This window comes from Plodia interpunctella, chromosome 12 (genome assembly GCF_027563975.2).
Source record: "Plodia interpunctella isolate USDA-ARS_2022_Savannah chromosome 12, ilPloInte3.2, whole genome shotgun sequence".
Classification (NCBI taxonomy): domain Eukaryota; kingdom Metazoa; phylum Arthropoda; class Insecta; order Lepidoptera; family Pyralidae; genus Plodia; species Plodia interpunctella.
The window spans coordinates 2,453,687-2,505,702 of NC_071305.1; the positions used below are offsets into that span (position 1 = coordinate 2,453,687).

The 52,016-nt window shown below is 33.3% G+C and overlaps 1 protein-coding gene across 1 annotated transcript; it reads left to right on the top strand.

Annotated features, from left to right (window-relative positions):
• Positions 1 to 22,475: 22,475 nt before the first annotated feature.
• Positions 22,476 to 45,093, top strand: LOC128674384 (connectin-like). The gene is made up of 3 exons (XM_053752882.2): positions 22,476 to 22,597; positions 39,530 to 40,604; positions 43,322 to 45,093. Exons 2-3 carry the CDS (start codon positions 39,551 to 39,553, stop codon positions 43,792 to 43,794), a joined length of 1,527 nt encoding a protein of 508 aa, XP_053608857.1. The 5' UTR covers positions 22,476 to 22,597; positions 39,530 to 39,550; the 3' UTR covers positions 43,795 to 45,093.
• Positions 45,094 to 52,016: the final 6,923 nt, after the last annotated feature.

Consider the following 52,016-nt stretch of genomic DNA (forward strand, 5'->3'; position numbering starts at 1 on the left):
TTCAAAGCAGTTTTATTCCCTTGTTCTAAGTTTTTCTTCGACGTGTCAATCAAAAATTTTGACGAATTTTTAATGTTCGAATTTTCAGTTGGTGATAAAATGAAGTTTAATGTCACTGTTGTTTTTTGTTTTTAATTTCGGGGTACGTATTTTATAAAGAAATGAGTAGGTAGCCAGCTACTAAAAAATACTGCCTGTGAAAATGAGGCAAAAAATAGTGCCCCCTTCATACACCATTTATTTCAATATTAAGTTTCTTCATAACATAAAAAACTTCGAAGACGGAGTTAGGTTGCAGGTGGCATTTAAGTACCTACCTATAGGATTTTGTTTTCCTTGATGTTTTGACATAATTTTTTTATAAAGTAGATTTTTAAATAAATTCAGGTGCTGTGTGACGCAGGGGGAGGGGGTGGCCCCTCATCCTCATACTCACATAGATTTCTGATGTATCTAAATGAAAAAATATTAAGTACATTAGAACGGGATAAAAAATATACTATATTAGGGATGGACAAGTTGGGAAAAATATCGATATATATCAAATCGATATTTTCGTACGTATCGATAAATATCGATATTTTGATATACCGTTATTATCGAAACTGGATTAGATAAATATATCGATTTTGATACGGATTTGATATCTGAACATAAATATCGAAAATCGATGTATCGCTGTAAAAAATATAGTAGATTTATATCGATATTTTTCTAAAAAACTATCGATATAATATAAATATTGATATATCGATTTTGTTTGCCCATCCCTATCCTATATAAACAGCACTATAACAACCAGCCGTCTTGGTGGTTTACTTTTCACAAATTTTATCTCTTTCGCACAGTGATTCAATTTCACACAAGAGTACCAACGAATTAAAAATGTCCCCTCAAATGAGACACATCAATCACTTATCAATAAAGGCGACTATTTTTATCTTAAGATTACAGCGTGTCTCGGGAGGCGACGAGGGGACTATCTTTCACCGCCTTTCTGTGTGACACACTTGGAAAAATTGGGGTATACGAAGACTTATTGATAGCAAAAAGTGACAATGATTTTTAATTTTTAAGATTCTTTTTCTGGAACTGTTACTGGTTTGTATTACTGTGGGGAAACTATGTGGATGTATCTTATGTATGAATAGTTTCATCTCTAGTGTAAATTGGAAGCGTCAAGGGAAGGGATTGGATTCTTCATATAGATAGTTGATAATAATAGAAACCAATAAGCGCGTTTTTTATTAGCTAAACGCGACTTTCGAGTTTCACATCTAATGATTCTGTCTGCCTCGTAAGGAATAAAGACGGGATATGTGTATCTATTTATTTTTGATTACCGAGTAAAACATAATAAATTATCCATCTAAACCATGTGCGTGTGATCTGAGGACCACTTACTGAAATTCTATGACAATATGCTTGGGATTTAGTGAACATACTAAAAGAATTGTGATATTCGGAATTAGATTTTGTGAAAGCCATATAAGCAAGTTATGATATTTTAAGAAGCCCTCAGTCCTTAAAGTGTGGTCTGAGGAGGGCCTGCCTGTATCACGAAAACCTTCATCAGGAATCATACTATTGACGACCTCGGTGACGCAGTGGTAAAGTGCTTGCCTCTGGACCGTGAGGTCCTGGGGATCGATCCCAGTCGGGTCATGATGGAAAATGAACTTTTTATAATTGGCCCGGGTCTTGGATGTTTATCTATATATGTATTTGTTATAAAATATAGTACCGTTGAGTTAGTATCCCATAACACAAGTCCAGAATTTACTTAGGGGCTAACTCAATCTGTGTGATTTGTCCTAATTTATTTACACTATCTATTGGTGAAATGAAAATCTGTGCAATAGTTTTGAGTTTATCGCAGCAGAAGACTTTGTTTTTTAATATGCCAAGATACTTCTTAGCTTGGACTCGTAGAGAAGAGTCAACTCTTCTTGACAAAGAACGAATTACAATGGAGCTTATTATATGATCACAGTAGAATAATTTACTAGAAACCGGAGATAAAATATGCGATCTGTACAATATGGAGTGGGAATTAATCTGTCTATACAACAAAGGTTACGTGTAAACACGGTACTTATTATTGAGCAGGCGGCGCTGTCGACGGCGCGTGAAATTATGCCAACGCGCCATTGTATTGCAACCCTGGTGTCTGTCCTACAACGCACAGGCGGTAGCGGAGAAACTTGAACACCGAGTTCCGAAATGCCAGTAGTTTGTAGCTTGTGGAAATAACTATTTCATATAAAAATTAATAATAATAAATAAATAATAAATATATTAGGACAAACCACACAGATTGAGCTAGCCCCAAGGTAAGTTCGAGACTTGTGTTATGGGATACTAACTCAACGATACTATATTTTATAACAGATACATATATAGATAAACATCCAAGACCCGGGCCAATCAGAAAAAGATCGTTTTCCATTATGACCCGACCGGGGATCGAACCCGGGACCTCTCGGTTCAATGGCAAGAACTTTACCACTGCGCCACCGAGGTCGTCATTGACGTGAAAAAGTGCCTGTGAAGGTCTAATTTCTGAAAAAATTATTTGAATTTGAATTTACTAATATTATAAATAAAAATATATATATTAGGACAAATCATACAGATTGAGCTAGCCCCAAAGTAAGTAGGAGACTTGTGTTATGGGATACTAACTCGACGATACTATATTTTATAACAAATACATATATAGATAAACATCTAAGACCCGGGCCAATCAGAAAAAGATCATTTTCCATCATGATCCGACCGGGGAATATATAAATATATGTTTGTTACTCTTATGCGCAAAATCTACTGGACAGATTGTTATGAAATTTGGTACACGGGTAGAATATAACCTGGAGTCACACAAAGGGTACCTTTTATCTCGAAATTCCCACGGGAGCGAAGCCCCGGGGCGAAGCTAGTATTTAATATTGTGGCGCCAACTACATAGAGAGCATGGACTGACAGATAAATATCAACATTATATCAACATTTTAGATAGCAATTTGAGAAATGAAAGTAAACATTGCTGCTTTTCCCTGGTAGAAAAGTAAAATTATTACATAGAATTTTTACACAATCTGCACAATATCTTTATTCTGACTTTTAAACTTTCGCGTTGCATAATTATATACTAAGGAACAATTATTAAACGTCTGGGAAATAAAAAGGTATGTGCGCGTTTAATACCTGTTCTTTAGTATAATAATCTTTATTCATCTTTATCCTATATCTTTTCACTTGAACCAAATCCCTCCTATTACTGTGTCTATGGGGACTTCACTCAAAGTACGGTGTTTAGTCGGGATATGACTGTTTAAGGCAAGTATTTTAATTCGGAATTTTGTCACTGTCCAGAAAATTGGGACGTTGAAAATAATGACTAACATTTGTAAACAATTTTGTTTGTAAATGTATGAAATTAATTGATTTTAATAAAAAAAATTGTAAATGTTAAATGTAATTTATCATTTCAACAGCCATTTTAGTGTCCTTTCTGCTGGAACACCTGGCCTTTCTTATAGAAGGTTAAATCGTAATGTATTATGTGAAAATAATTTCTCATAATAAGATAAAATACAGTGTGCAAAATTTTATACATCTATTGGATAGGTTGCAATGAAATTTACAAGACATTGTTTGAGATACGGCGAAGCAAAGTAATGAATCCATCCACTATTTTCCCGTGACCCTACTAGTTTCCCGTGACTAACACAGGACCGCAGGACGTCGATATCGAGTTTGTTTCTACGACTACTTACCGCCATCTAGTAGGCAGGTAGTCGCATACACACTAGTGAACTAAACTCCACCAGTGTCCAGGTTTCCTCACGATGTTTTCCTTCACCGGAAGCAAGCGGTGGAGTCAGGTTATTATACAAACTCATATGACACGCAGTAGGATACGGACCTGAGACCTTTCGATCCACAGGCGGGCGTCTTAACTATTACACCACTACCGCTTCCAACAAAAATGGATGAAACATGGATATGACAAAGCAGAGTGGTATACGCGAAAAGAGCCCTATTCTCAGCAAAAGGCAGAAAAAGACTAATGATCGAAATAAAAACTAAATAAAAACAAATTAACAAAATGGATCAGTTAATAGCTTTATTGCTACAAATCAACTTGGGGCAAAAATAAATTTTTGTATGTATATTTGTAACGCGAAAACTTTCGAACCGCGTTGGTCTTATTTTGATGAAATTTAAATGGTATGTAGGTAGGATCTGTCAAAGGATTTTTTAAGTTCGTGGGGCAAAATCTTTTAAGTCATATTTGAAATAATCACATATAAACTATTCACATATAAACGATTTTGTAATTTTGTAAAAACTCATCAAAATTTATTGTGTTCGCGAGGTCTAAGTTCGCGGCGAACAACTAGTAAGAAATTGTTCATATTGTACCAATAAACCACCAGGAATTAATATTTTAAAGCCCCTTCACATCGTAATACTTTAACATGAACTTGCTTTGATGAATTAATAAAATTACAAGGTTTCCATTTCAGTAGCATCAATATATTCACCCCTTTATACAGTATGTTTCTAAACCTAATATTAAAGTAATAAAACATTATATTAAACACTACAATCTCGTCACCAAGAGACAAATTCAATTAAGATTTAATTCAAAAACGTCTTTGGTAATTATGCACCCTAAAATCAAACATTTTGTAAAAACAAACACCCTTTATACACTAGGGTGAATGTAAAGGGACCTACCCCAGGCAGTGGGCAATCAATGGCAAAATTAAACAACTGCCTCCCATCTTTACGTGAACATGTAAATACTAGACGCGACTAAAATGACCCCTAGTGTAGCTACTACTGATAGAATTGACTGCAATAAGTTATAGTTACTGCTGATAGTGGTGATAGTTCTGATAGTAGCTATGATTGAAGTAGAGTATTTTGACTAATATTTTTATAGCTATAAATTCTACGGCGTGAGGTACCGCAGAATAGATAATTAATATAATCCTTCCATATCCTATGGAAGTCGTATAAGGTGATTAAGGGAGATAGAGCTGACATCAAACGGTTGACTGCAAAATCAAAGCCGAAACAAACAAATAAAAACAAAAACAGTTTTACGTCTATATTATAACCATGTTATTCACAAAAAAAATAAAGCATTATACTGCTTAAGTATGTTTTGTCTCGTCTTATCAATGTCAAATTTTGTCAAAACATACTTTAGCTTAAAATCTTTTTTATGAATGAATATATGTTGAGGAGTTTAGAGATAAAATATAGCCTATAGTAATAATGTACCCATCCAAAGTTGAAATAATTTTTGAAATCGGTTCGATAGTTTCAGATATTACCCGCCTCAAACATACAAACGCACAAATGCTTACCTCTTTATAATAATAATATATACTAGTATGTCGTGGATTGCTTTACCGTGATTTCTTGAAAAAGTGATTTCTTCAACCGTCCAATGGTCTAAGAATTAGGGATGTCGACGACCGTGCGAAGTGAAGTGGAGACAAAAAAGAAGGTACTAAAAAGGACCCTAGGCTCCGACGCTCAATGGCTGAATACGCTGAGTTGAAAGAGAGAGAGAAAATAATGTGAATTCTAGTACCTACATTCTTGTAGGTTTTTTGTACATTACATCTATTCACTAATATCGAACGATCCTAATAGTATGTTTGTTTGTCAATAACCCTCCACCGCTGAGTGGAATCTGATGTAATTTTATACACGTGAGTTTAACCTGGATCGTCGATATTTACTTTGTATTTTGTTCTGATATTCCCTCAGCAATGAAGCCATGGGGTTTATTAAATTGTTTTATGTCGCTTGTGATGTATTCGCGTCTTTTCTATAAAGAAAATATACCTATATTTTTTTATTCAAAAATATTTTTATTTTTTGCAAAACAAGTAGAACAAACAATCCCGTTATATTTATCTGAGCGTCTTTCTGATTTCTTTTTCAGCCAAGCTTTTTAGGCCAGGTTCCATTTTCTTAAGTTTTTCTCCTTCATTATTTTATATAGTTATGCCATCGACACGCGTAATAATATCATCTTTGACGAAAACAAGTAAACAATTGACATCATCTATTAAACGAACTATTTTATAAAAAATTAAATTACGTTGACCATATCAAACAATTATCATTCCAAAACTGTATTCCTGAGATATCGTGTTTTCATTAAAAAAAAACTTTTAAGTCAAATATTTTTGTTCCAAATTGCATAAAGTTATGACTGATCTAGTTCAAATTCAAATTCAAATTCAAAATTCTTTATTCAATTTAGGATGATATACATCACTTATTGACGTCAAAAATTACTTAAACTAAGTCTACTGCCGGCTTCCAAAGCGCAGGTGAAGAAGAAGCGGCGCAACAAACTTCACCGCAGCCTTTTCTCCAAGGACGTCAATTAACAAATATAGGTCTTAAACATATATTAAAAATTAGGAGGACAAATTTACATCATTATTAAAAATGTCAAAATTTGGATGAATAAATAAAATAAAAGTTGAATTTCCAATAAAATTATTGAAAATTGTCACACAAAAAATATATATATTTATAAAATAAAAAGCTAAATGTACAACACGTACGTAATAATATCATAAACCAATTACATATGTTATGAGGATACTGCACCATGCTTGGGCCAAACATTATTGTCGTTCACATGATCGTCAGACTTGTAATATGCCTTTTTACAAAGTACTTCTTTTATATAATTTCTATTTTTTTTTGTTTCTAGTGTTTAAATAATATAATCCTATCCTACTGATATTGAAGTTATTAAATGCGAAGGTTTGTGAGGATATTTGTTTGTCACTCTTGTACGGAAAATATCGAAGACCGACTGTTATAAAATTTGGTATACGGGCAGGAATATAACCTTGAATCCCACAGGAGCGAAGCCCCGGGGCTCAGCTATATTTTTGTACAAACTAAAATTTATGTCATATCTAGAGCTAAAATATCTATGTGCAATGTCCACCCTTTGTTTACGTAGCATGAAAGTGCGCACTGAGTGATCGGCTTATTTTGGCGTAGATAACGCGCAGCACAAAGAAGACGTGTCTATATGTATTATGTCTATGTCCTGTGAACGGCGTGAATAGCTTCCAACAAAGCATTATGTCACTTTGACAAGGAAAAAGGAAAACTTAGGCTAGAGAAGACTAGATTAAGGCATAAAAGTACAAGTATGTAGATTTTACATCTACTTGAGGTGATGTGTGGAGGAAACAATTATATATTAGGAAATAGAAATATGTGAGTACTCCGGTCAAATGTGAGTTGGATTCGCGCATCAGTTTTTTGTTCCCCAAAATTGTCGTATTTCTTAATAATATTCTTTTTAATATTCTTGTATGTTGTATGAAATATATACGACTTATTAATAATAATAATTTACATTCTTTAATTAGACTTGGAATATCGTTTGTTTTGTCTCTCTTTCTCTACAGTATTTGTAATTGAAACAACGAGAGAAAACAAATAGACAACCAGGGATGGCGTTGGGCTCCGACGCTCAACGGCTGAGGAAGAAACCGGAAACACGCTCGGAAGAGAGAGAGAGAAAGAGAGAGATAAGTTTCGATTCTCTTGTGAAATCGGAAAATACGTCATATTATGGTCTTTTGATCACGTGGACTTAGGTTTTTTTAGCTGTAAGAACAGATCAACAGTATTGATCTGTGTATTTTGCAAAATATATACGTCTGTATTTTTGGTCTGTTGCATGCGTGAGTGACTTACATAAAGAGCAAGCGCGAACATTTAGCGTGCATTACAGGGCCATAACTCACCACAATTTACCGACTAGATGCGTGAAGTGATAGATGGCTATATACGCCTGTAATGTTTTTAATTCCGCCCCCTCTATAGCCGCTGAACAAACAATCCTTTATTTATTTATCCTTACTTACATCCTTACATATTATAGAACGATCTCCTATGCCGCGTCTGTCTGTCTGATCGGGTATTCATGTAAAATACCTACCTGTTCGTAATTTTCAACTATGTCTATAAAAATATTAAGTAGGTATAAAATAAATAAATAAATATATACTAGGACAAATCACACAAATTGAGCTAGCCCCAAAGTAAGTTCGAGACTTGTGTTATGGGATACTAACTCAACGATATTATATTTTATATAATATAATACATATATAGATAAACATCCAAGACCCGGGCCAATCAGAAAAAGATCATTTTCCATCATGACTCGACCGGGGATCGAACCCGAGACCTCTCGGTTTAGTGGCAAGAATCTTATCACTGCGCCACCGAGGTCGAGGTATGTAAGTAAGTCACTAAAATCATTGGTACTAATACTTAATACCAAGAAATACTAAACTTTTAATGGTATGTTGTATAATAATAATGGAGTGTACCAAACCGCAGTATCTTCGCGAGACTTAGTTCATCCTAAGTTATTGTTGTTACAAGTTTGACCACGAAAACTATGAACATAGAAATAACCTCCAAAATTTCACGTACGAACAAAGATATTTTAAGCGTGTTATTAGATCTTAAACAGAGTTGAGCAGGACCTCAGAATGTATGCCATTAGAAAGCAAGATGGGTCGACGACATAAGAAAGGTTGAGGGTGGAAATTGGTTTCGTAATGTACAATACCGAGAGCAGCCTATTCCCAGCAGTGGGAAAGAGTAGGCTGTCAAAGATGATGATAGTTATACGCGTGAATGCTAGAATTCATTCAAGTATTTCCAAAACATCCGTTTGGAACCACTGGAAGCATCGTTGCCATTCGGAAATCCTACCTCATATTCTCTCATTCATCTGAGCGTTTTCCTAGTTTCTTCCTTTGATATGAAGCGCTGGAGTCCAGGGACCGCCTTCTTATTTATTAGTACCCTAATTGTTGAATAGACCATTCACACGCATATCATACATGAAAACATTAAGCCAGCACTCTAGAAGTCCTGGTTAAGGTACTGGTTTGCTTCATTCCGAACTTTGTCTCCAGCCTACTCAGGCCTATCTAACTGAGCAGAAAATAAATATTTTCCAGTTCTTCACAAAAATTTCCCTATTCCGATTTCCGATTCAATATTCCGATTTCGCTCGTAGTCCGAGTTTACGCGTCGCCCGGCTCAACTACGTTAGTTTCCTTTGAGAATTCGGTTTACGAGTACATCGTAAACTCGAACAAATTCACCGTGGAACTAGAAAATATCCAATATGATAGCTTCTTTTGTCTGTATGTGCATTGAGACAGTTACTTTGTGCTCTTTTCAGCGCTGTGTATGTTAATATCGGTAATTCGAACTTCTGACAATACTGTTATCTACTGTTTTGTCTCGTCTACTTTGTAATAACATGTTTGTGGCCAGCCTTTGTGAGTTTGAATTTGGAATTTTACTTCATTACCTTTTGTGAACAGAACATAGACAAAAGTTGTTTATTATTTATTTTGAAATTGGTATGATCCTGTGGACATTAAATGTCCACAAGATCAAACCAATTCTTTATTATACTTGTAATATTAATTACGAGTTACTTTGTTTTCTTATCCACAATGATATAAATTTTATATTACAAGTATAATGAAGTTAATATTTTCATTGTGTAATTTTTTACAAATTGTCTATTTAAAAAAACAATTTAATTAACTGTTAATTCCTATAATAATTCGGCCATTATTTTTTATTTCTCTATAATCTTTAAAGTTTTCTTGCATCAATTATATAATAGTTTTTGTTGTCTCGCTCTACTTTTCCTTTTTTTTGTCTGAATTGTCTGTGCTTTTTTCATTGTTATTTATATCCGTGGCGCCACCAACACGGTAACGGCTGGAAATCAGTGCTGGGCACTTTTGCTTAGCGCAACACAAACCTACCTAAGTTTTTCTTTATGTGTACGTTCGTGTGCATGTGTTTCACAATAAAGACTATTCTAATAATATTTAGATTTTATACCGAAATTATACATTTCGATCAAATTGTTTTCGAATTTCGATGATTCGCACAGTCGTAGAGCTCCTACGTGCGTTGTTAATTATGAATTCCAAAATCAACAGAGCATTCTGTACATTTTACAGTGAAAGGGTCAGGATCAATCCACTACAAATTGCTGAAGTAAGCGAAATAATTTGGATTCCAGTCGTTTCAGCAATATTTAGTCCGTAGCGGTGAAATATCTTAATTATTTCTAATAAATCGTACCTCTTGGCGAAAAGCATCAGCATTTCTATAAATTATTTAATACTAGCAACCCGTCCCGGCTTCGCTTGGCTAAAACGATAATTAACCGTATTTAGTAATCACATTATCTATGTAAAAAAAACCGCATCAAAATCTGCTGTGTTATACGAGTTTTAAAAATCTAAGCATTCAGAGGGACATATAGATCGGAAGCAATTTCGTTCGCAATAAAACATTATATATACTGTGATACGCGGGCGAAGCTTTACGCCAAATGTTTATAAAATTATGATCTGTATGCGAAGTGGGGGTTTGTATTTCACTTCACACTATCGAATTGATTCGAAGTGAGAGACAGTGTAACAATCACATTGTGGTGTGGTTGACGTTGCGTCACAATGGCACACTGTGATTGGTTCGCTGCGTCTCACTTCGAATCAATTCGATGGTGAGAAGTGAAATACACATGTAACATGAAACAATACTTATGAATCCTTCTATCATTACATCCATATAATTGTGAAAGTTAGTTAAAATATATGTATAGGCTATAGGTATACAATTCGCAATTAATAAATTTTTTATAACAATAATAAATAAAATAAATTTATTTGTCTAGCAAAGGAATTTTGAGGAGTAAAAAGCTAGTTACAGTTCTTAGTCCAGACAAAAACTCGCCTATTTTTATTTGCAAACCATACCAGACTGTATAATCTCAAGGCTACAGAGTTTTCAATCTACAAAATGTCACTCCGTTACGAAACATCCCAAAACATAAAGTACATAAAGAGTACAACAAATAAAGCAATTTAAAAAATCAACGTACAAAAAATATTTTCCAAACAACAAATTAGTAACGTCTGGATGCTTCTTAAAAGCCTACAAAAATAACACAATTAATCTGGGGAATTCCATTATTATTATAAGTTTAAAATGAAACGGCCATATTGAATTTTACAAAGGAATCTCTTCTTCCGACCGAGTGACCTTTAAACGTAATGGTGACCAAATCATAGGAGGTAGCGTTGCGTGTTCTTCCGCCCTGGAATAGAACCATTTCGTATCTTCCCGTAGATGTCGTACGAGCTACTATTAGACACACAGCCTAGGCAGATGATAGGCAACAAAATAATTCCCAGAGAGGGTTCACGTTGGTTAAGTAGACGGTTGTAAAATTTTAAGGTTTTTAATTTGTGTCAACCTTGGGCGTCGCGGTGTCACCACCCCGAAAACGAATAAATGAGAGAAGGAAAAGGAGAGATAAATTGTAGATGTTAACGATCGCATAGAAATGGCGAATGGTCGCCGGCAAAAGAACTATTGTGCATAATATATAGAAATGGGTGATCAATATAAACTTTGATATCCTTTTTATTTAACAGAAATGTTGAATTTTTTAAAAGTTATCTCTAATTATTTAGACTCGCTACGATTCCCAAATGTATTCAACAAAGACGCCACAATCCTTTTACTTGCCCCATACATAACTGGGCTTGATACAATGCATGCGTTTCGCACGTGAGTAGTTTCATTCTAAAGTATCGACCAAAATGATGTATTAGACACAATGAGAACCCCATGATTTGAGGGGTGAGTTTCAAGCTAAAAGTAATGTGATATTAATAACATTTTAAGGATAATATTATGGAAATCATGGTAAGTATGCAACAAATGTTTAGGCTATACTGCAGCCTGGCTCTCGCAGAAGCGACAAATGCAAGAAATGCCGACTTGATGACGTCAAGGAATGCGTGTTATCGCATTATACAGGGTTATTGGTATCTAACGCATAACCTTCCAAAGGCGCATAAGGTACATAGAGACTGACGTCTTTTGTTCTACGACTTTGGTCTAAACGTAATAAATACAAAAAAAAAACTTTTTTTTAGTTTTAATATCGTTTCTATAAAACGTTAACTCTATGTTCGATTCCGCAAAATAACGCTACTGTGTACTGTCTCGTGTTGCTTGGCTAACATAGAGTTAAGATGTGTAGAATCGCAAATTAGATTGTATATTTTTTTAAATGACAATAAACTACGAATCACGAAAAGTCTTAGAATAAAATTTGCTTGTTTTGATGTACCCAAGTAGTCTGTAGGAGGTTTTGCGTTTGATACCAGTAAAGTGTGGTAAAGTGCTTGCCTCTGATACGAAAGGTTCCGGGTTCGATCCCCGGTCGGGTCATGATGGAATCTTTTTCTGATTGGCCCGGGTCTTGAATGTTTATCTATATCTAATATATATGTTATAAAATATAGTATCGTTGAGTTAGTGTCCCATAACACAAGTCTAGAACTTACTTTGGGGCTAGCTCAAGCTGTGTGATTCGTCCTAATATATTTATTTATTTATATACATGTCTCGATTTGGTACTTCAATGCATATGGTGAGCGGAGGCCTAGTTCACCCATTTTTGTTTTATATCATGTTAAGAAAACAGTACGCAATTTTTGTTATGTTGTTAATTTTAGGGGCGAATATATTTATAGGCTATTTTCTATTTCTATTTCAAAGACCAAATTAACATGTTTGAAGTCTCTCCAAGAATCTGAAACTTAGATAGCATGCAAGACTAGTCCCTTGCCTGATTAAAAATTAATCTGGATCTAGCCTTTCTCTGACCGACTTTATAAGATGCAGTTATGTTGTAGTTTTAACACAATCAAATCAATAAAATAATTAGATGTGGACCTATTTCTTTTGGTTTTAGGAAATAAAAAAGAAACTCGATAGGTATACCTACATTAAATTTTATTCAATTACATTAATATTATAAATGTGAAAATGAGTTTCGGAGTAAAGAAAAAACGACTTTGGGTACAATTCATCCAAGAAAAAAGAACTGAAATTACCATGATACATAAAACACAGCACGTCATTGCGTCTATATGATCTATCTTTTTTTAAACGATGCGCACGCGTTATGTGGAAAAGGACAACATGTGAACATTAGTAACATGCTACGTTTTGTGTTTCACATAAGTGTCACAGAAGACTCTGCCCATAAGAAATTTTCACCGGTGGAGCTTCAAAAGCTAGTCTACTTTAAAAATAATATTTAAAAGTCCTCGCTCATTTACAAGTCCGAGATTAGATTTATTAATTTTATCGCTCAATTTTTGTGACCCAAATTAATTTTTAAATTAGTTTTGCTGGATTTTATAACCTAACACAATGATAACATAACATATGGCTGATTTTCAAAAATCCTATTACATAGGGAGTCAGTAAATTTGAAACAAACTTATCATTACTCAAATCTAAAACAAATAGCAATGAATCTGTTTCATGAATGAACATTCCGTGGTAGTAATAAAGTCGAAATTGCAATGAGCTTCTACCTATTACCAACATCGATTTTGAGTCCCTAATCAACATCTGGTACGATCTGTACGATCTATTTTGTGACTGAATTGTGGATTCAGATTACGAGCACAGATAACATAACAGTAATTCGTATACTAAGGGATGATTAGACCATTTCGATTGGAATCGTTCTTACTTGTTATATTTATTTAGTTCTCTATATATAAAACTCTTCCGTTACTGAGTGACTGACTGACAGACAACGTACAGCCGACACTACTGGGCGTAGGAAGCTGAAATTTGGCATGTAGGTGCCTGGGGAGTGTAAGAAAAGTGTGAGATAGGATTTTTGGAAATTCCACCCCGAAGGGGGTGAAAGGGGTGAAAGATGTTTATATGAAAGTTCTACACCGTTGAAGTTGTTTACAACAAATTAAGAAACATGTGTTTAAAGTTTTTCTCAAAAGTAACCCTTAACCCCTTCAAAAAGGGATTGAAAGATTGTATGAGACTTAATACAATTTTCAAGATAAATAGCTTAAAAATGGTAAACATACTCTTCATCATTTTTCTTGAGGAATGACCGAGATTTTACTATGAAATTCACGCGGGCCTAGCCGTGGGCAAAAGCTAATAATATATATAGCATACTGTTTAATTTTGTTTTAAATCAGGCATAGTCGATGCCTCAATATCAATTTCACCAAAATATCTAAATGTGGCCTTCAGGCTCTGTCTACATAAATATTATATGAGCAGTTTTTTCCCTTGAAATTAAAAAAAAAATAAGAAATTCAGGAATGATAAAAAAAATCTCAAGAGTAGGTATGTCTGGAATTTACCTCTAGACTTTTTCAGATTTTCATGACGACCGCTTTGTGTCAGATGGACAAGTATTATTTGCTTTTTTGTAAACTCTGTATTGCGCAAAGAAAACATATAGAAAAGCGTACAAAGTTATTTATCCATTTAAACAATTATAATGATAATTCTATCAGCGTTAAAGTGGGCATCGCATGTTAGTTATACCATGTCCAGTATAGCTTGCATGTCCAGTTTTGTATACTTTATTTGTCTGCATAACTACATAGGTACATTTTTTATTTTGTCTGGACAATATGTATATTTATCGATATTTTTCTGGCTAGTCTTTATTATGACTGGACAATATTCTGTTTCAACATTGTTATTTATACATTTGTCACGCAAAGGAAAAAGATGTACCATTATACCTCATCTCGATCAACTTCTCTAATTAAGAAATCGAAATGTAATTAAAATCTATTAATATCAACTTAAACAAACATATAAACAATGCACTGCATACAAATTATATCCGTTGGTCAATGCGACGAGTCATATCGATCGCGGGATTAGTATCTCTGGCTTAAATCCCGTCAGACAGTATCGCAGTGTATTTACGGGATTTTATTCGTGATTACGGGATTGCGGTAGTCGTGCGATAATGCAGTGCAAAGCTCCACAGACATTGTGTTGAGTACGAGTGACTAGTGTAATGAGGTGAAAGACTAATGTACATGTTACAGGAAGACGACTAAGAACAGCCAGTCGCAATTGGTTCCACCTGGCAATAGTCGCAATTAGGCATAACCAATTGAGACAGGCTAAACCTAGGTCTGACCGGCTAAACTTAGGTCTAGCCGCACTTCGTAGTTTAGCCATAACATACATAAGCAAATTATAATTAGCTTTCTGTAAGACCATGACAAAAGTTGAACATTTTTGAAAAAATATTTTTGTGACGTATCGGTTAAAAATACCGGAATCACTTTGAATGGACAGGAAAATTGGACAAAGACAGTTATTATATATAAAAGTACCATACCATATCATCCCGTAGATGTCGTACCAGGTGACTAAGGGCATGCCTATGTCTTAGCAGCTGTCAGCAGTAGCATTCCCTTAAATGGTTGAGGTCAGGCAGGTGACGACTTGTAAAATTTACAAAATTTTACTGCGTCACAATCCAGAATAAAACCGAAGATGAAAGAGAGAGAGAGCGAGATAAATAAATACAGTCAAATAAAAAATATTTTTCTCTATTTTCTCAGCAAACTCCCATGCAATATAGCAGCTTTTTATTAAACTTCACCCCACACAATCAGCCGTCATATAATACTAATACAAACATTACTGACAATGAGAGTGTATGGGAGAAAAAACTTATAATAATCTCTTTATGACGGAACCATAACAGTATTGTACCTAAAACAATTTTATTTTGAACCTTATAGCTTTGTGTTAAAGGTTATGGGGAAATAGCAAAAATAACCGCATTACCATAATTTCATAACGAAGGGTGAAGAGATTTCTAATATTACACATATTCCGATTTTTTTTATATTTTAGGGTTCCGTGGATCACCACGGAATCGCTTATTTCAAATAATATTTTATTTACATATTATGTATTTCGTGTTATTATGTTAAAGTCGGCCAGTATTAATTTACAAGCCAAGTACAAAATACACCATTTTTATGCCAAGTACAAAATTATGAAAAAAGTTGGCATTTTTGTTCTTGTCTGTCTATGGTGTTAAAAACGTTTCTGTTTTATGTAAACAGAGAAAACTATACACTTTGTTAGATTTTTCCTTTCGCTCACACAAGAAAAAGAAACGCGTATAACACGAGAAGAAATGAGACAGAGAGCCAAAATCTTTTGTCCCTCATCGTGTACCTGGTTTTACAACGCCTATCTTGCCGCTTGTAGAAGATAAGCTGGGAAGTTGTATGGAGATGTTCTATCTCATTTAAGTACGATAAATCATAATCATTAGTATATACAGAGAAATGTTAAACACATTGTCTTTCTATAACTCTGGTATTTCATTATATGTGAAAGTCAATAAAACTTTGATATTTTTAATCAATACGGAACCAAGCTTTGAATCACACGTCGCCGTTGACGTCTGATCTCCAAAACTCGTATTTCGTATTAATGTGTGGGATAAGTCCTCTGTAATTACGTGGGGATTATTCTGAATGGCCTCTGGTTGCATTGTTCGGTGCATTATTGACTGTTGGACTTGACTTTGATATAATGTGCCTTTTTTCGTTAGATTGATGGAATATAATGTGGTCTGTCTGGCGCGTTAATGCTCATTTTAGAAATACTTCTACATCTATTACACTAATGTTAGGTATAAAGAGAATAGATTTGTATTTTCGTTTTATTTTTTTGTTTGTAATGAATAAACTCAAAAACTACAAAAATGATTTTGATGAAATTTGGCACACAAACAGACGAAATTTTCAGGAGTAACATAGGCTACTTTTTCTATTATGGGCATCTACATGATTAATAGAAATTAAATATTCACAGGCGCTTTTCCACAACATTTATGCATATAAATTTGTTGTAAATAAGAAAAATTTTCAAATCGTGTTTTTAGTTTTTAAACAACTTTTAAACTAGCAAGAGAGAGGACTGACAAAAAGCCCTATTTATATTGCAGTATTAATCATTACAGCTGCATTAAAATTCTCATTTGCTAGTCAGATTAAATGCACAAAGTTTTGCTTGTGTTTCTAGAAAGTCAGGGATGTCCAAACGCAGAAAAAAGCTACTAACTACCGTATACTAGTCGTGTTTTGTAAAAATTGCAATTTTTGTAAGCTTCATATTAACATGCAATGTAGATGTATGAGTATGAGAGTATTGCGTTTGTTCGGATGAAATCTTGCAACTTAATTTTATTTATTATTTTATATATTTATTTATTTATAAAACTTTATTGTTCCAAGTAAAAACATACTTATAAACAAATGGTGAACTTAATGCTATAAGCATTCTCTCCCAGCTGAAACAATTTTGAAGCAGATAATATCATCAATCGATTGAGCTGAAACAATTATATACAGTTTTTGTAACAATGCATTATATATTAATATATGCAAAACCTGATGATACGTCTAGGATCGGTCCTACACGAGGGAATTTCTCGACGTGTGTCTATGACCCATACACGGGGGGTTCACAGAAACAATCTTCACCAAAGCACGTTCGGATAATTACTTTTTATGAGAAATTTTTCAATATCTAGCTTGATTTAAAAAATATATAATTCAGATCTGGTTGATATAATTAGGTTAGGTAAGAATATGTTTAAAAACCTTAAGTATATTGAGATAAAAATAAATTCGCCAAAAATGTGCTTTCGGTGAACAATTTTTCTGTCTAAGATTCCTCACGAACATTTAGTTTATACATATAAACGAGGACAATACTAATAAAAATGTTTATTGTATTTGTCAATGGGCCAATTTTTTTCCTGATTTCTAATCCATTTAATTTTTACATAAGAAACCACCTATACAAAAAAAAAAGTAGATTCTACCAAGTTTTATTTTTCGAAGCTTCATATGTAATTTTTATAATATCGATAACTTAATTTCGTTACTTACTCTAATTACTCCATAATGATAAAAACGAAAAAATCTATGCATAAAAAAAATAAAAACCATGTATCACAGTCTATTTAATTAACAACTTAAAGTGTTTTACAAAACATAAGTGTGGCTTATCATCGCCTTAAGTGGGTCATATAAAGCTCTCAGCTTACAAAAGCGAAGTACCTGCAAAACAAAAACATTGTCTTGAATGAGCTTTCAACAATCCCTTTTTATTTGCTCTCAAGAATAACTTTAAGTTTTCGAGTGATAGTGGCATTGTGAAGATGTACATTCATGCACATTAAGGTGCACTACATGGACCTTATGTCGCGGTAATAAGGGCGAAATTTTAATGAATTAGCGCAGCTTGATGTGATTTTAACTATACTCTTTTGTCCTACAATAAATAATTTTAAGAAAAAGTTGAGAACGCCACCGCATTATGGCAAGAAATACTATTGTTTAGCTTCTCGAGTTATTTCTAGAATAAATAGGTTTGTGTTGTGTTTGCGTGGTGTTTTATTTTGTTAACAAGTTTAGACAATGACAATATTAATTTCATTGTTTAAAGCCACGCTTTGACTGTCGCTCAGGTGAGGACTTGCAATAATGGAATCAATTTTTTTTTTTAATATTTTGGTATAATCACAAACTTTTTGTGAGTTCATACAAAAAGACAAAAGAAGACAAATGTACATATCGATGGTAAAATTTATCTAACTTTATATAACCAATGAATTTAAAATGGAAATTTATGTCTCACTTATTATTTTGTAATGAATTTGGCGGCGAGTTTGTAATGAATTTGGTTAGGTTGAAGTGCTGTTGACTGTACGATATCCACAGGTATTATTTTTTGGGAACGCCTGTGCGAGCACCACACGGGTGGATCAGTCCTGCCATATTGGGACCATTTCACCCAGATCCACAAGTATGAAGTGGTTCTGTTCTAACTACTATAAAATAATCGTCACTTAACACTTAACCCTCACTTTTTCACAAGCGTACAAAAGTAAGTATACCATTTGTCTTAACCCTTTATTGCTTTTACAATACATAAGGGACGTTTTGTCCACAACAAAGTCAACATAACAAATTTGTTGCAGAACTTAACTTCCAATCAATGCCTCTGGCGGTTTATAAGTCGGCCTTTGTTTATATTTAGCATGTATATATTTCGTAAATTTTATATGTTAGGCTAACTCGTTGAAATTACAAGAGGACATTTCACAGAACTTCAATACAAATATATAGAAGTGTAAAATATGATTTCACAGAGATGGGTATTATATGAATTTTTTTTTTAATTTGAATTATTATTCGAATAGAAATTAGTTCGTGGAAATTTAAATACGAATAATTTATTCGTGATTTATTGACAACCCAACCAAAGCGCACGTGGATAATTTACCACTCAAAAAATGTGTTCTGTTAAATATATGAATAATGACGTTAAATTGAATAATACAATGAATTATTATTGGTAATCAATTTAGTTGCGAATAAATTAGTTATAATTTGTTCGTCACTAAATTTCGCCACGAATAAACATTCGTTGTTCGAATAAAGTTTGCCCTTCTCTGACGATTACGTACGGCTTTTATGTTCGTGGGTTGTATTAACATTAAGTCACAGTTGTGTCACAATAGTGGTTCACACGATTAATGAGCTATTTACACACAATTAATAAACTTACTAATAGAACGCGATATAGGTACTATACGATAAATCAATAGGTTCGACATTAGGGGCTTTCAAGAAAAATAGTCTATCGTTTACTCAAAAACCCCAACGTTTTGGTGAACTAATCGCGTTGCTATTGTGTCCATGGGCTACTGTTTCTTTACAATTAAGCTATACTCCCGTTGAAGTTGTCAAAAGACTCAATAGTCGAAAGTGCATAGTATGTTCATTTATCAAGTATTTTCTCCTTCTATTTTCAACGGTATTGTGAATTCTAGTTGAAAACCTTCCCTTCACCAATATTGATAGATCTAAAAGTTTAGGATGTTTTCTCGAGCATGTTTCAACGGCCGAATAAATTTGATTCTGTTCATTGTTTTTGCCGCAAAAGTTAACAAAACATGAAGGTAATAAATGAAATTATTACAAAATGTAAATATGAACAAAATAGCTGACTCGTTACCAATTAGTTCTCGAAAGTTACGTTACGTCGGTAGATGGTCGTAAAAGTCAAGATAGATAGACCTTTAGGCTACTTAAAGTCTGAAACCAGTGTTAGTAATAACATATTCTAAAAAGAAGAACAAATATTTGGCTATTATGCCGAATGTACTCGTAATAGGTACTGTTCTTCATGGGCATTATTAAAAGTTGTTCTCAATTGATTTCTCTTTTTCACACTTACTACTTTGGTTCAATGACGTCAAAGTGGAATTATGCCTCCAAAAAGAGAGAGCGATAGTCTTCTGTTCTGCGCTATAGGTTACCAGTTGACAACTCACAATAATACGCTGATCAGCGTCCACAATGTCGCTCCAGCGTTATCTGGGGCACCGGTAGTCACACTTGGCTGATAAATTATCAACTACTCTAATTGCAGGTTTCCTCACGAGTTTTTTCTACATCGGAAGACGACGAGAGTTTGAATTTCCGCAAAACAATTATACGCCTTTCATTAATCAAACAAATCTATTATAACTCTCAAATAAAAGAATTTGTGTAATACAATTTGTAACCAATTTCCTTTAATCTTCATCAAATATAGGGTGTCCACAAAGGGTATGCTTTAATAACATTACAGGCAGGTGCTTTGATATTGTGACTCATCATTTTATGTGTAGGGTAGGCGTTTGGGGAAACAATGGAAAGTCGATGAAATTTCGTATACGGTAAGTGGACTTACAAATTAAAAAGATTCACAGAAGTGTAACAGCAAATATGAGCTTCAACTTATCAGACAAGGCAAGATCCAAAGCAGAAGGAGGCCTGAACGATGAATAATTTCGTGGCTGAGAAACCTACGTCTATGGTACAACATATAGCACCTAGATGGGTCGATGATATAAAGGAAATTGCTGGCAACAACTGGATGGGGATGGCCCAGGACAGAGATGGTTGGCGGAGATGGAAGAAGGCCTATGCCCAGCAGTGGGTCACGGAGGGCTGCAGATGATGATGATGGTACAACAAAAGTGCGCGATCTTTGTTCCGACCGGCCGTTTCAAAGATACATAACGCATTCGTGATTGCCGACCTTCTGTCTTCTTCTTTCAGTGCCCATCTTCATTGGAAGATGGCACTGAAAGAAGAAGACAGAAGAGACCCCGTGTTGAAAACATATAATCAAAGATTGTGTAATTGTTTCTAAGAAGAGAATAGTTTGCCTTTGAGACCAATACAGTTATAGGATCATAAACACAAAAGGATCTTAGTTACTGAGAAAACTGTGTTGTCTGGATATATAGAAGTGCGGATTGGATTTCAATAGACAGCCACAGTAATTATTCAAATAGAATAGATTTGATAGAACTCGTGTGGCGTGTGATCACGCCCTAGAATAGAACCACTCCATATCCTCCTGTAGATGTCGTACGAGGCGACTAAGGTCAACTAACACACAGTCTAGGCAGTTGATATTAAATAGTGTCCAGGTTTCCTCACATTGTTTCCCGTCTATGAAAACTAATATAGGTACATGAAATGTAATATGAGTCGATTATTATACAAATTTGTTTGGCACTAGTAGGATTCGAACCTGGGATCTTTTCATCACAGCCATCTAAACTACCACTCTTTCTCTCAGTCCAGTTTTTGTACGAAATGTTAACTAAATATGTTTTGATTTTCTCAAAAAGCCGTCTAAAAAATATAATATAGTTTTAGAAATGTAGAAAATGGAAAATAAGTTATTCATAACTCGGAACGTAGCTTCGCTCCGCCATATTGAATTACATCTCTTGCAACATATAGGTACCAAATGAAGTCTGCATTTCGGTGAATGACAGTTCTCGAGTAGGCTATTGGCCACAGCTACGCTTGTGTAAACATATGAGTATGTACATTATATAAACATCTAAGTAATAGGTATATTAATTTATTACTAGTCTATTTTAAAAAGTAGCATATGTTAGAACTATATTCCATTTTGGTATTAAAATCTTTGTCAAAATTATTGTATTTTTATAAAGCTACGTAAGATCAAAGAGATAGCAATAAAATTAGACTAATTATGGAATAAATTTTCCACAATAGGTTTTACATTGTCGCCTTCAAGAAGTCTCAAAGTCGGAAACGCATCTGTGACCCGAGTTGGCTTGTTGTCTGCACTGCAGAGGACATTTAAAATTGTATTAAAATGACATAGAAAAATGACTGCAATCCAATAGTGTATTATTCTGCAAAGAAAAAAATACGTGTTGAGCTAAAACAGACCTAAAGGCTAATTATAAAAACTTGGCGGTAAAATTCAAAAGTCATCTCACGTTTTTTCCAAATTAGCCACCTCCGTCGATCACATCCTAAGCCCCTATTAGCGACATCGCGGCGTCCACTCCCCACTGTTTTCGGGGATCCACGCCCCTGGTTCGCAGGGAGACCGGGCTCAGTTGCCTCCGGACTTGCCACGCGACGGTTACGTATATTTTTCCCGCAATTTTCCCCAAAACGCGAACTTTTACGAGTGTTACTGTGTTTACGTGCGCTCCCTCAGGAGAGTTGGGATATTTGTGAAGGTATGTATGAAATTGGATGTGTTTATTGTTCTTTTTAACTTGATCGTGGAATGGAGGTAATATTTATCTGTTTGTAATTTTTTCTTTCAGTTTTTACGCATTATCTCAAAACTTAATTATTATTTCTTAACGAGCATTATTAATGAAAAACCTATATGCTACTGTACTGTATAACTGTAACTTTTAAATTATTATTTTTTTCATTTGTTTATTAATTTTATCACAATTTTTTTTTATTAATGTTGTTATAATTTAGTTGATTTTTAATACCGAAAATATAAGTTGAATTCTGAATTTGGCTAAAATCATTAATCTAACATTTAGTGTGACAACTAAATACTTAACATATTTTTAAAATAAGGTTATTGTATGTTCCAATAAAATATGGCAAGTGCGAGTCTGACTCATGCACAAAGGGTGCATCTATAAAAATACACGGGAATACCCTTAAATGTCTATTATAATCTGTTTTTGGTATGTATTCCAAAATCGGCAAAATACCTACATCATCTGTGAAAATTTCAACTGCCTATCACGATTCATGAAAAACAGACAAACAGATAGACGAACGGACAGCGGGAGTCTTCGTAATAGTGTTTACGTCGGTAGGTGGTCGTAAAAGTCATATCAAATGCTTTTAGGTGACTTTAATGAAAAAAGTATACAACTGACACAAGTTTAATAATATATAACATATATAATATGTATAACACACTCGAAAAGAGAAAAGATCTGAATATCCAATGTTTTTTTAAATATAAATATATATACGGACTAATCACTCAGATTGAGTTAGTCCTAAAGCAAGTTCGAAACTTGTGTTATGTTATATAACATATACATAAATAGATAAACATCCAAGACTCAGGTCAATTTGAAAAATATAATTTTCCCTGACCGGGGTTCGAACTTGGGACGTCCAGTGTAGCAGTCCGGCATGATAACCTACAGATGTCGGCAAAATATATTCCAAAAAAGGTAACTACCCTCCGTATTTTCAGTTTTAGACAAAACAAGCTATCCATCTATACATTCAAGCACTTAAAGGATTTACTTCACGTTGTAAACAAAATTTTGTCCAATATTTAAAGCCCTCCCGGTAGACTTAAGTACCTCTGATAATCGCTTTGTTCTTCACTAGCGGCCCGTCCCAGCTTCACCCGGATAAAAACATGCCTTCCTCAGGAATTACTCTATATATTTAAATAACCCGTATCAAATTCCGTTACGTAATTTTAAAGGTCTAACCATACATAGAAATAGACAGCGGGAAGCGACTTCGTTAAGTTGATATTGCTAAATAACATACGCATAATGAACCAAAAACATTTTTTTTTTCAGTTTGTTCATCGTATCGCAGCAACATTACACTCTTTATGTGTGATGTCGAGTAAAATATATCGTTGTCTTCCCAGAAACATAAACAAATTAGAGAACCAAATAGAATTTTACAACACTGCTTCTTGCTTCTACTAAATAGAAGCGATGTGCCATTTCACCTACTTACTCCGGGAATAAAAGACCTACCGTGTAGCTCTTGTTTTAGCTCCTTCCATTATAGTATGTTAAGTTAGCACGAGTTTTTGCGATATTCAATCGTATCGCCATCGATAAATTGTATGTGGAACATTAACATTACCGGAAAGAGAATTATTAATTTTCTTTTAAAAAATAACGTACTCAGTGTGAGTACGTTATTTTCTATTACGTACGTTACGTACGTATGAGTACATTATATCTAGTGGAAACGATTTGGATTTTTTTTTATTTGATAGCTAATTTATATGCGGTGGTTCTTAGATATGTTTGATCAAAATCGGTTCAGCCGTTCAAAAGTTGTAGCGAAATGAATATTAAAAGTCGGGGGTTTTTTAATTTGTCTAACAAAAAATTTGTTATACGTATAAGGACTCTGCTTGGGTTGGTCATAAGTCAGTGATGATATCTCGAATGTTACAATATTTATGATGATATAAATATTGACAGTTGTTATCGGTAAGAAGTTTTCAAAAATGGAACCCTTGATTTCAGACCTATCTGTTGTCGTCTTTACGTCTTCGAGGAAAATATTTGGTGCTTTTAAAATTTCTACTATTGAGATCATTGAAAGTTCTGACTCAACAGTTGTTTTTATTTTAATTGTACGCTGTAATATAATATTGTTGTTGATAATTGTCCTAATTTGATTTAAAAAACCTCAATGATTAAATTTAGCGCAAATTAACTACCGAATACGTAATAAGTTTTTAAATCATTGAGACAAATAATCGTCTCTCAAAAACATTTCTAGGTATTGAAATTTGGGGATACCGCCATCGCATTAGTACTATAATAGAAATAAAAAAAGGGTTTCAAACTAAAAGCCAAGCCAATAATTTGTTCGTACAATAAAAAAAAAATACATATTTTTATGAACACTTCTCTTATTGATGTCAAAAATTTACTTATAACTTAATACTTAAAGGTAGTGTTAGACCTTTCACTTGACTTGAGACTTTAACCTACGCACCACCGACGTTTAAATAAAATGGCGTACTTTAAACTGCGCAGGTTAAAGTTAACGTAATAGTTGACTGGTGCAACCCACTCTACTGGTGACTTATAAGCGCAGGTGTAGAAAAAGCGGAACAAACATGAGAAATGTATTTCATAAATATTTATTACCACAACCAAACATAAACTAAAACTATGATGATAACAATTAATTAAAACCACTGGATTAAACATAATCAATTTCATAGTCATTGGCTGCAAACAATTGTATTTAAAACAACAGGTTTAAATATTATTTTGTGAGCTCTATTCGAATTTATTTGAATGAACTGGCCACATATAAAATTTGAAAATAAAAATATAGTTCCACTTTTTCTCACAATAACATATTATGCTAAGCTAAAACATTTACCTAGGTACTGATCTTGGGTTTAATAATAGGGATAAGTAGTACAAGTTTTATTTTTTAAGACTCGACTAATATCATAACATAACAATAGCATAATATCGGTTAATAATATCGTAACCGTGATCAATAAATCAATCATCAGTTTACGTAAAGTTGGGATAATATAAAGGTATTTAATACAAAGATGTATCACGCTTTCATCCGGTACGTTTATTAAAAATATATATATCTATCAGTTTTGCGTAAACACACTCAATATGAAATAAAAAGCCGTCATATGCGAGTAGGATTCGCGTACGAAGGGTTCCGTAAAATTTGCTTTTGTTATTCACTTGCATATTCACTGTTTATCGACTTTTTTGTTTTCTGATTCCTTTCTTATTGGGTTTAATTATTTCAATTTTATAAGTTTCATGATTCTAAGAGAACGGAAAGTACTCGATAGGTATTGAATTACTTGTAAAATCGAAAAAATATCATATATTTTGCGTCTGTTGGTTAACACGTCTGATTTTTTCATGGCTAAAATAGAAAGTAGACCCGTATAAAATAGATTAGAATTAAGGGCATAAATAATAGAATCTGCGTGACAAATTTTAGTTACAAAATAATTTAATTAGTTGTATTTTGCAATTAGAATGGTCTACTCGACGAAGAAGACAATTTTTATACTTGAAACCTATAAAGGTTACTTAACAAGGTATATTACTTAACAATCATAAGATTGTTAAGTAATATACGTTTATTCCTGAGAAAAACGACAGACAGACCGACATCGAAGTGATCCTAAAATGTTTCCATTTTAAATTTTTCAGTCATGGAACCCTAAAAAATTTATACGCACATTTTATACAGACACATTTTAATATTTCCATAACCCGGTTCTATACAATTTCGTCTTAGCAAACTTTGTAAAGGTTTATTGGGGGCAGGTAGAGGCTCTTTGTGCGTTTCTAAACTCATCCCAAGGCAAATACACCAAAAACGGGGGACAAAATCTTAGATTGCGAAGTATTTCTGTGATCAGTGAAAGGGAGAAATTCAGTAAAAATACTCGATACGCACGACTTATCAGACCTTGATACAAACAAAAACCTTTAATTTTACATCCATCTCGTCTAGATCTATCTAGTTTCTATTAAAAAATATATCCGATATTTAGGTACTTTTTTCTATGTGAATACTAGAAAGCTCAACACCAATTAATGTCAGTCGTTTATTAGTTCCGAGCTCTGGAGGCGAGGTAAATACAGAAAAGTACAGTCAGCTTGTCATAGCTCAGTTATAAATATTTTGATATATTTTTTCCAGAGTATAACTTGTGTATCGCTTTTGGGTGGTTCGCAGAGTCGAAACGCTCGAGAGAGTCGAAACGCTCTGCGAACCACCCTTTTAATTTTTTTGTTTATTTCGAATAAATTTGTATTTGTATTAGAATTATTGTAAAGAACAACAAAACTCCAACATTTAATAATTCAGTGGATATACCTACCTACATAAAGCGTCTTCAATATAGCTTCTTTTGCAATTCATTCCTCATACATATTTCAGTACAAAGAGCTATATTTACTTTAATAAGATTGTATGGAGTAAAGCCGACCTTTTTAACTTTATATCACACTGAATAATTGATTATTAAATTGCAACTAACAATTCCAAAATTATATAGCCTACTTTTCATATCAATAATATTCATATTTACCAAATTTATGGATGGATATATCAGAATAAATAAAAAATATTTTTATTTTGTTGCTTTAAAGATTTTTCTTTAAAAAAAAATCAAATGTCAAACATCCTTAAGTTGATTACGAACAAAACGTGATAAAATCTTCGGTCGCAACTGATTACAATTTTGTTTTAAATATACATGGGATAAATGTTTGTCGATCAAAACTACAGTAACTATAAAATTCTAAACACCAAATATTAAGTGATAACGTGGAGTACGTTATCTCAAAGGACTTCACGTACATAGTTTCAAAGACAAGACAGAGATATATTTTGCCGACTGTACTTTTAAACTAGGAGTAATGAAGGGGATATCGCGCCAGTAATATCAAGCGTTATTTTGATTTATGTTGTGTAGTGAGCACGATAGTTTTATTCAGTAAAGATTAACATAAATGAACAGTTGAATACTTCTGTACATTTTTGTTAAATTTTTATGCAAATTCAAATTCAAGAGGGTCGCGAAACGAGAGCCAAACGGCTGGACCAAATTTATTAGCTACTAGAGGTCTGTCCCGGCTTCGCTCGGATAAAACCATAATAAAAAAGTTGCTTATGTCACTCCGGAAGGTTTCGTCTATCTCTGTGCCAGATTCCATCTAAATCGGCCCAGTAGTTTTTGAGTTTATTTATTAGAAACAAAAATACAAATATTTTCTCTTTATAATAGTAGTTATTCACCGCGAACATAGACTTCGCGAACACAATAAATTTAGGCCAGTTTTTACAAATTGAAATTGTGAATATTTCAAAAACGACTCAACCAATTTTGATGCCCCACGAACTAAAAATTATATTGACAAATCCTACATACCTTTTAAATTTCATCAAAATTAGACCAACGTTTCGAAAGTTATCGCGATACAAACATACACACATGTTGGAGCATTAGTGGATGGATATCTTTAGTCTTGAACCCATAGACCGCAAACATCTTTAATTTTTGATATGACAACTCCGCGCGGTTGTCTTTGCACTGTATCCGTTTCCTTTTTTTTCTATTCTATAATTTTTCGATTCCACGTCGCAAGCGCAACATATCGTCGCTACTCCAATTTTGTAAACCTTGAAGTACGAGATTACACAGTATAAGAAGCAGAATCTTTGATTTTCAAGACCCAAGCCCCAACAATACAAAAAAAATATTTTGTCTCAAGTTGTCCTTGTAGTCCTCGCAAGCTCCGCTCGCTCGGTCAATTAGTATTGATGTATGTGGGAGTGCCCTGAACTTTTTAATAAAATATCCAAAAAATACATTTATTAGCCGATACGGAACACCAATACACGCGCACATGCTATCGCACGTGTGACGTTGATGTATGAAATACAGAATGTGTATGATTGATAACACAATATATGTTTGTTTAGGCATTTCAGCATTCATGGTCTCAATTTCCAGCAATTTTTAATCACAGTTATGTATATCGTGCAGAGGCCTGGTTTATGGCGGGGGTTACCGCCCTAAAATAGGACAACTAACGTTAACGGACCACGTTATATGATGTGAATTGGTTCTATATGAACGAGGCAACTAAGGGACACATGGGCATCAATAGCATTTCCAAAGAGGGTTGATTTCAAGCAGCAACAACTACTTCCTTATTTTTTCACATGGTGGTATAGTCCACATCATATTAACCTGCGCAGATTATTTACAAACTTTCCCTAATTACCGCGGCGTAAAGAGCCATGAAGGGTATCTTGAAATGCGATCGACTGTACGCAACAACATTCAGATATAATATCAAAAAGTAAGTCGGTAACTGAGCTCAAAACAAAAAAGTAAAAATACAGTGAAACAATACTGAAAGTTCATTCTAATTCAGAGTTACAACGCTGTTAACAAAGTTAGTTGGAATTGTTAAAACTTCGCTCCTTAAAATTGTACGAATGAAGACATGTCCAAGTATCAGTTGAATTAATACAATTTAATTTGTGATCGTATCGAGAGTCGTGATTGAATAAAGTTTGTATCGATTCTTGATTCGATACAATTGATCTCCAGGGCTGTCGATTTGTCAGAAAGATATTGGGTATTTTAGGAAAGATGAAAGCCGTTGAGTGAAAGGGAATGAGTATTTTTACTGATATTATTGCGATATTGATATGTTATGTTATTTACGACGAGTAGTTCCCACACTAGAATAGGAACACTCTCACTCTTATATCCTTTAATTTAAAGTAAAAGGTGACTAAAGGATAATATGGGATGACGCCGAGCAACAGAGGCTACTGAAAGAAATTTCTTAAAACGACGATTCTCACGAGTAGGCGCTTTATTATTAAAGACACTGTAAACGGTGGTGATCAAGTGGTTAAAACTCCACCTGTGATCGAAAGTTGTCAGGTTCCAATCCTATTCGTGCCACATGAGGTTATAATATAAATTACACATGCGTGTTAGTTCTAATATACCATTTTATTCCGCTAAAGGAAAACGTCGTGAAGATTACTAGTAACTTAGTAACTTTCAACCAGTGTGCAGGTTGCACACTGGTTGACAGTTTAAGTTCACTAGCTTGCCACTACACTTCGATAACTTGGCGTGAAGACATCAGAAGCATGTAGACGACTTAAATTAAATCTGACACCAGTGTTAGGAATAACACTCTCAATGAGAAAATATTAAACCTTTTCTTTATTTTCTCTTTACACCCAAAGATTGCTGGAAGAAATTGCATTAGCGACAAGTCCGCCTTTGCAATCATTATGTTTGAATATCTTGTTGTAACTTACAACTCCTTTGTGAATGGTGCAATAAACAGTTTATCAATCTATCTATCTAAATGGAGAGATTGTATGTATAAGCCAGCTCAGCAATTTAATAATACACGAGCGGATTACCATTTTTATCAATGGTATACGAGCTATCTCAATTCGCAAAGTGTCAATGGAAATTCCAAATACTTATTATCCAGATATCTTGTTTCGGCGGAATGTTCTCGTTTAGAAAATGGAAAAGTTTCTCGTTTTATAATGTCGCCGTCCTAATTGCGCGGCAGAACGCTGCATAACGCTATGACCTAACGCTATTGATACAACGGGTCGTGTAGTGACAAAATAAAAGACAGGTGGTGATTAAAAAAAAAAAACTTTATTGTTGTTTATACATTATTACTCTGTTTTTCCTTCGCAGTTTGTCCTTCGACATAGGCACGATATAAATGCATTATTGGATATTGCACGAAAATAAGTACATAAATTGAAATTAATACAGGAAAGATACAAGCGCGGACTTATCCTATGTAGGGATATCCTACAGTCAACCAGCGATGTTGAGAGAGGTTGAGAGCACTACTTACGTAGTTATTTTAGTTTAGTCGTCTGTATTTTACATAGGTTAATCCACCAGTAAATGAATGTATTAACGCATCCCGTCGTGCGGCGTTGTTGCGTTTGTAGACGGGCTAGGACGCCTGTTCTGAACAGAATATTTAAACGTATTTTTGTGTAAAGGTGGTGTCCTATCGCGTCCTGTCTTTGTTTAGCATGACCTTGTTTGGCAAAAAACTTGTAGATTACATTGTGTTATTGCTTTTGTGAAAAAAATAATATCTTTCTAATAAGATGGTCTGTGTTTTCTAAAGATAGTTTGGAGAAAAATATCTTATTGTTTGTGAACTAATTTATTAATTATTTTATAAAGCAACCATATTAGTAATCGAATTAATCATTACTCTAAGTTTATATCCTCAAGAATTAAATATAAAATCATGAAATTGAATGACCTTTCCATTTTAAATATTAGATCCGCCTCAGAGTCATATTATCAAGGATTGTACCGGGAACATTTGTAATAGGCATTTGTCATTTCGCTCCTTTCACGAAATCTTGGCTGATGAGAAATCCTCCTTATCGCTCATTCGCTCAGTCGCACGCCTTCAAAGCGTTTATTCCCGTTGTTCCCCATTCTTTACCCCATTGGTGGGACGTTGAAAAAAATATGTAAGACTTTGTTACTAAATAAAATATTTCTTTAATAAAGATTTCAAAAGGAAAGTTTCCTTTAATAGCTTTTACATTTTATCTATTGTCCACGAATGGATGAGTTATCCACAATAACATTTCTGACCTTGATGAAATCATTGTGTAAAACAATTTTTATATAAGTTTTGTGTCACATTGAAATATTGAAAGTGATTTATCGATTTTTTTCTCAGCCATAAAGAATCGGAGTGCATGGTTTGCTTTCGACCTTTCCTTCTGCACTTCGCACGAACATCGGCATACTAAATTGCCAGTCCATTAACACGTATGTCATCATTAACGACATCGTTTCAGCACTTTTTGATTTTATTTTTATTGAAACTTTAGTTTATTACGGAAAAGTTTGGTACAGAAAGTAATTTAAATTATTTATATGTATAATATTCGCCTCTCGCTGGGATCAAATGGTTTAGTTACAACGGGAGCGAACGCTTCGAAGCGACTAAGAATATTTTATCATTTACAAAATTAATGTAAACTGTGTTTAACTTGCAACAAGAGTTACAAACTTCCCAAGTTAAATTTAAGCAATGGCCTCAACTCCTGAGTTTCACTTAAGCCAATTAGATTGAATATAGGTACATGATTGATGACTTGTTTTGATGTACAATTTTCGTAACGTTTTGTTTGTGATTACTTTCCTCTGTCCGATATTAAAATCTTGATTGCTTATCATACTTTTTGAGTAATGATTCAGTAATCACCAGTCTGAATATTCAATGTCAAATGTAGTTACAGATCTGACAATGTTATAAGTTACAATGAGGAACAGTCAATCGCACGTCATGTTAGCTTGCATGGACCTTATGCAGTGGCAATAGCGGTGAATTTGCTATGAATTTGAATAACTCGTTATGCAGTAATATAAATAATTAAATTGTGTTGTGCGAATATATATATATATATATATATATATATATATATATATATATATATATATATATATATATATATATATATATATATATATATAAGTATGAATGATAATGTTAAAATAAAAAAAATACAGAAAAAATACGATCATATTATGATCCAAAAAAGCATGAGTCAAGTAGTTTAATAGCAGTACAGTAGCAATATAAAACAAACAATTTAAAAATATGTTTTTTTTTTAATCGGACTAGTTGGTAGAATAAATAAATTGAAGGAATTGATACCATTAAGTATGTTTAGCCTGTTTGATAGCCAGGTACATATTTCGATAAAAATTCATAAAAGTAAATTAACAATATCTTTCCATAGTTACATTTTCCTTGATACTTTATTTACTGAAAACATCTCATTTAAGGAAAATTGCCAGTTAAGGGTCTGCTTACGGCTTAAGTTCAGCAAAGGATTGAGATAAAAAAGATTGAGTATGTTACTACAAAAAAAAAATAATAATCGATGGCAGAGGATAAATGTAAATGAAAGCTGCTCCATCAACAAGAACAATATTCTTAAATAAGCATTTAAGAATATTGTTCTTGTTGATGGAGCAGTCAAGCGACTGAAATATAACCGCATAGAATGAAAAGATACTGATAACTAGAGAATGTAATTTAAGCAGATGACATTTAAAATGGCAGGATAGGTTAAACGAATGTTGGACTAGACTATAAAATACGGGTGGCTTTTAACCAGCAGTGGCATACAAATAGCTGAAACAATGGTATCTATCCATATACAACGGACTTCTTGCAATAGTTTGGTTCCGAAAATTTACACTTGACAAAACGTCAAGGCGTGATTATACAAAGCAATTTTTGTACGGCAAAACCTGAACAATTCCGTTACCCAATGATACAAAGTTATTCACATTTCTACCTGCGACCCGATTTTTTCATCAAATCTAAAATATACCTGTCCCTTTTGGGTCTTTTTTTACCTGGAATCTGTCAAGTCCGAACACAGTCTAGCAATTACGTACTCACTAAACTATTGTTAAGGGCCCCCGCAAACTTTGTAAGGGTGTTAGGAAATTCATAATATATTACGTGAAAAGGCTCTTTTGTTTAGTGTACTACCTGAGTAGTGAGCCTTGGTAATTACATTGTAATAAGGTTGGTAATTCCATTTGTAATTTACATAATGAATTCCTCTGTACCAGTATTGGAAACTCTTGCACATTCCAAGAAAACTAATGAAATGTTAAAATTTGCAAGAAATTTGTTAGGTTTTATTTGTATAGTGAAAAATAAGATTTTGATATCCTTAAATGGGCTATTTATTTATTTATGTTTGATGGTGCTTAATGAAAGCTAGATATTTTATTCAATAAATTATCTTATAGATATAATATAGTTATATCTATCTATCCGTCTGTTTTCTTCTTTTCTTTCTTTCTTTGTCTATATGTCACGGCCAAAACTATTAGGAATACATAGTTGATAAATAGTTATGTAGATGTATTTAGTGAACAGCTTTATTAGCTTGGAAAACCTTTCTAGTCTCGATACGATACTACATCTGCCTTCTCTTTCAGTTGGCTCTTCCTCGGTCTCCCTCTCTTCTAATTTTCACTTTTCCTTCGAGAATAGTTTAAAAGAAGACATCGCTTCGTATCAAATGGCCAAACATTCTTATTCACCTATTTTCTAATTCCGTCAACAGTTTCCTTTTTTACCCACAATTTCCAGCACTTTTTCATTGTACTTTTCCTCTCTATTAGACAACTAGCAATAGACAAGAAACTTAAACCCTTCTTCAAAAGAGACAACTTCTCCTTCATACCTAAGAGTTGAAAAAATCTCATAAATTGAGAAAAATAGGGACATTTTACTGCGACATTATCAAAGTTCACACATAATTTGGGGTAAAAAAAGTACAAACTCACCCAAAATCTGAGTCACGTGCGCGAATGTGACGTTAATGTAATAAGGACGTGTTCCACTGACTTCTGTAAAGGTGTTTTTCCACTATATAAGAGACATTAATTAATAGTTTCAGATTTGAACCTAATCCTTGCTTTTTAACCAAGAATAGAACTAAAGCAACAAATAACAAATGAAATTGGAATGGAAGGGTTTTCACAGATTATATAAAATATAGAAACAATTAATTGGCCAAGGCCTCATACGGAACTGTAAGTCACAACCAAAAATCAATACCTACAACTTCCCACCACGAAACCTTACCACAAAGTTCTTGCTACGCCTTTCTTAGCCGGAGGAGGATTTTGCCAAAAGGCATATTATATTCAGATACATTATTCAAAACATTTGAAACTGGGCTAAGAATGATAAACTTGATTAAAGTGATGATTGACCTTACCTCTACTGATAGATAATCATCCTATCGCTATAGCGTACTATATTTTAAGTACACAAACTCCTTAAAAGCCTTCTCTCAGTCCCAAGGCCTCGGAAATCACTAATCCTCTTACCCAAAAGAAAACATTAATCCGCACATTGTTTTTCCTGTTCCTTTTGTGATGATCCCTGCCAAAAGATTGAAACCTCGCTGACACGATTTTATTTGAATCATTTCTCCTACACGCCTTATTTATAACTCGATCTTTTACCGTCGGCAAAAACGAAATACTGATTTTTATTTTGATTACGAGTATCTTTCCCCTATTATGTTTCAAATATAGATTGTTTTGTCTTTTGAGGATTTTTTTGTTTTATTCCAGCCGTTCATAATCTTAAATTGTTGATGGTTTGATATTTTTTGAAATAATGAAATTAATTTTAGCAGTTGTATAGAAACGTTTTCCCGCGTGCTCTGTGGTTGTGAAATAAGCTCCCTGCAGTATGGTTTTCCTTAGCGACTATGATATATACGATACTAGCTTTTGCCTGCGGGTTCGCCCGCATTAATTTTCCGGGATGAAAGGTCCCCTATGTCCTTCTTCATACTTCAACCTATTCAAAATGTCAAGAAGATTGGTTGAGTAGACAGAGCGTGAAGAGGTAACAAAGAAACAAACAAAATTTATTGCGCATTTATAAAATTTGTTAGAATTAGGATGTACAACTATAAGATTGAATTCTTCAATATTGATTTGCCCATTCTACTTATAATAACCATCAAAAAGGTTATCTGGAGATTCGTCTCATAGACATGCAACCTGTCACTATTTCAAAATCTCACCCACCAAATAAAGCCACACAAGTGGCAAGGCTTTGTCTGCCCCGCGATATATAAAGACGTGATACTGTGTAAAGTCTACCAAGTTAAAATAACAATTTTTACATGATTCTTTGTCTTGTAATGTAATTCCTTTGTTTTGCCGTGGTCATTAAGTGGAAAGAAATCCAGTTATATCCAGATTCCGGAAAAGTTATCAAATAAAGGGGATTCCCAGCGCGTTCACAGGGTCACGCCTTCATATTATAATGTCAAACTTCACGACTCCTGTTTGTTCGGAGTGAAGTCATATGGAAAATATTGCTGGGTTGAATATCATTTTGTATTATGTATGCGGAAATAAACCTTTCTCGACCCTTTGCCAAGGATTAACTTTATCTGCATTTATTATGGGCTTTAGTACGCTATTTGAATTGAATTGTGTAAGGTTACAAGCTACGCTTACTTTGAGTGAATAAATCCCTTGTTATTTTTGGAATTTTTTTGATTGCTTCTTATACTATTTTTAGTTTTAGTTTCTGTTTCACCGCTTGGTAATAAAGTATCTGATAACATGATATCACCTCTCCTGTGTAGTGTGTATGTACTGTGGGCTTCGAAGCCCAAGGGCTGAGGGAAAATGTGTTTCACAATTGTTGGATATAATATATATATATGTATATATATATAAACTGATCGACCACATCAGGCAGATTCTAGCATTTAATTTATTTGTTATATTACTGTATGATATGAAACAGGCACTTGACATTTCAGTTTACGAATTTCATCTACGTCTACGAATTTACGTCAAAGAGTAATAAATGTATTCATAAAAATAACCTCCAAAACTTCAAAATGTTGTTAAAATAAGATTTAAAGATCGGTTGCCCAAAGTTAACCTAATTTTAAATTTGAAAATCGAATTAAAAATACTTAGATGTGCCAGCATAATTCATTCATTCATTATTATCAACGGAAACCTTAAAATAAAAAAAGCATCGACCTTTAATTCAGCTACCTGACTGGCAGGAAATAACGGTCGGGTTTAAAAATAATTCATCCCAATTTGGTGGGCAAAATGTGCAGTATCAACAAGTCGAGGGGTGCAAAGGGTAAAAATTCGCTGACACCTGACAAAGCTTATTGGCCGGTTTGATATGGGTTTAGTATCCAATAGTGGCCACTTGGGTGGACCGCTGAATTCAATTTAGATCATACTTGAAAGCTATTATTCAGCTTATCGGTCATTTGTCTCTAGTTTCAGCACCATTATTTCAAAGAAGCTCTCCTTGAAGTATTATTGAGTGCAATAGTATACCTTGACGATACAATCTCCTATTAAACATTGTATACCCACTGGAACATCGTAATTGATATTAAGGGAGTACCGAGCGCACACCATCCTATTTTATCAATTTCTTTTAAATAAAAGCAAAGCTAGATTTTTAAAATTTGCTTATGTTTAAAGAAATTGATAAAACTATGACAATGGCGCTAGTGTGCACTCGGTACACTCAATGCATACTACCTATATATGTTCTAATCTTGAAAGTCTGATGGCTACTAACAGATTTACCAAAACATGTCTAATTTTATAGGTTTTCGGGAAGGTCGAATAGACTATTTGATTTGGTCAAATGGGCTTTTTATAGTTTTTGGTCTAATTTCGAATGTCTACGACTTTGCTACACCTATAAAAAAAATCTAAATTGTTATAAATATGTTGTATTACTTGATTTTGTTCTTAAAATATTTTATATATTAGAGGAAATAATTAACGAACCTAGAAATATTTACGCAGTTATGTATTTCACAAGTATTCCATAGTGCCTTTTTTACATTCTGCCAAAAGAACATTTTTACCAAATTTCTTAAAATTCTGGTCAGATTTAATAACTGTGCAGCACACAATTTCTGTAGATTTAATGGTAGGCTTTCCAAAGTCCCCCGTTGTAATTAAAATAATGAAAAGAATACTATATATTTTTCCTCACTACAGAATTGCCGATCGAGACAAAGACAAAAACTCGAAAATTGTTACTTTTTGTTTCCGCAGCAATTATTAGCCATTGAATTTTTAGGCGTGACGTCTTCGCCTGTTTAATTAAAAACAAAGAATTGTTTATGGCCACATTAGTGAGTAAGATTACTCCTTTTTGCTTAACAAAATCTTTTGTTTTTTTTTTAATTCGCTAGGGATGACACTTTCATGAAACTGTATTATGTTTATTGAGCGGCGTGACCCATTCTCCTTAGTCTATTGTTCATTTTATTTTTATTGTCGTTCTTGGCACACTATGCCAGTGTCTTTTTTGTACTGGCAAAACTGTGTTGCGTTTATTGAATCTTTTGTTATTTCAAATTAAACCTTACCCAGTTCTATTTCTAGTTGATCTGTTTTTGGTCCCTGAGAAAACATGCCTGACGAATTTTAAACAAACATTTTATATGTTATGTGAATTATTAATGCAATGAAAATTAATGAAATAAACAAATTATCCAAATATCATTTTAAATAAATAGAGGATATAGATCACTTCATATCCTCCTAGGCAACAATAGCACTCCCTAGTCTGAAGATTAGGTGTTTTTGCTACTCTTGAACTTCAAAAATGCCTTCTCTTCAGACATTTAAAAGGTAGACTAAAGCCATTTAATAAAAGATATCTATAAAAGTGCACTCCGCCAATTTCTGCAGTATTGATTGCACGATCGGACCAGCTGCATTCGCGCCAGATTGGATTGTGCCGAAATAATACGAATTGCAAGAATTCTTACTGACAAGGAAACTCAAGCTGAGTAATCCAGTTTTAACAAGATATGCACGGAAGACGTTACAATTTTCTAGTAGTAGGTTAAGGAAACAGTCTGATTGAGAAACATTACTATTCTACTCATGTGAGTAGAATGAAATAATTTCATAAATGTAAGTAAATGCATACTTAGTCTATATGATTTTTTTTAAAGAAGACGTAGTAGACTTCCTATGGGACGCAAGTTTTGAGGGTCGAAACGCGTACCTATCCGAAAAAAATATGTTTCATTACCTTTTAAAAGAGAATAGATATTTTGTTATTTTGTCCAAAAAACCTTCTAAAAAAATACCAAATAATATCGACATTCTGTTGTTAGTAAAAAGTCGATTTTTATTTATAGAATATCATGTGTCTGTTCCCCCAACCGTGGCCTAAAACAATAGGGAAAGTAATTATGATTCTGTTGATAAAAGCCCTTTTCATACGAAACTAGCCACGGTCACGTTACATGACATTACTAGTTTCCTGTAAGGGCTGGTGGTTGATGTTTTCGATTATTATAATTGAACAATAATGGCGGCCTCTGCGACTCAGTGGTCACCATTGACTGCTGCATCGGAGGAAGGAATACTATTTTTTTCCCGTTGAACCGGGTTTATACTATGTAGTAACCTTCGAAAATAATTTGTCTAAATAATTGTGATTTTTACTGCATAAAATTAAATTGTGGTTAAAATTAAACGCCTAGAATTAGACAGATACTGATGGCTTTTGTAAACAATGCCGTGATTATTACATATTTATATAAACGTGGATAAACATTATATGTCTGAATGATATACGATATTCCTTCAAAATAAGTATATTATTAGGAATGAAATTATACTGAATCTGAGTAAGTTTAAAACTTGTGTTATAGGATACCACATGATACTATAAAGTATTTAAAACTCAGACTTACCTGGATTGATATTGTTCTTTATAGAAAGACTAACCCTAAAAGTACTAATTTTAATTATTCGTATACAAAATGAAGATAAAAAATCTCGTCTGTCAACTGTCAACCCTGAGAGGCACACATCGCCCCCAAATTACTCGGAGTGCTGTGCCAAACAGTAGGTACCGTTTGATGTGTGTCTGTCTGTTAAGTCTGGGAGCCGTGCGTGGAGTAATTAACCATTTTATACGCGTTTTTATGGAATCAACGAAATAGCAATAAAAGCTCCAATCTGATATTACACGAAGAAAAATTGAATCTCAAAAATTAATTTTTAATATCTGTGAAAACACAAATTAGAAATATTTAAAATAAAACTTTAAAAGCATCATAACAATTGACTCTCTGTTTTTTAGTAATAACGTTGGATATGAAAGTTAAGTCTAATCAAATCAACACAACATATGTTAGGACAGTTCTAAAAATCTGATAGACACGCGCGAAGTTTTTCTAGAGATGTAATTACTAACTCAGTGGTTCTAACATTTTTTCTTTATTTGTTTCAGGTTACTGAAAGCCAAGGGAACATGGAGTCGATCGTTCAATATTTGCTCTTAGCCCTTGCTCTGACTCTACTACAAACATCGCTCACCGAGAGCCGGCTAAATGAAAAACGCAGAGATAAAAATGAACGCAGATACCACACGGCGCAAGTCAAAGACAACATATGCGACATAACTGACAGAGAATCCAAAGTACACTGTTATTGTGAAAATACCGACGTGAAAACAGCCACCAGGGCAGATTGTTGGGTGTTCAATGGCGGCATAGATGAAAACGATCCTATTTGGTCCAGTTTCCACTCCCAGCCGTATTTAGAACGGCTCACTTTCAACGTCAGATCAAACGGAGCCTTAAAGTTCATCCCTCTACAAGTAATACACCGACTCAAGAGATTACAGAAACTTTACATCCATTACGCAACGTTAACAAAGATAGAGAAGCGGACGTTTTCAAACATGACAATGTTGAAAGAAATAACGCTAATGAATAACAAAATAATCGAATTGGACTTTTCCTCGTTCACGAATCTCCCCGCGCTCGTAAATCTGACGATAAAGGAGAATAAAGTAACCGAGATTCAGAGGGACGTGTTTGTTGATCTCCCGACACTGAAATACCTCGATTTGTCTTTTAACAATATTAATTTGGCTCACGACGGCTGTTTCGAGCATCTGACGGTGCTTGGCGATCTGATATTGGAAGCCAATTTGATTACGGTGCTCACAAGAGATACTTTCAGGGGTTTGGCTAATTTGACAAGATTGGATCTACGGTCCAACAAGTTGTCAATGATAGGCGATTTGACATTTACCGAATTGTGGAATTTGAATGAGCTCCTTTTGGATAATAATGAATTGAAATATCTGTCTGAAAGGGCGTTCGATGGATTGGTTTTGCTACAGAAATTGTCAATGACTGGGAATAAGTTGAAGGCGGTTAATGAAGGACTCTTAGAAGGTGTAAGAGGACTTGAGTTATTAGATTTGAGGAATAATGAGATAGAAGTGTTCACAATCGAAAATATCAAGCCGATTCTAGAAAATTTAAAAGTGAAAACGTCGGTGTTATATTTGAGTGGTAAGTATTCTGTATAAATTGATTTAAATAGAATAATAACAGATACTATTCGGCAAAGGGTCTCCCCATAGACAAATCTAAAAGACTGGAAAAAGAACATTTAATTTTGCTGGATTCCAACTTTAGGTCCAATTTGCATAATTTGGGATAGCTTTCTATATGTAAACTAAAATGTAATTAATGGAACTCCAATTCCATTTACCGTATTTTAATATACCTATATGAAACTGACAATATTTCAAATATTTTTCATCACTATTCCATTCAAAAACGTGCAATTTTAATTCCATTTGGTCGCAACTTGAAATGGAGCAGAAAACCGTGAACCATTTTTGTCACAGTAGTTCTACATCCGGCGTTATTACTTCATAAACATTAATTAATTAATTAAAGTTACAGGCGTCATGACGTCATAAGTCGCATAGTAACACAGAACCGCAAGGGACGAACTTTCAGTACAGTTTACATCACGTCAAACAACTTAAATTCATTGCAAATACGCCTCTATTGCGTCAATATAAATCTCATTTTTGTCAAACGGTTTAATGTTTACAGAAATATCATTTTGCATGAAATGTTGAATGTGTTCTATTTCCATTGTGTGATGCACATTTTTGAACCAAGAATTAACAAAACCAGAACAACTTTCATGTTTGTTTTCACATTCAGAAAAATTGTAACAGATATTTTGTTACGTATAGTATAAAAAACTATAAAAGGTATATTTCCCTTAGGATAGATATATTTTGGCTCTTCCAAGGCTATATAGGTATATAGCCTTGGAAAAGCCAAAATATATCTATCCTAACGTTGTCTAAAAAAATTAAATAGAATTATATAGGTATATAATTCTATTTAATTTTTTTAGACAACGTTCAACCGTTTAAAGTGATTGAAAAACAAATGAACCCTTCAAATAATGATATATTTGTATATTATTTAGAATCTTGATGATCTATACTCGTACATCAGCCCACGACTGAGTACAGATCTCCCATTTATCGAGTCCTGTGCTATATTATTTTGAAGCATAATATAGTTTATTTTAGTAGCAAACCTAATCACAATTAAAATCAAATTAAAAGTGGCCTAAACATAAGTTTGATACAGGCCCCTTTTGAGTTAGGTTATTTACTGGTAAATAACACACATTATATCCATTCAAGGGAATAAATAACTATGTTTTTAGCTAACAATGGCGTTCCCACTGGGCCCTAATCCCCTTCAAGCACCCTTCAGCGAAGAAGACAATTAATGAGTGTAACAGTTCCCTTTTGTTAGGGTGACTGTAGACTTGATATCGGAAAATTTACTCCTATTTTTAAAACTACGATTTTGTCAGAAAACAGTCTATAACTAAATGAATCTGATGTATGTGTTTTAAATCGTTTTCTTATCATAAATTTTCTTATCATACATAGAAAAAAATATGTGTATTCCTAACATCAATTTATTGAATAGATTATTACATAGAGATTTTTTTTGTTTTATGAAAAAATACCTCCATGTTCAATAAATATATTTAAAAGGTAATTTCAGGGTTCTGTCTATAATATTCGCTAAGTAAATTATCATAATATCTGAAAATGTCGTTTTAAACTTAGTTAATTTTGTGTCAACAATAATTAATTTTGAGCTTTATTTGTCTGAATTCAAGGCTGAAATTCACTTACGCTGAATTTTAACTACTCTACCACTCTGTAGTCACCCTAATAGCTCCCTTTTAGTGAGTCAACAATGGCTTTTATAACTCGATTTGGAGGATGAAAAATGTTTTTAATAAAAATCAACAAACATTATCATAATTCACATAGTAAATTACATATTTAGCGTAGCGGCGCGTGTCTTGGATTTCGAAAATTCCCACTGCAAATAGTCAATATTAATAATGGACATAATAAATCAATCTTATGTAAACTTTACTTTGTTCATATCTTTTAAACTTAGCGTGAAATTTAATTTCACTTAGCCGGGGATATTATAGAAATTGACAAAAAAGACCGTTCAAAAAAGCGAACGAATTAACTAAATATTTTATTTTCATAACTATCGATAAGTAGGTATAAATGAGAAAAACCATATGTATAATTCGCAGTATGATAGATAAAGCCATAGTGTAGTTATGTCCCTAGGGATATTATTATATGCCGTAGCATAGTTATACGAAAGTGATTTATTACTTACTATAATTACAGGAAAGGAATATAATTAGTATAACACGATTCAAGTTTAGTGATATAATTATATTACTAGATTTGCTAGTTTATCTATTCTGAGTATAACCCAACCTATTTTCCTATATTGCTTTTAACAGCTCTTTGTCGATTTTGCTGTTAAAGTAAGGTCACATAGTATATAATATTAAATTATATCATTCATATAATATTTAGTTTACAAATTGACATTTATCTTTCTAGTAGTGATCATTGTAGTTATAATTCACTTGCCACTCAGTCTTCAATTATTTTATAACTCGTAGATAAATTTATTCTACAAAGAAACTTATTACACTGCAAGGAAACTTGTATGTATAAGCTAACTTAATTTTAGAATTAAACCTAACACCGCAGTGTTAGTTAAACATGCAAAAAAAAGGATATAAATAAAAAGTTGAAGTCAATTATACAAACTCGATTTCATTGAATCTTTCTTTCTCTTTCTATCCGGCTGCTATTTAAAATAATTTTCAAAATTCTCATTTTATTATTCTTTTTCAGGGAACAACCTCAGCTGTGATTGCCGCCTGTCCTGGATCCAGATCCTCAGAAATGAAACGAAGAGTGAACCTCTTAAAGCAGCCCTCGACGATGTTACATGTCTGCTACCAAATACAGAAAATGTTCAAAACACTAACCAATTGAACGAACCACCTAATGACAAACAGAATGACCCTGATAGTCTATTAGTTGTTTCCAAAAGTGAATTACAACAAGATGGGATCGAAGAAGATGTCTACGATGAGAACAATCAAAGTTACAAAGTAGAACCAACAGTACAACCAGTGATAACAAACGAAGTATTCGCAGTAAATCTACCAGCAGAATTACTGGCTTGCTCAAGAGATATGGCTCAAAACAGAGAAGATTCTTTAATGCTGTCTTCGAGTTACTGGCAACCAAGTTCGAGTTTTAAAATCTTGTCAAATCTATCACTAGTCCTAACATTAGTGCTCATCAATTTATTTCAATAACTGTAAATGTATTAAAAGACATTGCTTGTGTGATTTCAAAAGTGAATTTTATACTAGCTTCGTTTTGTACTTCGACTGCCTTTGCTTTTCTAGATTGTAAGAAAGAAGACTGGTTAAGATATTTAATTAAATTATAGCGATAGATTTTTCCAACTGGCTATTATATGTTGAAATATAGTCAAAAGATTTGAAATCAACCTATTGTAAAACTTCAATTATTTTACATGAATAAATTTTATTTCATGATTAATATCGGAAAATAAGGCATGTAAAAGGATTGAATATCCGAAATGAACTTACTATGTAAAGAATCTTATCAATATAGTACCAAATGATAATGCCCGTATTCGGCTTGTCCTTTTCAGCCTCTGAGCTGGCTGGCTGTGATTCATATGTTCATACGTACAACATGATGTGTTCATATGTTCTAATGTTCATACATATGAACACACGAACATGATGTGTTCATATGTTCTAATGTTCATACATATGAACACACGAACATGATGTGTTCATATGTTCTAATGTTCATACATATGAACACACGAACATGATGTGTTCATATGTTCTAATGTTCATACATATGAACACACGAACATGTTGTGTTCATATGTTCTAATGTTCGTACATATGAACACACGAACATAATGTTCATGTTTAAATAGTTCGAAAAAGAGGAATAAGGTTCTGATCACTTGCCTTTTAGTCAGTTGAAAATCACTCTAATATTAATGTTACCATTGAAGCTACCAGTGTTATTATTGTAGTTTTAGTATAAAATAGTTTCTAAGTTATATCCTTTGTGGAATTGTAACGTATAATATAGTAGCTGTCAATAACATATTTTTAAGAACATGCGTTTGGAACGATTCCAACTTGTTGGAGAGATTAAAATGTGAAACGAATTTTTACAATGGCAACACCAGATTTGAGAGTTGATTTTTTTTATGGAGTACTGTTAATTTTTCACGTTTTGGAAATATTATATTCAATTTATGCCGGAATTTTAAAAATTGTATTCATCAAAATAAAAAATATTTGAATATATTAATCTCTTAAATTTCATGTATATAGGTACTATAAAATAATTTAAGTTTTTAACATTCCACACTCAAGTTCAGCCGACGGTAAAATAACGTACCCAAAAATATTGCAAGTTCGGCACTTTTACCGTGGTATAAAGATCTGGGCTGGATAAATTGATGTACGGTCAACTGTACTTGCATATTTAAAGGTTATAATTTATTTGTTTTTCACAAATATCAATTGTTAAAGTCAAAACATAACCAAAAAAAAAAAGGATTAAGTACACACGAAAAAAGTATATGCAGCGGTTTAACATTTCTATTCAGTTTACTATGTAATTAAAGTCGAAACCAAATTGTAAATACAATGTTGTGAATTTAATAGTACCCTTTTATTGAAATAAAATTTTGAATGATTAATTATGCATTATTTTTATATTCCCGTGATGATGGATGTGTGTGTGTATGTATTTATTATCTCTGAATAGACATTTGATAAATGTCCCGCAAGATCAATCGGAAGTTTTTGGTAAAATTTGGTAGGTATGTATAGTTGGAGAAAGTTAAACCTTGCGTTAATATGTACAGGGTTACAGATATCAACCGCAAAAGTTCCTAAAGACTACTTGGGTATTATATCAAAACAAGAAAATTTTATTCTACGACTTTTCGTAATTTGTAGTTTTTTTTTTTCAGTAGGTACTGTCTCTGAAAAAAAAAAAAACTACAAATTACGAAAAGTCGTAGAATAAAAGTTTCTTCCAGTAGCGTTATGTAGCGGAATTGAACATAGAGGTAACGTTTTATAGAAACTACTTTAAAACTAAAAAAAAAAGGAAAATTGTCGTATTCATTACGTTTAGCAAAAGTCGTAGAACAAAAGATGTTAGTATATACCTTAGGAAGGTTATGCATGAGATACCAGTAACCCTGTATAGACCTTCCTCTAGAATCACTGTATCTTTTTAAAAAACCCGCATCAAAATCTGTTGCGTAGTTTTAAAGATCTAAGCACACATAGGGACAGCGGGAAGAGACTTTGTTTTATATTGTGTATGATAAAGTGGCAGCGTATGTCATCATTATCATTTCAGCCTCTTTGTGTCCACGCGTACGCCAACCTCCACTGTCCTGTGCCTCTCTCATACATGTACAACCTGCGACTTTCATTATATTGTCCGCCCATCTCATCGCCGGTCGTCCGTATGTAAGTTAGATTTTTCTGTCAACAATCTGGTAACAACCAACTTCTTAAATTTTACTTCAAAACTCATTTTTGTGCGGCGATAGGGATTTCCTTACGGTAATAACGGTAAGTGGTCTCCATCAAGAAGACTCGCATTAACATCTCCTGCGATGGGAACCCCCCATTAACGACTACTATTAGATCTCGATTCATTTTACCAAAATTCACAAGTCAAATCATTTATTCGATGACGACCTCGGTGGCGCAGTGGTAAGGTTCTTGCCACTGAACCGAGAGGTCCCGGGTTCGATCCCCGGTCGGGTCATGTGGAAAATGATCTTTTTCTGATTGGCCCGGGTCTTGGATGTTTATCTATATACGTATTTGTTATAAAATATAGTATCGTTGAGTTAGTATCCCATAACACAAGTCTCGAACTTACTTTGGGACTAACTCGATCTGTGTGATTTGTCCTAATATATTTATTTATTTATTATTCAGAAATTGGGCCTTCACATGCACTTTTTCACGACACATTCTAAATTAAATGATATTTAGCAAAGCTAAAAACTACTAGCATTTCGGAACGACCACTGCTGAGGAAAAAATGCCGAAAGAAACTCATTCAAACGGTCATTATCATGCCAAATGGGCTTACCTACCATTATTTAAATATAAATTCATGTATCATTTTTGAGTAATATAACAATGTAAGTACACAATAAAGTACATAGTCAAAGGGTATACTGAAACATATTATGATTGTGATCGAGTGCTGATGAAAGGAAATTATATGTTATATTATCATCATATAGGTATATTATTTCAACATATACGTAATATAGATGGTCCAAGAACCAGGTCAATCTGAAAAAGATCCTTTTCCATCTGTACGTGAGCTGGATTAGAATTCGGGATCTCCAGCGGAGAGTCAATTCGGCATGATGATCTTAAACCATAGTGGTCGTCAGGCAACTCCATTAACATTGCTCAGAAAGTCATCGTATACAGGGTGATTTCTTATACATTGGCAATGTTTTATCTACATGTTCAGTCGATGGTACTGAACAACTTTTTGTATGGAAGCAACCTGGAAATAGAGAAAAAAAACCAGCTGATCCATACATTTTCCACAAGTTTATATATTTAATTTTGTGTAGAAAAGCTCATTTTTTTTTTGAGTTACCCCCATACCAAAAATTGTTTAGAATCATGGACTGAACATTTAGACAAAATATTGCCAACGTAATAAAAGTCACCTGTATAATATTACATTTGATATGAGCTTAAGAGGGATACGACTATAAAAAGAAGAGTAGTTACCCCAACCAAATAAATAACTTATCTATCTACCTAACCTCATTTACGAACTCCGTCTGCGGTAATCAATATTTGAACTCGGTTCAATCTATTCCTGATTTCATTAAAATCAGACCAGCTATTTAGTCATGAAAGCGTGACAGACATACTTTTGCATCTATAATTATATTTAGTAAAGAAATATGCACATAATTATACAATATGTTGAGGCATCAAAATCTAAAATCTGGTACACCTGAAGAGGAGTCACCATGGTCGAGCTAAACTATAGGAAATATAGTTTTTTAGTCTGATAGGCACCTTCTGAATGTATAAGTACGCTTTGTCTGTACAATGAAATTTCTTTAATAATTTTGACTCCTTACCAAAAACTATTCGACCATGCAAACGAAGTCGCGGGCATCAGCTAGTTATTATATAATATGAGAAAGTTCAACACATAGTAAGGGCCCGAGGTAGAGCTTATTAAGTAAAAATACTTCCCCACACCTCCAAATTTCGAAGGTACAGCAACAGCCAATCCAAGCTAGACTAAGCGGTTTAAAATGAACCTTATTTTCAACAAGTTAAGACACCCAACTGTATAAACAAAACGGTGTTAACTGTATACAGTGTGATAGTTTACGCTAAGTACCGTATCGTTGTTAAATTTGTATTTTTTTTTTTACTCAGACCTAGCTGTTTTTTGAGACGATTTTCTCTGTGTGGAAAAATTTTTTTTTTTAAAGAGTTTTTGATTGAATGTTTTGTAAGCTGCAGTTTTTTGTGCTCAAAAATAATTATGTTAAGTCTTACTACAAAAAAAATTATCATATCGTTAAGGCTGTAATGCTATACATACATTATTATATTTATAACATCCTAGCTGCGCCCGGGGCCTCGCTCCCGTGGAATTTTAGGATAAAAAGTACCCTATGAAAGATTAACCCTATGAAAGAGTAACAAATATACACACGTACTTCTCAAAATTTCGCATTTATAACATTAGTAGGACTTCACATTTACTAAAAATAAGTACTGTTTTTTGAAATTTACGTACATTTCAAAGAACAGTACTATGAAGTACTGTACTGGTAAGTTTATTTACTTACCTAGAATTTATATTTTTAATCCTGTCTCGTTCATTATCTCAGTTCTTCGTATTCAATATAAGTGCGTCTTTTTTCTTTCTTTTAAATGTTTTTGTTTGTTTCTTTTCAATTAGCACACTCGAAAAAGAAATAAAAACATATGAATTCGTAATGGAAATTAATTTAATTACGATTTCACCATAAAAGCTTCAATTTGTGCCTATATTTGCAAGTAATATAATAGAATATTATATAATCTGCGCCGTGTCATTAGATAAAACTCCGACAATTAATATGGAATTGCAGGTTGCGTACAAATTGTTGTACAACCACCAATTAGGTGAACTGTTGCAATCGTTAGTATTGTGGTGCAAGTCAGAGATGGAAGCGTGAGGTTTTTTTAATAAAAATAAGAACGATTTTAAGCGGGAGACCTACACATCATCAAAACTCTCCAAATAACCTCTAGGTGTTGGGTTGGAACCATATCCCCACGCAAGTCTCACAAAAAACGGGACCGGGAATTTAAAAAGAAGAGAAACATAATAACAATAACTATTTATTCAGATAACTGATAAATGTTAGTAACAATATCACTTACAATTATGTTAGTAATTTTATATAAAAAGGCAGAATCTTATTTCACAGCACCTATATGCAATTTGCTCCAAAATGACAACACAGTGCTATCTACTTTGGAACTCAAGACCGTTAGGATACTTTATTATACTTATAATACCTTCTACGTTTCTCAAACGTTTGCCATCACTTTTTTTAATTTATTTTCTTAACCAGTAATGACATGGAATCGAAGAGCAAATCTTTAACTTCTTTTTTCCGTGAAAGCAGTCGCTTATCTCATCCATCACTTTACTTTTACACTGAACTAAATATGCTAGGAGTTCGTTTATCACTATATTGATGTGAGAACATTTTATAACAGTCGACGACGACATTGTCGCTCGCAAAAGTATAACAGACCTAGAATGGGCACTAGCACGTTACGCCGCAAACTGATTTAGACTTTTTATATGATTTGAGAACGTCTTTTCCAAAGAGATTATTATTGGAGAACTTTGCTAAGTTGTCCAAAAATAAACCCTTTGGAAAAATGATTTTACTGTGATATAATCTGTCTCTAAATAATTATTACCTATGAATTTTTTTTTTCGTAAAAAAACAAGATTCACTATAATAATATTATATATGCGAAAATATTTGTCTCTCACTTTAATTTCTATGAAATGTGTTATACATATATATATATAATAGTTTATGATATTAATGCTATATACCACTGACGGAGCTACGTGCAAGAGCTACATTCTTTATAAATACAATTTAAGCCAATCCATAATAAAAAGATTTCCTTGACAATTTTTTAAAAAACCTTAATATAATTTTCTACAAATACATTTTTTTCAGTTATTGAAATACAAAACATAGTATCTTTTGTTTTTTAATCCCACGGTAAATCCAAAAGCTAGCCGTTTATAAACTGGACAGTTCTCGAAGAATACTAAACTAACAGTGGGACATACTGACAAGCTACCGATACTCGTTACAAATGTAAATTACACAGTCATTAGACGACAAAACCGTGTTCTATGCACCACCACGTCTAAGAACATCCACTTACATTAACGATCTTAAAACAAAGCCATAAATACTACGCAATGTTATGCACAATTTCTACGGAAACGCAATACAAGTGTGCTAATTAGTGATATCTGCATTCTTAGGCATTATTACTTTTTAATTCAATAATTGGCAAATAAATGGCTCTTTGTTTTTCCGTTTTTTGTTAACTTGACAATTTATATCGTTTATATGCTTACGAGTGGATTGCACCAGAAAACTTTAACTTGCGCAGAAATACGCAAAGTACGCCATTTTGTCTAAACGTCGGCGGCGTGCAGATTAAAGTCAACGTTAAAGTGACTGGTGCAACTCACCCTTAATGACTTTAAACAGTATTTTTTCCAGAGTTATTTTTAGTTAGTGTTGAACTTTTGGTTGATGGTTTACTGTATGGGCATGATTATTTTTGTCACGTGTTGAATGTAATAGACCAGTCATTGTGTCAACAATTTCTTTTTTTTTAATCATTGCAAATTCACCTTTAATGCCGTTGCATAATGCCGTTCTATATAGGGTAATGGTACGGTTGTCTTTCCACTTGAATTAAGTATATTTTGACTCACTACTTTAGTGTAAATTGTAAAAAGTAAAAATACAAAAGCTGGCAATATAAAAAGTAGATTGTCTAAAAAAAGCTATGGTAACACAATAAAATAATAACGTGTTAATAAAAATATATATACTATTGTTAAGTAAAGAAAAAAAAAACAGGTAAGTACCATTGTTGTAAAAAGTTAAACATTATATTTACACATTATTTCTGATTTCGTCTAAACAGCAATCTCCCCTCTCTCTCTCTCTCTCTACTGACCACAAAAGAAGAATAAAAATAAATCAGGGCTGTCAATACCAAACAACAATAATGTTTAGGAGAGTAGGGCTGACAGTTTTTATTATATTTAACTTTATTACAAAAACATGTAAATGGCGGACTTAAAGCCTGAGGCTTTTTCTACCTTTCGGTGATGAAAAGAGAAAATAATATTTTTGGTGGGAGCACAAACAAAACAAACAAGGAAAATGGACTACTTAAACAAACATTTATCAATATAATACAGTTTTTCACATTATTACAACTGGTAAATTAAAATCGTAAAATCTAAAATTAAGATTTGCCATTATATAAAATACTTATTATGTAGGTATTATTAGCGTAATATAACTACAAGGTTACTTAGTACTAAAACATCAACAAGCACACAGAACTAAGAAACTTGGCATCATAAATTGTCTATGTATCTAAAAAAAACCTATTATTCATAAAAAATGTTATTCATAAATTATTAATAAAAACTTTAGCTTAAATTATGCTTTATCTTTTCTATAAATAACAGATGAATGTTTCTATATCTGTTCGCAGAGTTTGATATAACTCCATATATTGGATAAAAATTACTTTTCAAGTTTATATTTTCGTCTATTCCAAAATTTGACAGCCCTGACCCACCCTATTTCAAATCCTATTACAATAGTCTCCATAGGGAATTATAACAGCTCTATCAAATGATAGAACGATACTTAAACAATATTAAACCATTGTTACCGACGTGGTGTCGCATTTCTTTTCAACAACAAATCAAGTACTTTTGTTACCGGAGTCTGTTATTGTTCATTTTCACATTATTAATTGTTACAATTCATTTATTTTTGTCAGAGTTGAGCTACACACATAATGATTGTTAAAATATAAATAAGACACAGTATTACATGCTGCAAAATATTTCAATGAATGTAACAGAATAAATAACAAAATGTGCGTGTGGTCTGAGGGCCCACTTCTTGAAATTCTATGAAATTATGCTTGGGATTTAGTGAACATTTGAAAACAATTGTGAAAATTTGAATTAGATTTTGTGAAAGCCAAATAAGCGAGTTGCGATGTTTTACGAAAGGCCCTCAGTCCTCATAGTGTCGTCTGAGGGCCCACCTGTATCTCAAAAACTATACATGCTACAGATCAAATCACTGGATAAAAATAAT

Bases quoted from the DNA above. Each gene is read 5' to 3' on its own strand.
- LOC128674384 (XM_053752882.2), top strand. From the start codon at position 39,551: ATGGAGTCGATCGTTCAATATTTGCTCTTAGCCCTTGCTCTGACTCTA. The intron at 40,605-43,321 runs GTAAGTATTCTG...ATTCTTTTTCAG, and splicing joins GTCGGTGTTATATTTGAGTG to GGAACAACCTCAGCTGTGAT.